The following is a 72,089-nucleotide window of genomic DNA, read 5'->3' as shown; positions in this document are numbered from 1 at the left end:
ATTAGTTATTACTTAATTCACAAGTTATTAACTCATAATACAACTATAGAATACATCAGTTAACTTAGTTGCATGTCAGTGCATGTTCAGTTCAACAGGGACAGGTGGTAGAGAATCAGATTGCTATCAGTTGTGACTATAGTTGTGCACCAGATCTTGCACAATCAAGGGATTGAGTATGCCAATGAGTTTGCTCACGTATTTTCCCAGTATTGTAGCCTTTGCTCATGTCCAACAAAATGTGAGTGATTATTTTGAGGTGAAATACGAGTTTGGGAAGCCATTCTCATCAGTTCTTGAGCAGGTATTGAGCAGTGGAGGCAAGCAAGCAGCGGGGGAGATTTGGAGATCAGATCTGAGCTGTATTGTGTGTAACAGGTGGAGCTGGTACTGGATTGCTTGTGATAAGCATTGTACTTTGTAATGTTACATGATTCAATCAATATAATATACAGATATTTGGGGTTTGTAGCGAGATGCTTTCCCCGGGATACATATTGTGTTAATGAGTTTGATTGATGCTTCTATGTGTGCCTGTGAATGTTTCTGCTTCTGTAAATTGATGATCAACGTAGAGGAGATTATGTATTATACATGTTCCGCTTATAATTGTATGATCAGGATAATCTCTGTGAATATGTGTTAAATTATTCAAAATTTCTACATTTTCAATATACCTTTGCTTTTTACAGGGTAAAGTAATTCTACTTCTATATTAATATTATACAAAAATGATTATAGGTATTATTTTATATGGTCCATCAACATGAAAACCAAGCCACAAATAACTTCAAAAAAATGTCTATTGTTTTGCTATGCTATAAAGGTTTAGAATCTTAAATAAAATATAATAGAAAATAAAAATGATATAGAAACAAATTAAAGATAGGTGGACATTTTAAAACATCATAATTAGACTCAAGAATAATCAGAAGAGTCTAGAGGACTAGGAACCAATGACTCTTTGATCTTCTTGTTCTTTTCCAAATCTGAAGCATCTTCATAATGATGGGTGTTATAAGCTATTTTGTCTCATCTGATCAATCAACCTCCTAATGAGATCATGCACATCCTATTCCCCCTTTACATCATCATTGCACAAAGCCCTACGCATGACTCTCTCATTCCATAGAGTTTCTACCTTTAACTGCATCATCTGAGCCAATTTTAGGACCAACACAACCTGGCCTCTTGCTGGACAATGTTCACCTACAAGTTGCTCCACTGCGGCCTGCATTGATCACATACAGGTTGTTCTCCTTACGCCTGCGATGGTTCTAGAAATTTAGGAAAAAGAGAGAGAATATCGAAGCCTCCATTTCCAGAAGCTTCCAGGATCTGTTGTAACCATTTATCTCAGATAAAACTCTCGAATCTTATCCCATCCTACCTTGGAGTTTCCATCCCTTATCCTTAGATCTCATCCTCCCATCAAGAGTGGATCTCAATCCCAAGCTTGGTAAAAGGATAAGAACTCACAACTTACCTCACTCCTCTATATATTTACAGCCTTCCATATGCAAGGGGTTGGATTTTGGAGAGTAATTCTACCCTTATGCTGTTGTCGTGAGAGTTATACTTTCATGCATTTAGGGTATTGGAGGTACATTTTTTCACAAAGGAAGGGCAAGTCAACAGCTTGGAGGAGCTCTTCTACAATATTAACACCTATTTATGGTTGTAACTCCATTTATCTCAATACGAAGAGTTCATTGTTTTCCTATATGTGATGTTGTTATTTCATATATTTCAATACCATGTTGATTTGTTGAATAAAGTATATAGATGATGTTACATAGATCTTGTAGTTTCTTGGCTTGTGTTTTATGGTTGTGCAGGTTCTAATTTTGGCAATCAGAGCTAGGATTGGAGCATTCAAGCCAAATGAGTGAAACATATGATAGATTCCAAGTAGGATTTTCCCCCTCATCTACTTACTTTAAGGAAAACATTGGGTCCTTTGTCATTCTGTTGTTCTAGGTTAGCCACCAGACCTAGGGGAGATATTTTTGTCTGTAGTCATAAATCCCACATAACAAATTGGCGACTCCACTGGGGAATGGTGTATTCCCTTGGTGGTTTCTTTTTCCATTATGTTTGATTTACCTCTATCATAGACCTTTGCTACTTTAACCAGCCAAGAATAGACCTAGGAAGTGATTGCATTGAGTCTTGTTTGCAATTTTTGTGTCAGAATCCTCTTTCCCAAGACCAACGCACCCTCTAGTCTGTTGATAGAGCGTTGCAAAGCACTAGTGCCTCTTTTACACCTGTGTTGATCCCTGTTTTTGCACAAAATTTGCCTTGTTTTCTCAGTGTTGATTTGATCAACCTACTTCCAGCTGACCTTCCCTGAGTCTTGAGTGTCTTGTGGTCTCTCTAAAGCCTCCATTTGGTTTGCATTTGTGTTTGATTGCTTTTGGTAAGAATTGGTTTTGATTTTTCTTTGTTCTATATTAGGTTGCTTGCAAACTTGTTTTGTTTGATCATTAATCTCTTCAATGAATTTTTGTTCTAGTCCTCATTCTGAAAAGTTAATTTGAATCAGTGATTAGACTTTACATCTTAGTTTTCCTCATTTTTGAAAATTAAGTGTGGTGAAAAGAAAAAATCTTGCATTGGAATTTAGGGTTTTGCATCTATATTGATTTAGGAACAATTGCATGAAAAGGGAATTTCATTGAGCATCTTGTTTGCTACATATTGTTTGTCTCTTCCCTTCCTTATCTAACTTTTCATTGAAGAGAAAGATTCCATTTCCTCATGCTAGATTTGCATTTTAGGGAATTCAGGTGAATTCATGGTGAGCCATGAAAATGAAACTTAATTCAAGTTCAACTTAAAATTTACTAAATCAACCTAAGGAGAATTTGTAACATTAACACAAACACATAGAGGTCTAGGCTAGAGACGTGTTCCAACTTCATTAAACGTAGGACATTTCAGTGTTTTCCAGCATTGCATCCTAGGGGTGATATCTCATTCCTTGTAAGTAAGTGTATAACATCGTTCTCCACGTACCTTTGGGTATATTGGACAACACTCCACACATGAAAAGTATATGGGAACGCTCTCATCGAACGATTACGCATTAGACAACACTACTATAGACTGCACTCCCACGTACCATTGAGTATATTTTGGGAGTCCCCTATAGGTTTCTATCCATCCATAGGTAACCGAGTCGGCTGCCTTGTATACTGTGATACACCGAACACAACATTAAGGGATATTTCCTGCACGTACGTTAAGTTCTTGGTTCGTCAAGGTGTATATTGTATTTCACGGTTGGTTGGTAAATCTTTATGCCTAGTTGCCCCTTTGTTTTGTTTATGTATTTAATTTCTAAAATTAATTAATTGACCGCAAAACAACATCCTCTCCATGGAACAACTCCTTAGTGGATCTTAGGTCGAGACTAATGGCAATAGTTCTGGAGTCTACCAATATAGGGAACCCCTCTGATGTGAATCCTGGTCCTTTTCCTTCTTTTGGAAATATTGGTGCTCCTTATATGGAAATGTTGTCCCTTCCCGGATTTACCATTGGTTTTCCAGTTTGGTTATTTTTTACCTCTATGGTTTTGAATGTCCAAAGTGCTTCTCAACTGAGTTCTCCTCCACCTAAATAACATAAAACTCATGTTGATCCTAAAGTTGACCCTTTTCCTTCTTCACCTATTGTTTCTTCATCCCTTTCTTCCTCTTCGCCTGGTGAAAGTCTTGATTCTAGTAACCAAGAAGCTAAGAAGAAGAAGAAAAGGACGAAGAAGAAGAAGATAAATAAGCAGGGGGGAAACCAAGAAATCATTTCTACGGGCACAACTAGTATGGACAAATCTTCCAATCATCCCAGTAAAGTTAAATTCCCTTGCATGTTATGTAAAGGTGACCACCTTCTTAGAGATTGTCCTAGTATTCCCAAGGTATTAGAAGTGTGGTCCACAGGCTCACATTGTCCTTTGTCGTCAATTTCTAGAGATCATGCTGGTGATAACCCCTCAACTAGTGATAGTAAGGTCCATGGGAAGAAGGGTATAGTCAAATTTCCCTGTAAGCTATGTGAAGGGAACCATCCTATTCACCTTTGTCCTCATATGGATGAAGCCACTAGTTGATGAAGTGATTGATTAGAATCCATATCCATTCAATCCCACTCTCTCTAAACATGAATCCCATGAGTTCGTTCCTGACCAACCATTGGTTGAGAAAACGGTTGACTCGATTCCAACTTCAGTTGAACATACCTTTCTCGTAGAGAGTGAATGTCCTATCGCTCAGGTTCTTCTTGTTTCTTCAGGTTCCAATGAACTAGGGGGTAGTTCTCACATTCCCATGGCATAGGGGAGAAATCCTTTTGTTCCCAAAGCACTGGAGATTAGTTCTCCCATTCCAATAGCACAAGGGGGTAGTTCTCCCATTCCCACGACACCCCCTCCAAGTAGCATGGTCAATTCCTTTGATTGGAGTCGACTGACAAGATATTGTATTCCTCCTTATGTGCCCTTCCAGATCATAATACAGGTTTATAATGTGGCAGTACCTAGCATAGTCATAGATGAAGGCGCATCTATTAGTATTTTGTCCTCAACTACTTGGAAATATTTCGGTTGCCCGCAACTTGTGACCGTTTCCCATAATTTGCTGTCTTTTAATAGAGGATCCAGTCAACCATTAGGGATCCTTCCTAAGTTTCCTATTACTTTGGCAGGAAAGACTGTCTATATCAATGTGATGGTAGTCTAAGGACCTTCGGATTTTAATTTACTCCTTGGGCGTGACTATGTGTATGTCATGGGAGCTTTTGTCTCTTCACTCTTTCTTGTGATGTGTTTCCCAAATGAAGGAATAATCATGACTATTGACCATCTTCGTTCATTGGTCCTAATTTGAATCCCAATCAACCATATTCCCTAAATGGTCCTTATACGCAAGTGGTATCCCCCTCGCCATGGGTTAATTATGTGGAAACTTGTTCCATGTCCGCGTCTACTGATGGTCTAGTAGGCGATGTAGTGCATCATTCATTGGGGGCATTTGAGTCTGATATATCCATTGGATCCTTTGATATATATCCGTTACAAAGCATTGTCCTCCAATCTGATGAGAACCTCTTGGAATTCATGGTCTCTCGGAGGTCATGATTAAGATCAGAGAAGAGTTCATTGTCTTATGTCAAGCTCATTAAAAAATGAAATGAGGTCCATAGCAAATTTCCTTTTCTCGTGTCAAGCTACTTAAAAAATGAAATAAGGTATTTGATAAGAGTTCCTTTTCTTGTGTCAAGATCCTTAAAAAATGAAACAAGGTCTTGGAGTAGAGTTCCTTTTCTTGTGTTAAGCTCCTTAAAAAATGAAACAAGGTCCTGGAGCAGAGTTCCTTTTCTTGTGTCAAGCTCATTAAAAAATGAAACAAGATCTTATGAGGATAGTTCTTTTACTATATCAACTTCATTTAAAAAATGAAATAGGATAGTTCTTTTACTATATTAGTACCTAATAGTCTACTTAGGTGAATGAAATGAAGATTGGGTGGCATGTACCTTGAATTGAGTCATTATGCTGGGGGCATGAAAACTTATTTCAAGCATAGTTTCCCATTTTTCAAGCTTGCGTAAAAATGAAACCAATTCCAAGCATAGTTTCCCATGTTTTAAGCTTCTGTAAATATGAAACCATTTCCATTTTATTGCTCATGATTGCCATTTTTATCAGCCTCTTTTTTCCATATGAGCCTTGGTCTTTTCGTTCCATCGTCACCATCTTCTTGGCCGATCATATGCTTTCACTTCGTTTTACCCTTTCCTGAAGAACTATTGCAATGAGTTGTCTTATTAGCCAGCCTCTTGACCTCTATGTGTTTTCAACAATTCCATCATGACCGGAACCAGTTACTACCCTTTATACCACTTATTCCTCCATGAGGAGTCATCTTTCAGCTCTTTTCAGACTCCCAAAACATGAAAAGATTGTCGAGCACTTGTATTTTTAAACATGTAAAAGTAAATGAAAAGACGTCTAATCAATATAAGTTTAACCCTTTTCCAGAATAATATAGACTAACTACGAAAAGGGAATACCTTAGTCGAACATGGCTAAGAGGTTCTCTTGGGTATTTTTTTTCTACCTTTTTAGACCTGAGGGACTACCTACGAAAAGGGACATCTAGAGTTTTCTTTTTCGCCTATTTTTCAAACTCTCTAAATATGAAAAATTATTCGAGTTTTACCCTCGAAGGACTTGTTAAAACATCAAACAATGATAGACTTGTCGATTATCACGGGCCTGAACCACTCCTTCTTAGGGTTCGTTAAATATACTTGGATGGATTCATTTGAAGGATGGACTTATAGATTAAGCATATGTTATCCTCCTCAATATTATTAAAAAATAAAGAGGTACTGACCAGTATGGTTGGGGAAATTAGAAAATTAGGGTACTCCATTTGTCAATGGAAACAAGTCGCTCTTGAACACAACACTCCTCCATTTCATCTATGTGGCTATTGGGTTGGGTAATCTTCTTGTCTTTCAGTTCATCATACATTTTCAGAGCCTCCATTTTGTTTTTGGGTCTATGTTTCCAAATCCATTTCAGTGTCACTGGTGTGTTCAAGAGAAGTCATTCGACTTATATTCGTTACAATACTCTTAAGCCTTCATTCCATGTTTTCCTTTCGTGATCCAGTTCCATATCAACATCATTTTGTCTCAATCATCATACACATTTCATGTCATTGATGGGGATACATCAAGGCCCTCCTGCGACGGGTCACTTCTTGTCGACATCAACACATTATCTAGGAAGTTGACTTAGAAATACCCATCAGTACCTTGGTGCTTGCATACATCAATGGGAAATTTCCTCGCTCTCGGCAACATGTTGACATCATTGGCCTTTGAATGAAAGATTCTGTGTGGTGTTCGACATCAACTCATTTATTCACACTATACAGATTGTACTTGAGTACCTTGAGATCCATTAACATCATCAATGGTTTCTTTCACACCTGTTAATGACTTATGTCATTGGCTGGTAATCAAATGGTGTCTACCATGTTCGACTTCATCTCATTGATTCACATGGTTAGAATCAGATGTTGGTTGTTCGAGTGAACAAGATATAAGACCTCGAATCTAGTTTCCGCCATATGGGCTGCGATTTCAGGATTATACAGAGATCACTATGTATGATGGATATGATCATACTTGCAGTCATCCAGTCATGGATCCACCATTAGTCATCAATGGACATGTCTTTTTATCATTATACATGTAATGTTAGCTTATGTGTTGAGTATGGGTATGCCTCCCTCAACAAAATTATGTCATGATGTAAATGTATTGTAATAGAAGACGATCTCGCCAGATGTTCTTGATCCCAACTTGTCACAAGGTAAATCACTTCAGTCATCAGTCATCATCTCTGACTCTTCACTTTAGGGGGCACTCTGTTATAGTCTATTTTGTCTCATCTAATCAATAATCCTCCTAATGGGATCATTCACATCCTATTCCCACTTCACATCATCATCGCATAAATCCCTATGCATGCCTCTCTCATTCCCCAGAGTTTCTGCCCTGAACTGCAACATCTGAGCCAGTTTTAGGACCAACGGACCTTGGCCTCTTGCTGGAAAATTTCACCTACAGGTTTCTCCATTATGTCCTGCGTTGATCACCTACATGTTGCCCTCCTTACACTTATGTTGGTTCTAGAAATTCGGGAAAATGAGAGATAATCTCGAGGCCTCTATTTTCAGAAGCTTCCAGGATCTATTGTAACCATTTACCTCAGATAAAACTCTCGAATCCTATCCTATCCTACCCTAGAGCTTCCATCCCTTATCCTTAGATCTCATCCTCCCATTAAGAGTGGATATCAATCCCAATATTGGTAAAAGGACAATAACTCCCAACTTACCTCACTCCTCTATATATTTACAACCTTCCATAGGCAAGGGGTTTGCTTTTGGAGAGTGATTCTACCCTTATGCTACTATTGTGAGAGTTATCCTTTCATTCATTTAGGGTGATTGGAGGTACATTTTGTCACAAAGGAAGGACAAGTCAACAACTTGGAGGAGCTCTTCTACAAGATCGACACCTATTTATGGTTGTAACTCACTCCATTTATATCAATAAAAAGATTTCTTTGTTTTCCTATATGTGATGTTGTTATTTCATATATTTCAATACCATGTTGATCTGTTGAATAAAGTAGATAGATAATGCTACATAGATCTCGTAGTTTCTTGGCTTGTGTTGTCTAGTTGTGTAGGTTCTAATTTTGGCAGTTGAAGTTAGGATTGGAGCATTCAAGCCAAAGAAGGAGTGAAACATATGACAGATTCCAAGTAGGTTTCTTCCCCTCATCTACTTACTTTAAGGAAAACATTGGGTTCTTTGTCATTCTATTGTTCTAGGTTAGCCACCAGACCTAGGGGAGATATTTCTATCTGCAGTCATAAATCCTGCATAACAATGGGGTTAGATGAGATAACTTGTAAGCCAAGGGTCCCTTTTGCCTCTATTGGGTGGTTTGAGTTTCTCGGTTGTCACATTAGAAACCTAATACTAGCCCTAAAAACTAACCTACAAACCACTTCAAAATCGGCTTCTGGAAGCATCATTTTGTCCAAAATGTCTTGCTACTAAGCCACTTTCTCTTCTACACATTAGGCTACGAAGACCTTGGTCAACCAATATAATTCAATGGCCTTGAAAACCTTGGTGTCTCTAGTTTTGGAGAATCCATAATCCTAAAACAAACCTTGGAATTCCTCTTCACTATGCTCTTTTGGAACCTATTTTCTTTTCTATTGAATTATGTTCTCCAAAACCTCTATCTCCTCCTTAGGTGCAGAAGCCCTTCTCCTCGAATGAGCTACTTAACATGCTAGGCATTCAAATTTAAGATTGATATACATTGATAAATAAGTCAATTATCAATAATACATTTTAACTATCTTTATTGAAATCATATTTTTGAATTGTTGATACTATTGTTTTTCATGTAGCATTGGATTCAACACTCTCTGATAACTTTATTACAACTTGATTTTGCAATGTTAACAATTGATTTTTTCAATTTCATCCAAATCCAAAAGATTCTTTCAAGATTTTAAACAAAAAATGTTCATTACCCTTTTTGTAATTTTGAGTAACTTAAGGATGTAAATTAATAAAGTGTTTAGATTCTAAATTTATTAAAATATGCTAGAACAAGTTATTATGAAAATTATTATTGAAATAAAAACACTAAATTAAATATTAGAAAAAAACATCTCATTGAAATAATATTTTCAGTATATCAATACTTTTTTTCTAAGGTAGTTCCATTTCTATATTAATATTGTACAAAAAAAAGAATACAAGCATTGTTTTCTGTGGCCTACCAAATTGGAAACCAAGCCACAAACCACTTCAAAAAGCATCCATTGTTTTCCTATGTTACAGACGTTTAGAACCTCACATAGAGTATAATAAAACTAGTAATAATGTAAAAATTGGAAACTAAACACAAATTGACATCTGAAAAACATCATAATTAAATTCAAGCATAACTAGAAGGGTTTAGAGGATTACGCACCAACGACTCTTTGGTGTTCTTATTCTTTTCTAGCTCTAGAGCATCTTCATAATGATGGGGTTGGGCGAGGTACCCTGTAAGCCAAGGGTCCCTTCTATCTCTATTGGGCGGTTCGAGCCATTGGGTTTCCATGCTTAACCCATGGTAATATCCCCCAAAACTAATTTGCAAGGAAATTCGAACTTGGGTTCCAACAACATCAACTTGTCCAAAATTTCTTACTACTAGACCCCTTTCTCCTCTACAATTTGGTCTATGAGGGTCTTCGTTAATCAATATAATTCAATGGCCTTAAAAACCTTGACATCTATAATCTTAAAGAAGTCATAATCCAAAAACCATCCTTGTAATTCCTCTTCAATATACTCCTTTGGAACCTATTTCCCTTTTTATTGAACTATTTTCTCCAAAACCTTTATCTCCTCCTTCACTGCTAAAGGAACTTTCTCATGGAATAATCACCTAACATGGTAGGCATATATATTTAAGATGGATTTACACTAGTCAATAATATAATCAACAATGATATGTTTTAACTATCTTTATTGAAATGTTAATTGTGAATTCTTAATACTATTGTTTTTAATCTATAATTGTATTCAACACTTTCCAATAGCTTTATTGCAATTTGATTTTACAATGTTAACAATTGATATTTTGCAATTTCATCAAAATCCAAAAAGATTCTTGCAATATTCTAAACAAAAATTGGTCATTACCATTTTTAAAATTTTGAGCAACCTAAAAATAAATTAATAGAATGTTTAGATTCTAACTTTATTGAAATGTGCTAAAACAAGTTATTGTGAAAATTAATAGTGAAATATAAAAATACTTAAATATATAAGATCTCATTGAAAGATTCTATATATATATATATAAAAGAGGTATTTCTACTTGTATATTAATGTTGCATAAGAATGATTATAAGCATGGTTTTTCGTGGCCTCCTAGCATGGAAACCAAGATGCAAATTGCTCTAGAAATGTAGTCATTGTTCTGCGATGCTACATATGTCTAGGACCACATATAAAGTATAATAAAATGAAAATAGCATAGAAATTGGCAAACTAAACAAAAGAGAACATCTAAAAAACATCATAATTATATTCAAGCATAATTAGAAGGGTATAGAGGACTAGGTACCAAAAACTCTTTGGCTTTATTGTTCTTTCAAAACATTGGAGCATCTTCAATAATGATGGGGTTTCCCAAGGTACCCTACGAGCCATGGGTTCCTTTTTCCTTTGTTAAGTGGTTTGGGTCATTGGGTGGCCATATTAAAACCTTGATATTGACCCCAACAGCTAATTGACAAACTTCTTCAAACTTAGCTTCCAATAGTATTAGCTTGTCCAAAATTTCTTACTATTAGGCCCCTTTCTCTTCTCTAGTTTGGACCATGAGGGCCTTGGTTAACCAATATAATTTAGTGGCCTTGAAAACCTTGTTGTCTCTAGTTCTAGAGAAGCTAGAATCCTAACACTATCCTTGGAATCCCTCTTCAATCTACTCTATCATAACCCATTTTCTTTTCTGTTGAACTATGTTATCGAAAATCTATATCTCCTCCTTGACTGTTGAAAGGGCCTTTTCATGGAATAAATGCTCAACATGATGGGCATCATTTTCTGCCCTTGTCATGTGGGAAGAATAAATTGCATGTATGGAAGGTTGAGTATCAATTTGTTTTCTCCTCCTCAATTTTATTTTACCTAATTATGGTTTGTCCTTGACTGGTAAATTAGACATGCTAGCCAATGGTTGTGGCTATAGGAATGGAGATCCCCGCTAGTTGAATATTTTAACCAAGGTTTATCCCAAGGTTGTGGGGTAGAACTTCCCCCAACTTGACTAGAAAGCCAACAATGAAACCAGAGCCAAACATAGATAAAGAAAACCCTAATTAGAATGAAAAGAACTAAGAGAGACCAAAGGATGCCTCACACATATAAAATGTGAGAACCAACAAAAGAGGAACCTAGACCTATGATACATAGTTCAATCCAATCCTCACCCTAAACATTCCTACTCCACATCTCCACATACATACCTCATTTCCACCTAATTTCATGATTGCCCACATTATCACCAAAACAAAGCCATTGCAGCCTCAACCTTCCACTAAAAAATATGACGTCACCATAAATCCCCCTAATGTCACTTTATAATTTCTCTACCAAGCCTTCGTTGCTAATATGTGCTAGTATAATGGCACCTAGGGCCTCCATAACAATGTTACTATATACAAATGCTTCATGGTGACAATGTAATAGTCCATTTAAGGAGGTCATATCTCTTGCCTAATTTATGATAAATCCTTATCAAGTTTATTAGGGATTGTGGCATTCCATTTCAATGCTAGATAAATTTCTTATAATGTTACCCCTTCAATGAAAAGGTGATCAACTAACTCATTGGATTTTCAGTAGATTTGGGAGGGAATTATGATTGGGATAACTTTTACTAGGTTTGTAGTGTCTTGAAATTTAGTTTAGAGGTGCCAAATTATGGAAACTAGGTTTGGATTTGTACCACATTAAATCTTCTCGACACTTGGATGATAATAGATAATTGAATCTTCTTCCACTGCATGTTAATGGTATCCATGTTGATGGCCCGACTACAAGCCTTGGAAATTATTTTGGTCCTCCATTTCATTATTGGTGGTTTTTCCAAATGAGAGAAAAAAATGAAGATGATATTGCAAGATTCATTATAAAATACACCACTTTCCCTTGAAATGCTCATATTCCCTTTAGATTTCCCATTGGTGTTCATCTCTATGAAGTTTTGATTTGAATAGAAAGTGGCATGGTACTTACCCATGGTGTCCACCTAAAATATCTACCCATGGTATTGTAACTAAAAAAAAGGCTATAAATAATAAGCCCCACTTTATAAAAGGACAAATTGGTTGGCACAATGTAGATGTAACAACATTTTCTCTCTCATTTAATGGGTTTTTATGGTGTATCTTATTCTATCTTTTCATATTTTTATTTCGGGATGTATTTTTTTCATGCACTATTTCATCAATATTCTTGCACCCAATTCTCTCCTCCTCTCTAGGCATTATTGGTTTTGGATCCTAGACATCGAGATCTAGATCAATGGTATTAGAGCGAGTAAAAAATCGATGACAATCAAGGTTTTATCGACCATTCTCTCCAAGTATTGAATCAATCACACAATCATCTAAGAGATGAACAAAGAAACCATAATAAATATAACCATTGCATAGCTGATAAAGCCTAGAGGCCCTGTTAAGACTATGCTCGATTTTTATTTATTTATTTCCTCTAGGTAGTAGTTCATCAAATCACATATAGTGGCAAGGAGGTTTTCATGTGTCTGAGTTTTCTTTATCTTATAATTCTTAATGGTAGACTTAACATCACTGATTTCATAGCACGTTCAAGTCATCTAAGCGAGGGAAGATGCTGAACATGGAGCCAACAAATGTTGCATTTCATGGATATGTTAGGGATTTTATCAAAGGCCTTCAAGATCCTTTATTCCTATGTGAAATATCTCAAGCCTGTCATTCTAACCCTAGCCCTCCCATGTTCCTTCACCTTCCTCTCCCACACCCTCTTCTCAGGCCCATTGATACGCAAAATGAAGAAAAATGAGGACACCTTTGAGGATAAGGCCAGTATCCGTAATGTTGGCCAAATAATGGCCTTGATTTACTATGAATTGATGTGATTCCTTATTTTCCAAGGTGGCTACCTGGTCTTCCTCCTGGACTTCTCATTGATCTCCATGACCTTTGTGGTCTACATTATGGCCTGCATTTACACAGACATGAAAATCACCTATGCCAAGGTCATGCATGTGGTGCTTAGGGTTTGGAAGCACCTAACTCTCACTTTCCTTTGGTACTTCCTCATCATGGTCAATTACAACATGGTTGTGATGGTCAGTTTCATGGTCATCATTCTGGTCATGGGAATCAACAACATGGTGGCCTTTGGTCTATATGTCATGGATTTGGTGTCATTTTTCCTAGCCATCCATGTGTATATCAACACCATATTGCATGTGGCCAGCATGATTTCCATGTTGGAGGGTGGATATGACAACATTGGGATTCAGAAGAGCAGGAATTTGATTAAGGGGAAAAGTCTTGTGGTTTTCATGCTCAACTTATTCTATTTCGGGCTCTATGCTAGGATTCAAGGTGTCTTGAGAAAGAAGGTTGAGCTAATTGAGAGCCAAGGAATCAACAAGATACATATGTGTGATGTAGAGCCTACAACTCTCCATGCATTCATTGGTACCATAATTAAAATCACCATTTCCCATCCGAAAGAGAAACTCTATTATAATTCTCATCTTTCACGAGTCTATGTTTGGGTTTAGCAGAATGTGGATGCCTATGTTCTAGGCACCCTAGTCACTGCCATAGCTTCCAACAGTGAAGTATTCCTAGCTATGGAAAATATTCACAAGGCTCTCATCCAATACAATCTTAACGAAATTTTCCAAGTGTTAAGCCTCATTGCTCTTAGTGCGCTACAAAGACCATACCCACCTTCAAGTGATGTCTTCAAGAGAGATCTTGTTGAGATCATGAGAAAACCTATGCTTGAATTTTTTAGCAAACTAGGATCATATCGCATGGTCAATGCCTACCTTTTATTTTCCAACAGGGATGACGATGACATTATTTTTCTGGACTACATTCTCTTTCGTCCCAATGCCAAATTTCCGGACAACCATATAGGGCCCCTGTATACCAACCTCTTTGACACATAACTCGATGTTGTGTTCTCTTTAATGTTAGACGTTGGATACGAGAACCTTCATAGTGTTGTGACTGAGACATGTTGGCCATCTAAGGGCTACAAGGATGAAATCAATGCTAGCCTTAACAATGTTTTTTCCTACAATGGAAACCATGGACCTATGAGACCCATATTGTTTAAGTAGTGGAAATGCATGACTAATGATGATGTGAAATTCCATGAATATATCCCTAAATTGACTTGATAAAGATGGTTAGACATTGTCTATGCCCAAGTGGATACAAAGTGGCAAGCCCATGTATTGCGGAGGCAATTTAAAGTCAATGTGTGCCATCAATAATTTCAAAATACAATGATCTTCCATTCAGTAATGTGCTACAATATATACTAGTAAATAGTTATGTCCAGATGAAAATTAAACTAATGCAAGTTAATCATGCTATCATTCAGTACCCGCTATCATTCAGTACCCACATGAACACTTTTATCAATCGTGGGGAACAATATCTTTATTGAAGTTCATGTTTTGCTTTTTTACCCAATTCCACAATTTTATGGAGGTTGAATATATGTTTGTTATTTTCCATTAAAAGATAAGAAAGATACTCCAATTCATCTTTCCAAGAAGGTCAAGGAATTAAATGTTGCACAAACAAAGCATTCATATGGTGATGTCATGCTAGCTTCAAGAGCATAAAAAAATGGAGGGGACCTAACTTCAGCTTATATGGCTTACCTAGAAAGCGTGTTCCATTTAAGCATAACATAGGCACTTGGATTTCTTGATACATTTGTTGCAAAGGGTCATGTGAGAATTTAAAAAGATAAGCTTCGAGATGTCTACCGGGAGGATCAACAAGCGAACGATCTCAACATGGTTATGGGTCACCCACAAACCCACGATTTTGAGTCAACCACACAAAACCCTTGCCACCAAAGTCCATTTTCTAGGCTACAGATTGTCAGCATCATAGTTGGCCTGCAAGAATTACATGGTATCTCTATCATCAGATCTTCATTCATCATGGTTATGGGTCAAACACATAAAACCATTACCATTGAAGTCCATTATCCAGGTTGCACACTATTAGTATCATACTTGACATACAAGTAGTACATGGTATCTCTATCCTCAAATATTTGTTCATTATGGTTATGGGTCATCTAAAAAGCCTTTGTTATGGGTCAACCATGCACAACCCTTGTGTTCACAACACTTGGTTTTGGGTCATCCACAAATCCACATTTATGGGTCAATAACACAAAACATATCACTTCATTCGATCCTATTCAACAAAGGCTTCTCAAGAGGGAAATTCATGCAATGGGGACCATTACTTCCTAAGGGGGGGAGGATTGATCCAAATGGAAAGTGGCATGGTATTTGTAACACCCTCCGAGGTAAATGTGCATATAAACAACATAATAGGAAAAAAAATACAATAAACGTATTAGCCATCAAAATCCATATATATATCAGTACATTTTCACATGAAAATCAAGGGAATAAATTTTTCATTAATAAATGCAATGAACCAACCGGTGATGGGACTACCACATTCCACCTGACCATAGATTAGCTGAGACAAGTCTCTCTTTAGCCAATCACCCCCGTGCCATATTCCAAGAATGAATGTGGGACTCATAGAACACATAAAAAACACCAATCAATGTGGATGTCACCGGAGTTCTCCGCTTACACCATGAGGAATTTGAGTGCCTCCTAGTCTCTCAGGCTTTACCATGCATCCACAGTCTGATCCAGGGATCACTAGGCCCTACACCGAGACATACTCTCCAGGCTTTATTGTGCATTCCATCCTGGAATCACTAGGCCCAACGGAGAGAAAATCCACCTCTTGGCTTTACTGTATATCCTGCCATTCACCGGAAAGGATTCCTAGGCCCACCGAGGCACACAATCTAGCTTTACCGCAACACATCGTCCTGTTCAGGGGTTAGTAGGCTAGTGGCTTCGTGCATCCTCAGTCTAGTTCAGGGACCACTACCACCATGTGTTTGTCAATTTGGAGATCCACCCCACTCAGCTTCGAATCCAATTCGGCCATCGCCCACAAAACACATGAGAGAACCCATCTCATCAAAGCTATCAGGAAATGGCAAGGCTAGGCTGAAAATACTGTCATTCCTGGCAAAACCCATGCCATGGTAGAAAAGAAACACATTCAATCTGATGCATGCCAAATCTAGCAAGGAAAATACACATGCAAGTTGATACCTGCAATGAAGCCTATTATAGTTGCTTGATCTTGCCTTTCCCTACTTGATCCTTGCTTCTTCTTGCCTTCTTTGCTTTTCTTGCTCCAATTCCAAAGTGATCCAAGAAAAATCTAAGTGTCCAAGGGTATGAGAGAGAGAGAATAATGCGAGAGCTCCAAAACTGCACTGACCAAGTCTTGCCCACTAATCCTCATAAGCCTTTTTATTAATGAGGCCTCTATTTTCTTCATTTTCCATTATTTTCCTTCAATTTCCTCCTCACATGAAAAATGTGACCTTTCACTTTCCTTTTCTCCTAATTTCCATTATTTTCATAAATAAATGTGCCAAAATACCTCTTTGCCTCTTTAATGCCTTAGCGATTGCCTTTGCCAATTTCCTTAGCCATAAACAACCAAATGAACACCCCCTAGGATGTCTTGCCCACCATTCAGCTTGGAGTACGTGTCCCATCATCTGTGGTATTTATATATTTTTACATGGAATTTTCACAAGGGCTGTTACAACCACCCCCTCTAGGGAACACCGTCCTCGGTGTTCAATGACACCTATAACTACATGAATGCTGAAAAAAAAACATACTGCCCATGGAGCTTTATAACATAGCTCGTTGCAATATTTACAATGAAAATCTACTCAAAATCAAAACATCCTGACAACATACCGCATAATTGAGCTTTATAACACAACTCATTATGGTATTTACAATAACCACATATACACACATTCACATATGCACATTTTCTCAACCAACAAATAAAATAATACGATGCCTGCATCCACAACAAGGGAATCCAGAGGCTCACACCTCCACCCTCAAAGTAATACTAGGATCCACCTCCTTCCTAGGAAGTCCATAATCCACTGCAAAGTCAAATCTGCATCCAATGTCCAGTGTTATAATCTTGCGCCACTTGTCCTCTCAGTGAATAGTTATCGGCTCATTGTTCCAGGGCACACTCCCAATGTGCATCTAATTCCATCTGGCAATGCTAATGACCAAAACAAATCCATTCATGACCTTCCCTTCTCTGCTACACAGTCCCTCGAGAATCCGATCACCCCTTCCGTGCAGTCACTCACCTTCCAAGTTCCACTGGCACCCCCATCCTAGGAATTCCATCCCTTGGCAAGGCTTCCTCGCATTGGAAGATACAAAAACCAAGGCATATACCTGCCTCAACACATCATACTGGTCATATCATGCTCATGGAAATCAATGGACACTATTGGGTACCAATGTCCCACAATGGCCCTGCTCTTGAAGTGCTTTACCAACATACTGCTGCATGTTTCAATTCCTTTGTTGCTGCTGCTAATTCTTGCAGTTGATTTCAACCACCCAACTGGGCATGTTCATGTTTCCTGTACCAAGAACATAACTTCCATTAGATTCAAAATAATTTGAAATAAATTCACATCCTACCTCATTGGTAGCTTGCCAATAAGGTACATTTGCAATCATGTCTGCTTCTTGTCACAACAAGTCAAATTAGCATATTTGACCAAGTCAGCATGTATAAAAATATCACATCAGGTTAGCTCAAACATAACCATTAAAATCATAAATGACATGTAACCATCATAAATCAAAATCATAGATCATAAATCATAAATCAGAATCATAGATCATAAACCAGAATCATAATTCACATGTAATAATCATATACCAGAATCATAAGTCACATGAATAATAAAACTAAAATAAAATGCTGATACTTATCCTTTCATCAATCCTTAGCTTCTACCTTCGTCTTTATTCCATATGCACTTTGGCTCGATTTCTACACCCGACAAACACCTAGTGCCTTCTCCTCAACCATGTGCATAGACACATAGTGTGCATCACACACATACATCCACACGTTACACACAACACCATGCAATACATGCACCTACACCTGACATACAACACATACACCTACACCCAGTGTATACAATACAATGCATCCATCTATAACCGATGTGAAATACCACCCAATACATGTAATACACAAAGTACAACACAACGAGTATGCAAGCCACAATACCATGACTACATGATGCACATACATGATACCACATGCCCTCAACACAACATGTATGACATGCACATAATACCACACATGCACTAGTGCCATATGTACAACATGTACACAGTACCACCTATAAATTGCACCACCTGCACAACATGTGCAAAAAATCACATGTACATGGTGCCACCTGCACAATGTGTACACAACGCCAAATGTACACTACACCACTATACAATGTGTACACAATACCACATGTACACAGTACCACCGGACGATGTGTACGCGACACCATATGTACATAGCATCACATGCATAACATGTACACAGCAATGCATGATTATAACACCTTACGTACAACATGTACATGGCACCACATGCTCACACACCACTTGTACAATCATGCACACAACACCATCTGTACATAGCACTGCATATCCAACATGTACATAACATCATCCGTACACAACCCTACATATCCAACATGCGCATAGCACCATATGCACACAACACCGCATATCCATCATGCACACAGTACAATATATACACAATACTACATATCCAACATGTACATAGCACCATTTAAAACCAGTATTGAATATGTAACATTCGTACAACACTATCTGTACCATCTTGTACATAACATTGCATAAACAACATGTACACACTATATATACACAACACTGCATGTGCACACATCATTTATGAAACATGTACAACATATACAGTATATGCACAACAATAGTACCACACATCCAAAACCATATTGTCCTTACCAAGAAGCCTTGCTTCCGATATCTCATCCATGCTTATCCTAGCATGCTATAGACCACACTGCTTTCACTTTGTTAATGTATCCTTCAACATTACCTGTTATAACATAGACATAGGCATAATACAAGTATACAATATCAAATCATATCCATATGATACTGACCTTGTATATTTGTCATGACTATTCTTCCCAATTGATTCCTCGTAAGACCATGAACCTCTTCATGTTTTTCTCCTGCATAAGCAATCATTCCTCCACAAGAATGATCCCTAAAAATCCTGTTAGATAGTAACATAGATACATTGATACATACATACATATATAAACGTTAGCATAAAACAATCATGATCATTTTAGACAATGACATACATACATACATGTATACATATATATAAAATTCAACATAATCATGATCATAAAAGAATTACCAGATAACATAAGGTCTGGGTTAAGAGAACTTCCTTATTTATGCATAAGCATTGAGAGAAATAGTTCCCAACATATCCAAGGCATATGGCACCATTGATCCATTTACTTTACCTTTTCTGGTTACATTTCTTTTGTCTGTGCTGCTACTGTCCATTTAGCATAATGGACCCAACCAGTCCAGCCAATTGTCATAGTCTTACCTTCCGTCGCGCTTACTCATGCATAGAGCTTCATCTAGGTCTTATATCATCAGTTGGGTACTACAAATATATCCCGATTTCCATCAAATTTCCTCTTTCCCAACCAATTCCCAAGACTCGAAACATAAAAAAGGAAAGACAAGAAATAAACAAGAAGAAGACCATAAAAACCAATAACAACATGACTATGCAAACAAAGTGGTATGGCCATACATTAGACATAAAAAAAGCCACAAATCAAGCTCAACAATTCATAAAAGACCAAAAGCACAAGACTAAAAGCAAACATTATGACTCAATCCCCATGGTTCCCAGGGAAAGCTCAACCCGAGCATTCTTCAAGATTTCATGGCAACGTCTCTTGCCATGCAACTGCCTGCATCATGCTCACATAAGTCAACCACATGTTCCAAGTATCGAGACAATCATATTTATCAATTTGAATTCAACTTTTACAAACAATCATGTCATAATCCATAGTCATTAGACATAATGCTACAACTATCAACTACATTCAAGTACATATCAACTGTCTCAACACATACGTGTTAGTACAATCATCTTAAAACAAATCATTTGAACACATAATCATATTAAGCAATTCATCAATCATTCAACCACTTGCAAACATACCATATTAAATAAATCAATTAGATGAAATAATAGGCACCACACACTCAAATATCAAATAGACTACATAATCAACTATGAAACACCAAGTATGATACATAAGAAAACTCATACCTTAGTGTACCTTAGGGGAGGCTATCTCATCTGCATAATCAATCTAGTTAGTGAGATATAACTTTACAACATGTCAACATAAATCATGATATCGATAATAGTAACTAACATGTTCACATTACAAGCTCATACACATTTGTCATTAATGCATAATAATCACATATATATGATTAGTCTAAATTAGTACGACACCACATCACAAATATGTCATCTCATACCTGAGTATCGCAACCATAACCATCTGCATAGGTCAAACCAGGTTAACACAATACATATAACCTCAAGATCTTTAATGCAATGAACATAACCATCACACATATGACCAATCCAAATTATAACATCAATGTCTCAAAGAAATGACCCTAATCATCATGTTAATAACATATGACAACAATAAGCTATATATCATACTCATCCACAACATACAACATAATCATTAGGTTATCTAATATAAAACAACAATAGCAATGCATACAACTACATGTTACTATCATTCCTGACTATCTAACACATGTGCATATAGCCACACTAATCATCTAACATCTATCATGAATGCAACCATAACATGAAATATATGTTCATAAACCTAATGTATATAAACCTAATGCATATAAAAACCCTTAACTTACATACCTGCATGCCAAACATACAATACCTGTATGACGATCTTCTCTTACCCCAAAGGCCAATGTTGCAACCTCATTATGATGATTTGCATCCCTTGCTCTATTCAACTAGCTCATTAGCATCATAACAACCAATAGCATCATAATGACCTAAATTGCATACAAAGACTTCACAAGGCATGTTTGACCTACTATAAATGCATAACATAACCAAGACCATACACACATAACAACTGCATATACACACATAAAAATGAGTACCAAACCATATACACATCATTCCAGCTATAGTAAAATCATCAATGCATGACCATATCAACTACACAAAGCATGACCTCATGCACATGAACCATTACTGCATTGTACACATTGCCACATGCAACCAACAATATGCATAAGTAATGCCAAACCAACTATCAATACACATAACTGCATGTAGTCGAACATAATTGATCAATTCTTGTAATCAACCTACAAGACTGATGCATGTAATCAAAATATTAAAAAATGTAACCTAACATACAAGGATGTAAGTAGGTATCATGAAATCAACATGTAAGAGACATATAATCCATACGTAGTCAATCAAATCTTCCAAAAATCAAGACATTGTGTCTATTACTTTGAAATCAGCATTCACAAATACTAGCAACCTATAAACATACCCATTACTATCCATGGCCCAATTATGGAAATGGGATCTCCAAATCTCTACTAAATTAACCACTTTTGAAAATAAATTGAATTTTATTTCTCATACATTTGTATGAGACTAAGTCAAAAACATTGCACTTATTCCACTTGTAGCATAATAACTAAAAATATGCCACTTTTCCATTCCCTTACATGCAAATTTTCAAATTCCTTGCATGCAACCTTTCAAATTCCCTACATCCATATTATCATAGTACAATAATATCCCATCCAAGAAAAAATAACATTTTCTTCAAACAATTACCATACTTTTACATTTTCCACAAACAACTACTATACTATTACATTTGCATGTAAGCATTTCTTCAAACACTTTACATGCAAACTAATATAGCAAATTATTTGCATACAAGTAAGCATATATCAACTACAACAATACTATTACACATTAATACTATCCCCGACCACAAACAACATACTTATTGGGGCATTTTATCAAACAGTTTCTATGCAATTAATTATTGAACCATTTAAGAATTTCATCAAACACTTTGCATGCAAACTAATATAGTGAATGATTCAATGCATATATCCTAAAATGTAGTAGTACAAGTTCTGGAAACTGAACCATATGATCAGTGGTGTTTTCCCTAACTATGGTTTAATTTTCAACTTTTGAGATTTCATAGATGAAAAGTTATAACAAAAATACCAACACAATCCTATTTGGTGCACAATTCTAGGAGTATCCAGAAAGCTCAATTTACACTGGTCATATCTCTTAAACTATAGCGAATAAATGTCTGAAATTTTTATCACAATATAAATGGGATTTCCTCTCATTGTAGAAAAAATTTCAGCTCCTGAGAGTGCCCAGAATAAAATTTATAACAAAAATGTTAGCGTGACCTGTTTGAGACCTGATTTTAGGAGCATTCAGAAGGCTCGACTCCCTTTGCTCATATCTCCTAAAATATTGCGACCCAATATATGAAATTTCTACCACATAATAATTGGTATTTACCCTCAATGTGGATGATTTTTCAGCTTCTGAAAGTCTATAGAAGAAAAGTTATTGCAAAAATTCCAACATGACCTATTTAAAGGTGCATTCAGGAAGGTCATCTTCCTTAGATCATAATTCCTAAAGTATTGTGAACCAATATTTGAAATTTTTACCAGATTATCAGTGGGATTTACCTTCAATATGGACAAATTTTCAACTTCTAATATGACAGAGAAGAAAAGTTATAACATATATGACAAAAAGGTCTATAATTTAACCTTTGTTCTTCATTTTACCTATGATAGAGCCCATCTAGTCCAAGTGTTTGAACCATGCTTTGATACCACTTGTAACACTCTTCGAGGTAAATGTGCATATAAATAACATAATACGAACAAAAATACAATAAACATATCAACCATCAAAATCCATATATATATCAATACATTTTCACATGAAAATCAAGGGAATGAATTTTTCATTAATAAATGCAATGAACCAACCGGTGATGGGAATACCACGTTCCACTCGACCATTGATTGGCTGAGCCAAGTCTCTCTTTAGCCAATCACCCACATGCCATATTCCAAGCATGAATGTGGGATTCATAGAACACATCGAAAACACCAATCAATGTGGATGCCACCGGAGTTCTCCACCTACACCGTGAGGAATTTGAGTGCCTCCTTGTCTCTCAGGCTTTACTTTGCATCCACAGTCTGATCCAGGGATAACTAGGCCCTACACCGAGACATACTCTATAGGATTTACCGTGCATTCCATCCCGGAATCACTAGGCCCAACAAAGAGAAAATCCACCTCTTGGCTTTACCGTATATCCCATCATTCACAGGCAAGGATTCCTAGGCCCACTGAGGCACACAATCTGACTATACTGCAACCCATAGTTTGGTTCAGGGGTTACTAGGCTAGTGGCTTCGTGAATCCTCAGTCTAGTTTAGGGCCCACTACCACCATGTGTTTATCAATTCGGAGATCCACCTCACTCAGCTTCAAATCCAATCCGACCATCCCCCACAAAATGCATGAGAGAACCCATCTCATCAAAGCTATCAGGAAATGGCAAGGCTAGGCTGAAAATACTGTCACACCTAGCAAAACCCATGCCATGGTAGAAAAGAAACACATGCAATCCCATGCATGCCAAATCTAGCAAGGAAAATACACATGCAAGTTGATACCTGTAATGAAGCCTGTTGTAGCTGCTTGATCCTGCCTTTCCCTACTTGATCCTTGCTTCCTCTTACCTTCTTTGCTTTTCTTGCTCCAATGCCAAAGTGCTCTAAAAAAAATCTAAGTGTCCAAGAGTATGAGAGAGAGAGAATAATGAGAGAGCTCCAAAACTGAATTGACCAAGTCTTGCCCATTGATCCTTATAAACCTTTTTATTAATGAGGCCTCTATTTTCTTCCTTTTCCATTATTATCCTTCAATTTCCTCCTCACATGCAAAATGTGACCTTTCACCTTCCTTTTCTCCTAATTTCCATTATTTTCATAAATAAATGTGCCAAAATACCTCTTTGCCTCTTTAATGCCTTAGCCATTGCCTTTGCCAATTTCCTTACCCATAAACAACCAAATGAACACCCCCTAGGATGTCTTGCTCACCATTCATCTTGGAATACATGTCTCATCATTCGTGGTATTTATATATTTTTACATAGGAGTTTCACAAGGGTTGTTACAATATTGACCCATGCTAATTACCCATGGTATCCACCTATGATATCTACCCACGATATTTACCCATGGTATTGCAACTAAAAAAAATGCTATAAATAACAAGCCCCAGTTCTTGAAAAGATAGATTGGTCACGCAATGTAGATGTAACAAAATTTTTTCTCTTATTTAATGGGGTTTTATGGTTTATCTTTTTCTCTCTTTTCATATTTTTGTTTTGGGATGTATTAACAATGTAAACTTTGAAACGAGAATTGATATTGTTACTCGTTTTGTAGATATAGTAAAAAAGTGACCCAATTTTGAGAAGGGGTGATGTAGAACACACATGTTTTTTTTAAAGCATAGTTTTTGGCACTTTAATTTTTTTTATGTATGTTGCATTTTAGAATGGTAGTGATTTTCATGCTGATTTAAAAAAGTGGTTATTCTGCATCAGACCCTTTTTTTAAAAGACCTATTTTTTGACTTTAAATTTTCTAATGTATGAAATGTAAATAATTATTTTGTAAATTTAATAATTTTGGAAGTGGTCTTCTTCTTCATATTTTCTTGTTTTTTTTTTTTTTTTTTTGTAGTGAGGTTTTTATTGATTTGCATATTTAAAGAAGAAGGTCGATATTTTGCATTTTCGATATTCTACATATTTATACATCGTTAATTAAATTTTCAATCCACATGAAATAATTGTCTCTAAAAAACAAATATAAAAATATATATAAAAAAGACAAAAATAAAAAATAAAAAATGTTAAAAAAAAATTATCTCATAAACCATAAAAGAATTTGGAAAAAAAAACAAAATTATATATCTATATCTATATAGAAATTAAAAAAAAACATTTGCAAAAACTAGGAAAGAAAAAAGAAAAAAAAAATTTAAAAACAAACTAGTTTAAAAAAAAAAAACTAGTAAAATTAATATTTAAAAAAACAAAAAATGTTAAAAGAAATTATCTCACAAACCATAAAAGAATTTGGAAAAAAAAATAAAAAAAATATAATAATATATATATATATATATATATATATATATATAAAATTAAGTAAGTAAAAATAGAGAAAAAAAAAAAAAAAAAAAAACATTAGCAAGCACTGGGAAAAAAAAATTAAAAACAAACTAGTTAAAAAAAATAGAAAATTAACTAAAAAAATTAAAAACTAGTAAAATTAATATTAAAAAAAACAAAAATAAATTCAAATTATAAAAAAAAAAACCAAAAAAATGCGTATTTTTATTAAAAAAAATGTAATTATTTTTTTACTAAACATATATATATTAAACAATCTTGTTCTTGTTCTTCTTTCTTTTTCTTTTTGTTTTTTGATTTTTTTCCTTAATTTAAAAAAAAAATATAATTTTTTATTTTATTTTATTTTTTATTTAAAAATACAAACTATTAACCCTACCTTTTATATTAAAAAAAAAAAATTAAAACTACATTTTATATTTAAAAAAAAATTACATTTTTTTAAACAATCTTTTTTAATTAAAAAAAATTATAATTTTTTTAACAATTTTATTTATTTTTTTATTTCAAAATAGAAATCATAAAAAATATTTTAATTTTTTTAAACAAATTTAATTTTTTAATTTAAAATTTAAAAAATTATTAAAAGAAAAAAATTTAAGTTTATATATTTTTAAATTTTAAATTAAAAAATTAAATTTGTTTAAAAAAATTAAAATATTTTTTATGATTTCTATTTTTAGATTAAAAAATAAATAAAATTGTTTAAATTATATATATATATATATATAAAAGATTGTTTAAAAAAAAATGTAAATTTATTTTTATTTTTATTTTTTTTAATATAAAATGTAGGTTTAATTTTTTTTTTTTTTAATATAAAATGTAGGATTAATAATTTGTATTGACAAAAAAAATGGTTGAAAATAAAAAATTATAATTTTTTTTTAATTAAAAAAGGATTGTTTTAGGAAAAAAATAAATTTGAATTTTTATTTTTATTTTTTAAATAAAATATAAATTTTATTTTATTTTATTTATTTATTTATTTTAAATAAAATATGTGTATTTAATAAAAAATAATAACATTTTTTTAAAAATAAAAAATATGCATTTTTTTCTTAAATTCGAGTTTTTTTTTTTTGTTTAATATTAATTTTACTAGTTTTTTAAATTTTTTTTCGTTAATTTTCTTTTTTTTTTTTTTTTTTTTTTTTTTTTTTTTTTAAATTTTATTTTAACTTGTTTGTTTTTATTTTGTTGTTGTTGTTGTTGTTTTTTCCCCACTTTTTGCTAATGTTTTTTCGTTTTTTGTTTTGTTTTTTTTTTTTTAAATTTCTCTATTTTTACTTACTTAGTGGACGTTAACCATCATCATCATCATCATATATATATATTAATTTTGTTTTTTTTTTCCAAATTCTTTTATGGTTTGTAAGATAATTTTTTTAACATTTTTTATTTTTATTTTTATTTTTGTCTTTATATATTTTTATATTTGTTTTTTAAGTAATCAACATTTTAATCTTAATTTTAGTAGTTTTTAATTTTTTTTTGTTAATTTTCTATTTTTTTTAGATCTAGTTTGTTTTTAATTTTAATTTTTACTTTTTTTTTTTTTGTTTTTTTCTTAATTTTTCTATTTTTACATACTTAACTTTTTGTTTATTTTAAATGTTTTTGTTTGTTTGTTTTGTTTTGTTTTTTCTATATATATATATATATATTTCTTTTGCCAATTTTTTTTTTTTTTTTTTTGGTTTACAAGATAACTTCTTCTTCTTCTTCTTCTTTTAATATTTTTCTATTTATTTGTTTATAATTTTTTTTTTTTTAGTTTTTTAATTCTTATCATTAATTTTGTTTTCTTTTACATTTTTATGATTGATTTTTTTTAGTATATATTCTAATTTATGTTTTGTTATTTTTTTTATTTTTTTTAATTTTTTTTTTTTGTTTTGTGTTTTTCATTGTTTTATTTTTTATTTTTTATTTTTATTTTATGTTTTCATTATTTTTTTAAATTTAATGTTTTTCAGGGTTGTGATAAAATATTTTACGCCATTATTTCGAAATGTTGAAATTTTATTTTTGAAAAAAAAGAGTGTTCTCCCAACATTAACACTTTTCGTTTTGAGGGTGTTTTTTGGATAATTTTTGTGCAAAAAATCGGTTTTCATCGCCATTTTTAAAACATGTTGAAAATTTACCCAAGAAAAAAAAGGTGTTATTCCAGCATCAACACTTTTTGTTTTTAGCACTGTTTTTGATGTTTTTTCGGGTTTTTTGGCCAGAGTTCCCGTTTCAAAGTTTACATTGTTTATTCAATTCATGCACTATTTCATCAATATTCTCACACCGAGTTCTCTCCTCCTCTCTAAGTTTTCTGGTGGTTTGGACAAAATCTACTCTCCTCTCTAAGTTTTCTGGTGGTTTGGACAAAATCTATGCAGATCTAGTCTTTCTATACAAATCATAACGTTTGGAGTGGGATGATGCTATGGAACTATTAATTTGAGAAGATAACCTTTTTTTTCCCTACAATTGGTTTGATTTTCTAGGCTATGGGGAAGAGTATATTGATTTTTTGACTTTCTCTTTATACCCAACCAAACATCTTCCCTCTGTAATACCCTTGCACAACTACTGAGTTATAAATACTTTGTACATGCAAAATTCAAGATGGTGAGTTGAGGATTATTTTTGGGGAATTTGTGCCCATGTGAACATGCTATATATGTTTTGGGGCTAGTGTGCCCATGGGTATATGCCTTTATAAGCTATGAGGTTGGGAAGCCTGATATTGTAAATATGTTGTAAATATATACATATTAATAATAATAAAAAGAGATTGGTTGTAGACCAGTCCACGAAAAGAGTATGGGGGCCCGAGTCTCCATGGGAATGAAAACAAAGTTGATATAATTTATTAAGTATGGGAAAAGTGACTAAAGTACAAGGTGGCTTTAAATGTGCCAAGTGGAAAAGAGAACTCATGCATGTAAAAGAGGGGCATTTTCCCTTAGAGGTTTAGTCCTGGGAAAAGGAGGGATTTAGTCCCGGACATGGAAGGATTCGAGAATTTAGGCATGGATTTTGGATTTGGTTATTCAATAGTTAGCTAGGGGGTGACAATTAGTTCTTGGTCCTGGAGGGTACCTAGAGCCTTAGAGAGTGGCAAGAGTTCCTGGAGCCATAGAGTTGACACCAACCCCATTTGATGATGAGTTTCGCTAGAGGTGGTGGCACAACCAAGGGATTATGGGTGTAGAGAATGGTTGCACCACTTGGGTGTAGGCTATTAGGGGGTGTGAGCCTGTCGGTTGGAGGTTGAGGTCACTGGGGTTGGTACCTTGGGTGGGTGTTCGTATGTTCATTTGATTTTCTTCATTTAGCTATTGTCCCATGGAGTTGAGGCCCCAACTGGGGTGTGACCGTTCTTGAGAGTTTATGAACAACATGGTCTATGGCTGGGTGTAGCATGGAAGGTTTGTAGTTAATTGACATTTTTAGATAAGTGTTACCATGCCATTTATTTAATTATGTGCAATTGTATTATAAATCCTTTTCTAGGTTATGGTGTTAATTCTATTTGTTGCACATGAATTTAAATGTTGAGTATAAACCCTAATTTTCTATTTGAATATTTATTTTTAAGCATTGCATTTACTATTTACCTAGTCATGCATTTCATTATATTGAGTAGCATAATTTAAGGGTAATTCTAGGTACATGTATAAGTCGTGGCATTGTTGGATTAATAGATAAAAAGGGAAATTTGTACAACCAGTAGCCACACTGGGGATGAATATACCCATTCGGCAGTTGAATTGGGCTAGTCGTGGGTTGGTGTGGTTATAGTGGAAACTGAAAGTGAACTAGGGTTGGTTAAATGGTATCAAAATTTATCTCCTCCAAAAGATTTTTTTGTGAATACTGGTTTTGGGTGTGTGTGACATCACCCAATAGGAGGCTGCAAACATTAAAAGGTGGTATCAAAGCCCAAGTTGCAACATTGGGCTTGCATGGGATGAAAAACCATTTCCAGGGAAATGCAGATTGCTCACAAACAATTTGACATAACTCGTAGGGGTGGAAAAGGTTAAATCATTTGAGACAAGATCCACAAGAACCATGAACAAAAAGGGATTGAATTGAGTTACATGCTCAGAAATTGTGGATCAGTGGATGAATTTTAGAAATGAAACGCTAAAATCGTGCAACAAAATATTCAGGTATACGCCAAGAATTTCCCCATGGAAATTTTTGTTAGTTATGGTGAAAGTTCCCTTCCAATCATGTAAAATTATTGAAGTGGTTATGGTTCCATGGAAGTGATGGTCCTCAGTATTGCAACAAGAATGTTGTAACTCCCAAGGGTCTTGACCTTAATTGTCAACCTAGGGTTCATACAAACTTAATAGGGGTCAACACTATTTGTGCAACATGCAACATGTTCTTATTTTGTTGATCTGATGCAAGTGAAAACAACTGAAGGGAAACTACATTGCACAGTGACTGTTATGCTATCTATGTTATTAGAAATACTCAGAAATTGCAAGAAGGAAAGAACAATAAGTAAAACTATTATATTTGTAGGAAAATAAGGAAAACCAATTCAAGCAAGCTGGAACAAAATATAATATACTCTATTACGCATTGGAAACAAACTTGCAACTAAAAGAAATCTTTGAAACATTTTACCTTGATTTGCAAAAAAGAAAGCATTTTTACTACAACAACTAGGTCAAAGATTCTGTGGGGTCTCTAAGCTTCCAATTTCCATCCTCAGGGTTTTATGTATGTTGTAACATGTCAAGGAAGGATAATCATGCTTTGAATACAATTCTCAAGGATTTTTTTTTTTTTTTTTTTTATGAAAAAAATGCATTCTATATTCTTTTTGTAGAATGGATAAGGTAAAGGAGGGCTAAAGGAAGGTCAAGAATTATTTTTTGAGTCCTTATTCCTCTAATGAAATCATTTATTTAGAAAAAGAGTGATTATGAGGTTTCTTATAGCTCTACAAACATGAATTTATGCACTATTAGGTTCCAAAAATGAATGAAAGCAAGAAAAGAAATAGTAATCTAAGAAAGAAAAATGCATAGAAAGGAGTGCTAACTACATCAAGAACTATTGTTAAATCTAAAGAAAAATGCATAAAGGGACTGATAAACAAACTAACTTATTAACATGTAGGAAACAATATTTATAAGTGATATCATTGAAATCATTGGTTGAAATAATGCATGGAAATTTTTTTTATTGCATAGCATAACTTAGTTTTGGATTTACTAAAGAAAGATGCATAAACAAACTTGAAAAAAATCTAATTTACTAACCTTGCAAAGACAATGTTCATAATTGCAATCACATAATTAACTAACTAAGTTGATGCATGGAAAGTAAAGGTACAGAATGGGGTATTGAGCACCTCAAGTGGGCCCTAAACCAAGAAGGTTCAGATCCCTAAAAAGAGAGAAATCTAGGAACCAAAAGTTATTTTACCTAATCAAGAAATGTTCTCACACATAGAATATTACATGAATTAAATTCTAGGAAAAATCCTTCACTAGTATACTATTGATTTTAACTACAAAATAAATTCCACTTTATGGGCTACTAGAGATTCCTATTTTTACATCAAATGGTTGAGGGGAAACCTACCTGAAGAGAGGGATTCTTTCCCCAAAAAATCCCTAAAAAGTAGGATCTTGATCCCTATGACCTCGTAGCTACAGGGAGGAGTAATGAGTACTCTAAGCTAGCCAAGTTTTAGTCATCCTGCAGTAGGGTAAAAGCCCCATATTTTTCTCTTGGATGGATACCTTGTGATATGTACCAAATATCCTCAGTATCCTGAACAATAAACACATTAGGCAAAAAAGTATGATCATCATCTCTAACTTTCTACGAACTTATTAAAGCTCAGAAATATGTTATTAAGTGCATAAGGAGAGGTTAGATATGCCTAGGAAAGGTTAGATGGGCCTTAAGTTGTACCTGATTAGGAGGCCCATCATAGCCCCCTACTAAAAAGGTTGCTCATACTCTAAGAAACCTGTTCATCTTCCTTTTTCTATTGTTCTTCATTTATTTTCCTAATGGTCTGTTTGACATCCCATGCTATACTAGATGTAGTTTCCCCTACTATATGAAAAACTGTATTTTTCTAAATTTCTTTCCATTCCCTTATTTATTTCTCGTTATTATTATTTTCATGTAGGCCTAGTAGTAAGGGAGGACCGAATTTGAGTCCAATCCAATCGACTCCAAATCTCTGGATGATTATTTTGTACAATGGATTTTTGGCTAGTGCAACTCTCAACCTATCAGGTGAATAACATTCCATGATCACCAGACTTTATGGCAATGTGTGCCATCTCCTCTAGCATGCATGCAAGCTTTCCACATTGAATATCCTACAAATATCCTCAAAGTGGAGGATGTCATTTTCCTACCTTTCCCTATAAATTTCTTCTAGATTAGGAACTTCTACTATAAGTTCATGATTGGTAGTGAGGATATGCGGGGATGGAAGCTCTAGCCTGACACACAATGTTTCCTCCACTTCTTTGGCTAATAATATATTTACCTACTTTTCCTCAAATTATTTATTCCTTAGCCATGAGGCTAGGGCCATCAATTGTGCATCACCCAAATGATAATTTAGGTCCCATATATTTATGTCAGGAAGCACCAAGTTGTGCATGTAAAATTATGCAATCTTGGCCTTGTTCTCAATGTTGCTATGGAGGAAAAAGATGATAAATCTTCAAACATCCTATATAGGTTGAGAACCCATTTGTACCAACAGTCTGATTTGGAATTGACACCATTGATCTTTTGAAAATAGGGAATAGGTCTTTGAGGGGTGCCTACAACTCATAGCTTCTAAAGAGAAGTTAGCCATAGTGGCACTCTAGTTTTCTTTTTCCTGCAACAACTTTTGTGTTTGCTGCAACTAGGCCCATATATTTTTATTTTCCTTTTCTAGATGGTCTCTTCCATTAGCTTCATCAAATCTAAGGAGGGACATCTTCTCTCTAATATTTTTCATCGCTTCTTCCATCCTTCCAACATCAACAACCCCCTTAGACTCTACAATCTACTTCCACATATGAGTTCTAGCCTATTATTCCTCAATCTAAAAGAATATGATTGGTTCAAAGTGAACAGGAAGTATTTTCCCTGCCTCAATCAAAGAGTAGTAGGAAGAGGGGTCTTTTGGAGCGGCCTATTGTTTTGCTATATGATCCTGTAGCACTACAATTTTCTCCTATAATACCATAGACTTTTCCTCCTGTAACATTGTAGCTTAAGTGCTTGGCCCTCCTAGATGTGTTTACAATTCTTTCCCCTTAGGTTGTGTGAATCACTATTATCTTATACCCTTCCTCCTCTTGATGTCCTCCCTTCTTAGGCCTAGGTGATTATTCAATGGTGATTGGAGTGGGAGATGAAGGTTGAGGTTTGTTAGCACTCCATAATTTCTCCAGGCTGAGGAGAGGAATCCAAAGGTAACCACAAACTACTTTGGGTTGAGAGATAGGTCTTCTCCAACTAGAGGGGGCTCCCTCACTCGAAAAATATGAAGTTTAAAGACTTTAAAGCACAATTTTTACAAATACCAGGTGGGAAAGGGGATTTTAATGTATTTGGTTGAAGTACAAATGGTAGAAAGGGTGATAACATGTGATCAATTTTCCTTTTATTCATTTTAATTATGCAAGTAAAATCGACATCTTCTACAAGGGCTTGCTAGGCATGACTTTGGACACAATAGTAGGATGTAGTATAGAGGAGAAAAACTAAAGAAACATATCTTTCCTATGCGAATAATGATGTTATTCACACATAAGAAAGAGAATTAAATAGAAGAAATAACAGTCCTGAGAATATGACATTCCATTTGCAACTGAAATTTGAAAACAACTGACTAGAGAAGCTTAACTAACTTCTAAATCAACTTAGATAATTATACTCATAAAAAGAAAAGGAAAAATAGAATAATTGAGAAGTAAACAAAGATAACTCCAAACATCATACCATAAGAATCCTTGCAAAGTATAACCAATAACCCTCAAGTCATAAGTATTATAACCATGAATTGATCACAATCACATAAATTCTAAAAAAATGAAGCCAAAACAATGCTGAACCATCAACAACCATTTCATATGTATTTTTGAGTTTAAATAAGCATATACAAAGCATGATAAGAGTCTGAATTCACTGCATCACTGATCCAAAATCAAAAGAGGAAAACTGCTATTTTAAATGTTTTTCCTCAAAAACAAAAACAATAAAGTGTGTTTTGACTTTAAAACATAGACTTTTTTTCTAAAAGAAAATAAAATTGTTTTCGAAGATGACTATCATGAAATGAAAATACCAAAAGCTCAAAAGCTGAATTCTGACTGTGCAAAGGCTGTGCAGCAGCTATGTAGCAACTGATGCTTTTTTCTTTCAAAACTAGGACGTGGTAGATAGTTGAAGGCTTGACCTAGATGCCACATTTTCTCCATGTCAAACCCTTAAAATCTTGACAAGTGGCTTCCTTCCAATACGTGTGCAAATGTGTAGGCAGGGTCTGCGCAATAGCTTCACAACGACTTTGTAGCGCATGTACAGGGAGACATATATCCAAAACTGTAATATCTATGTACAAAATGAAGGAGGTTATTGTAGATGATATTTTTTTGAAGATAAACCTCTCTCATTTTCTCTAAATTCTTCCCCATCTTCCCATAAATTTCTCTGCAAAATAATGACTTAAAACAAGAAATTTATGAATTACGAAAAATGATCTTTGAAGATGCATTTGAAACTCTCGATATGTTACGCTTGTGAAAATATTGGAAGAGGTTATTATGTCTTGTTCTATGCTGGATAAAAAACTATTTTCGTTTCCCAAAATTCTCCTCCATGTGGTCAGAAACCGTTATCAAAATGGTGATGAAAATAGAGCTTGCGCAACAGATTCCCACAGTGAGTATGACCTCAATTTCTCATCAACTGCTAGTTGGGAATAGATCTATGGTATCTTGTAGGGATGCTATGTGATCAGATTAGGCATAGTTTTCATGACTATATAGTGGCATGAGAATAAGGCGGCATAAAAATTTGAATCACCCCTTGTCTTTTGTCTTGTAGTGCAATGATGATTTGAACTGATGAGTTAGAGCACTCCACTTGATTTGGCATGAGCATAAAGCATGGGAAATCATTAAAATGTTGGGAGTATAATGTCTCTTAGGTAATGTGGGGGGGGGGGGGGGGGTTGCATGTTATACATGAGGATTGTACATGTGATGAGTATAGGAAGTGGTAGTGGTGTCATGGGGAAATAGGGTAGGAAATAGGGAAACATGGGGTAGATAGGAATAGGGGATAAGAATTTAAAACATATTTAATGACCAGACCTCATGACCATCAGAACTTTAGACTGACACAACTTCATTTTGGATGGTTCTGATCGATGAATGACTGACACATAACCCCTTTTGACTTGACTATATAAACATGTGTGACCTCATGAATCCCACTGAATTGACACTCTTTCGTGCTTTGGATGAACTCTTTATGGAATAAATTCAAGGATGTCGAAAAATGATCTAGAGACTATGAGAATAACAAAAGTTATAGGCTCAACTGCTTCAAAAAATGAAAATCAATGGACCCTAACAAGGTTTACGAGTGAACTTTATTCTATTTCTTTTCCTTCTCCAAAAATAAATAGGAAGTTCTCTTTGTTTTCTTGTTGTTGGAGTGGTCAGGGATGCTAAAGTAGCAACAACTTTATCCTCTAGATTTTCTTCTCTTCTAGTTGTAGTGCCTTCTTATGCCCCCTTCTTTCTCTTCTTTGTTGGTCTTGTTGATGTCTCAATAGAATACTAAGGATTTTGAGATTCTACCCATGATGTTGGTATATCCCAAGCCTTTGATTCTACTAAATGAAGCTTGTCCAACCCTATCTCAGCTATATCTGCCTTTTTCTTTGGGCTCAATTTTTACCTCTTCACTTTCTTCTACCTATTCCTCCATCCTTTCCTCCATTTCTTCCTTTGTCTCTTCCTCTACTTCTTCTCTTGTCTCTTCCTCACCTTCTTCTTATGTCTCTGCCTTTTGTGACCCTGTTGAGGTTATGATTTAGTCTCTAGGAAAAACTATGAGACATGGTTATGTAGGTGCTCTAGGGTATATATAATTATCAATATAATTAAACAATGGTGAGCCAAGTAGTTATGCTTCCGCCCTTTTACTCTTGTGCTCATTTCCTTCGGGTTTGAATGAGAAAGTGTGGGATGTTGATTTGCTCATGGGTAGGAAATTTAGCTTGGAATCTTAGTTGATAGAGTAGCCTAAACTAGTAGCCTTCCCTCACAATAAATGTACTTCAGGATGTGATAGGTCACCTCATACCATGGATGTGGTAGGATTTCTCTTCTCACCCCATTTTCATGCCTTTATTCTTTACTCCATTTGACTCCCTTGGGAAGGGTGGTGATCTTGATGATGAGATCTTCATTTAGATATATAAATAGTCCCTTGACTATAGTAACCATCTCATGCCATTTAGGATGTTGAGTGTTTAAGGAAAATTCCAAAGCAATTTCATCATCAAAACCTCTCAACCTTTCAAAGAATCCTAACGAATTGCAATTCTAAAAAGTGTCTTTGACTTCAACATTTTGATGAATTCTTGAGGTATCTATTGGTTCTCTCCTATTAAATCCTCCTACCATATTTTGGCACAATATTTCATTGAGTGAATTAAGAAAATTTTGGGATAAGGGATTAGTAGTCTTTTGTTGCTACAGATGTTAGGGTTTGCCATGGCAGCAGGCCACCCTGTAGCAGAGGAAAAATGTATAGTCTTTTCTTCTCAAGGATAGGAGATATTTCTTAGCCAATTATCTTATGAAAATATCTACCATTTTCCAGACTATAGTTTATAAAATAAAACAACCATAACACCCAATTGCTACACTATTTAAATTCATATTATATAATGCAAGTAATTTCTCTTTGATGACTTCTAAATAACTTTGATAAATGCACATGGGGAGAGCTATTGAATTACATTTATTCTAAAGATACCCTTGATTTCCAAGTCATTTGAGGCTTTGGTGGATGTTCTAGGAAAAAATTACCCACTTGAATTCCACTTGCCCATTTTCTTGAAGGTGGTATGGGATATATTGTCTATGTATGATGTGATGCTACCTCTTGTTCCCCTATATCAAATTGGAAGTTAATTATAATCCTTATTCTATCATTACTTCTCTTGGAAAACCAAATTTGTAGAAGATGTTTTTCCTTAAGAATTAAACTACCTTTTTCTTTGTTGGTGTCTTTACAGCTTTCACCTTAGCCCACTTGGTCAAATAGTTTGTGAACGCAATGACATACCTCTTCTATCCATATAGAGGATCAATAGGGCTAATGAAGTCCATGCCCCACTTCTCAAATGGCTCGAAAATCACTTGAGGTTGTAAAATCATCTCGTCCCTCTATGTAGGTTTTCCCATCCTCTGAAATTTATCACATTGTGCAATGTATCTCTCGACATCTTGATGAAGTGTAACCCAATAGTATCTTTCCTGAAGGATTTTTTAGGTCATCCTCTTAGCAGAAAAATGACCCCCACAGGGTCCATCATGACAAGTTGCAAGAATTTCATAAGCCTCATCTTTCCTCACACACGTTATCAAGATTTGATCAAGCCCAAACTTGAAGAGGTTACCCTTAATCCAAGTATAAGGAGCACTCTTTCTAACAATATTTATTTTCTCCTTTGAAGATAAATTGTGGGTGGGGGGGTGGGGGGAATTGGCCAGTAACCAAAATTTTTTCTATATCAACAAACCATGGAGACAATAGTGAGATGGAAAGAAAGGTGTTCATCAGGGAGCTAGTCATCCACCATCTCTTCATCCTCCACAAATAAAGTTAGAATTAAAATAAAACATGCAACAACATTTTCTTTCCCTGGTTTGTCAACAATTGTTAGATCAAATTGTTGTAGAATTAGTTACCATCTAATGATTCGAGCATTTACATCAGGTTTATTCATCAAATACTTAATTTCTACATGGTGAGTATGTAAAAATTCCTGATATGCAATAATGTGATGCCTAAATTTATTCAAAGAATGTACAATATATAGAAGCTATTTTTCAGCGACTGTGTAATTAAGTTCAACTTTGGATAAGTTTTTGTTAAATAAATAAATGGCATAAGGAAATTTACCTTCAAGCTTTCCCATTGTTGCATGTGACTACTTTTTCTAATGCATTGGTGTGGGTGTGGAAGGGAAAGGCCCAATTTATGCCTTTAAGGACTGGTGTGGTTGTCAATCCATCTTTGATTTCTTCAAATTCACTTTGATGTAGATTCTGAATATTTTGTTAGCAAAGAAAACAAAGGTGAAGCAATCTTGTTGAAATCCTTAATGAATCTTCTATAATACCCAACAAGTCCAAGAAAACTACTAACATATTCCTCTTTTTAGGAACATAAACCTTTATAGTAATGGATTTTATTGGGATCAACCTGAATTCCTTTTGTAGAGAGAAAGTTCCCTAAAAATATTCCTTCATTCATAAAAAAAAACCACTTTTTAGGGATTGAGGAGAGATTCATCTCTCTACACCTCTGAAAAAATTTGGTGAGGTTGGAAAGGGATTCTTGGAAATCATCCATGTAGGGTGTAAAATCATATATATATATATATATATTTCCACTGTGTCATGTACAAGATCAGAGAAAATTCTTAATACAACCTTTTGTAAGGTAACAAGGGTTTTACACAAGCCAAATGGAATAACCCTATAAGGAAAGGTTCCCCATGTACATGTGAAGGTGGTCTTATCCTGGTCTTCGGGACTGATTTGGATCTGATTATACCAACTGAATCCATCCAAAAATAAAAATATTTTTTTCCTTGCAAGAACATCTAAGACTTTCTCAATAAAATGCAAGGGAAAGTAGTCCTTATTGGTGGCTTTGTTGAGTTCCCTATAGTCAACAAATATTCTCCATTTTCTATTATTCTTAGGGACAATGACTAAAGGATAAACCATTCACTATCCAATATTTCATAGATGAAACCTGCATCTAATATTTTTTGTAATTATTCTTTTACAATGTCCTTTAATGAAAGGTTCATTGATCTTTGGGGCTGATGAAAAAGTTTGTGGTCTTCTTTGATGTATATATGGTGGGTACACATAAAAGGGTGGACTCCCTTCATTCCCTTGTAATCCTATGCAAGGGCATCAAATAGTGAGTAGTTTTTCTTCTTGATCATCTAAAAGAAAGGGGTTGAATTTCAGAGTTTTGGAGGGGTTGATATCTATAATTTTGGCACGATTTTGGTGTGAACTAGTAGTGATCAAATATTCCGAAGAGTTGTCTTGAGAACAACCAAGTTTTTATGTAGATTCATCTTTCAAGCCATCAACATTCATGGCAAAAGGATATTTATTTTGTAGAAATTTGTCAATTAGATTATCTTCATCTAACTTTTTGCTTCCAATGTTGGTTTATAATGTACAAATAGGGTAGGTTGATGACTAATAAAGGTATGATTCTTCTTCTTCTTCTAACGAAAGAGGAAATCAATATCAAATAGGGGTTGAGTAGGGGATATAATACAAGCTACTTTTTAGACTTCCCATTTGTGGTTGTCGTATTTCCAACCTTGCAACTGATGTAAACATCAACAGTGGCCAACCAAGGTCTTCCTAAGATAATATGATAGCCATTAAACTTGGTTTTGAGCTAAATAACAAGGAAATATGTATGATACTCCCAATAACCAATGGAAACCATGACATCTTCATTAATGCCTTCTGGTGCTATTGTTGATCTATCATCAAGTTGTAACAAAGTGGAAATTTTCCTTAGGGATCCTTGGAGATTGAGCTTAAGCATAGTCTTCTTGGTCATGGCATTTAGTACAACCCCTAATTCAATGAGAGTGTTGGGGAATACAATATCATTGATGTGCACATATACTACTAGGCTTATAAGATCTAAATACTTTGGGATGCTGACTTTTCCAAGCATAAGATCAGGTAGCCGCCATATGGCATTTTAAGTAGGGTCATCTCTTTTTCTCCTTCTTGGCCTCTTAAGACATTCCCCTTTGATGGATCTATTTTATATGGGAACATATTTGGTAGCTTGCAGGAGGGGAATCTTGACGCACATTATTTTCAATTCTCCCAAAATTTCAACTTCTTCTAGGGTGTGTTCTTTAAGAGGGATCAACCTTTCAGGATAGGGAGGTTTGTTGACTTGAGGAGTAGTATGTTTCTTCTCTTCTTCAAGATTTTGTGTTGGAGAAGGTGGGTGAGAATTTGCAAATATCTTCCTAGACATGAGGTTAATTTCTTGGATTTATATAGCATAGGTAGGATAATATGTCTCTCCACTATAGACTAGTTGGACCTGCTTATTGTTGGGGTTTGGGTTCAATTGAGCAGGGATTCATAGCTATTTTGGAGGATTATTTTGGGCTAATTATGGCTAAAGAGGAGGAGGCATTAAGGCAGGTGGTTGGGCTACTTGAGGGCTCCATCTTGAAGATGGATTACCCTATTGAGGACGCTGGTGTTGGTGTGGCTGAAAAGGAGGAATGACATGTTGAGGGGGATAGGGACATGGAGTGGGCATATACCAAGGTTAAGTGCTACATGGATACCAAGGTTGAAAATGTGTAGTATAATTTGTATTGAAAGAGGAGGGGTGGTTCATAGCTTGCTGATATGGTTTGGGGCCTTATGGTCTCTTTTGGTTAACAAAGGAGAGCTATTCCATGCACCCTTCCACTCATTGGTAGAAAAATTTAAAACCTATAAAAGAGGAAATTTTTTCAGTTGATTGATTCTCTTCACACACAAAACATATCTCTATGACATATAAGGGACACTCATTCCTAGGATGTATTTTGGTGCATCTAGGGAAAAATACAACTAGTGCCCTTTCTGCTTCTTCTTGTTTTTCTTAATCTACAATGTGTCCATCTACATATTAAAAGTGTGTAAGACCTTAGTTTTTAAATCTTCTAGCATACCTCCTAAGAACTTACCACACCCTTGCTTGTTTTACCTCTTTTTCTAGAAGATCTAGAATGATTTTTGAATATTGTTTTGATGTCTTCATAATTCAGGTGATAAATATCACCATCGACAAACATGTTGAGGGTCTCCATTAGTTCTTCTATGAATCCCTGGATGGGTAGGACTAATTTCAAGGAATCTAGATCAAGAGTGCAATTATGTGCCCTCCTATAACTTACCTAGAATATTTCCTCAAAATATTCTAGGGAACCTTCTGGTCCTTGAGTCATTTTGAATATTTCATCAATTGTGTCCCTTTCTTTGCAATAATTCATATACTTGGTGTAGAAGGCTTGCTGCATTTGTCCCCATGAAGTGATTTTACCCACTTCTAGGATCATAAAATAGAAAAGGGTTGCATCCTTGAGGGTAGAAGGAAACAAATTGAGCTTTTTCTCATCTGTTGTATAATCATAGGTCTTGCAGACTACAACAAATTCAAGCATGAATGTGTTATGGTCTTCAGTAGCTAATCCATGGAAATGTGGGAGAGAAGATGAGCTAATATTTTTCATTTTATCGTCTCCATTTGTATCCCTAGCAGGAAAAACTTTAGGTGGCATGTTTCTAGCCATGGTGTTAGTGGGTGAAGGAACCTCTCCTTCTGCAAGCTCCTCACTAATCCTCACTTGCTCACATAAAATGGCCTTTGTATCCTCTGGGGATAAAATAGGAGGCTTACAATCAACAAAAAGAGGTTGGTTACTTGTGGAAGTAGGGATTTTTGATAAAAAAATTCCTATATTTTACTTGGTTCTATGAGGCATATAGAGAAACATTTTTCTGTTTTTGTGATTTTCTAGATGAGAATGCTAATGCAATGATGTTTTTTTGTTTTATGATGAGGAAAATCCGATGCATTTTTTTTTGTGTTTTTGTAGAAAATGAAAGAAGTGAATATACTAGAGAATAACATAATACATACTTTGATACCTCCCCGACAATGACGCCAAAAAGTGACGACCCTCAGTATTGCAGCAAGAATGCTACAACTCTCATGGGTCTTGACTTTAATTGTCAACCCGAGGTTCACACAAACTTAAGAGGAGCCAAAATTATGTGTGTAGCATGAATTGTGTTCTTATTTTGTTTATATGATGTAGGTGAAAGAAACTAAAGGGAAACTAGGTTGCATAGTGACCATTATGCTATCTGTGCCACATGAAATACTAAAAAATTGCAAGAAGAAAAGAACACCAAGTAAATCTATTCTATTTGTAGGAAAAGAAGGCAAGCTAATTTAAGAAATATGGAAAAAAATCAAATCTACTCTATTGTGCATTGGGAAAAAACTTGCAATTGAAAGAAATATTTGAAACATTAAACCCTCATTTACATAAAAGAAAGTAGTTTTACTACAACAACTAGGTCAAAGATTTTATGGGGTATTTGAGCTTCCAAATTCAATCCTTAGGGCCACATGTACATTTTAACATGTCAAGGAATGATAATCATGATTTGGATGCAACTCTTGAAGAGTTTTTGATGGAAATTATGGGTTTATACAAGAGTCCATGTTTTGCTACAAGAGATAGTCCAGTGAACGAAAAATGCATTATATATGCGGTTTTTGGAATGGATAAGGTGAAGAAGGGCTAAAGGAAGATTAAGAAGTATTTCTAAGTCCTTATTCCTCTGATGAAGTGGTTTATTAACAAAAAGAGTGATTATGGGGTTTCTTGTAACTCTGAAAATAAGAATTTATGCACTAGCGTGTTGTAGAAATGTATGATAGTAAGTGAAGAAACAATAATCTAAGCAAGTTAAATGTCGTAGAAAGGAGTGCTAACTACATCAAATAACTGTTGTTAAATCTAAATAAAAATCCATAAAGAGGCTGATAAGCAAACTAACTTATCGACCAGCATGAACAATATTTATAAGTGACATCACATAAATTATTGGTTGAACTAATTCATGGAAAATAATGTTACTTATAACATAACTTATTTTTGGATTTAATAAATTAAGGCGCATAAATAAACTTGAAAACAAGCTAATTCACTAACCTTGTAAAGATAATGTTTAGAAATGCAATCACAGGATTAACTAACTAAGTTGATGCATGGAAAGAAAAGGTATAAAAAGGGTTTGTAGCACTTGAGGTCCGTCCTAACCCAAGGAGGCTCAGATACCTAAAAAGAGAGAATTCTAGGAACTAAAAGTGCTTTTAATTAATAATGAAATGTGCTCATACATAGAAGATTACAAGATTGAAATTTTAGGCAAAAGCTTAACTATTCTACTGTCGATTCTAACTACACAAGAAAATCACCTCTATGGGCTACTCAAGCCCCATATTATATGTAAAATGGTTTAGGGGAAATCTCCTTGAAGAGGGTGATTCTTTCCCACCAATATCCCTAAAAAGTAGGATCTCGCTCCCTCTGACCTCGCAGCTACAAGGAGGCATATTGACTTCTCTAGGTCGACTGAGTTTTGGTCATCCTACAACAAGGAATATGTTCCATATTTTTCTTTTGGTTGCATTCCTTGTGATTTGTACCAAATATCCTCAATATATTGCAAACTAAACACATTAGGCACAAATATATGATCATCATCTCTATCCTTCCTAAGAACTTATTAAAGCTGAGAAATGCAATATTAAGTGTGAAAGAAGAGGTTAGATATGGATGGGAAAGGTTATATGGCCCTTAAGTTGTACCTAATTGGGACACCCAACAAGGAGGTGGAACCATTGATGGGATTCCATCAATTTACTGTAATGAGAATTCCCATCAAAAGTCGTAGAACCAATTTCCATTAGTCCACGATAAATTTATGTTAGAGAAGCACAAGTGGCAAGACTTAGGTAGTAGAACTAAATCAACTATATTTGTGGATTCCATTGGGAATGGAGGGGGGAATTATATATCACGCTAGTTAAAGCCCAATATCAACATAGGTCATATGTGGAAAAGAGTTCTAGACATTTAGATCTGATTGGGTGTAGGGGGCAAGGTTACCCATTGCACAAGTTGTAACATTATATGAAATCTCGGTGTATCACCCTCCTCCCACATCTACCCAAGCAACCAGCCATCCGGGGTAAACATGAGACGAGAGGTAACTATGATATGATTCGACCTCCTAAGTCATGTTAAGGAAGTGGAACTAACAGAAACACACCATACAAACATTCAAAATTAGCATTAGGACCCTCAGGAACTAATCCAACCTTTCTGCCAACCAGCCCCTAGGTCCCACTACAATTTTGGACCACTTGACCTCTGGACGCTCTCATGCTATGGGCATGCCAATATCTAGGGACATATGGACGCTCTTATAGGCCTGCAAGCCAACGTCCATGGAATATTTTGCACAGTGATGTGTCAACATTCCTAAGATTTGAGCCACCTTTTCAGGCATAGATCCTAGGTCATTGCCCAAAATTGAGTGACATCTTCAAAATAGTAAAATAATAGAGAAATGATAGTACAAATGCAATTACTTGAATACAACCTTGACTAGACCCTTACTAGCCATGGCAGGCATTTCGTCAAACATATCACGAATATGTAATCTATAGGTGTAAATAACATATCTAAGCATATGGGTCTCATACTTAGCGGAGAATCACTAAGAAACATTTATGCCTCAACACATCAACTGCCATTTCATCCATTAGGTCAAGGATACATTTTTCATTCATTTACAAGTAAAAACATGATGAGATCCATACATAGCTACTGTCGTAAAGCATATATATAACCAACAAAATGGCAGCAGAAATACCAATGAAATCACAACCATATAAAGCACATATAACCAATAAAATACTCATAGAATTTCAAGGAGAAATAACCTCATATTGATGATGCAAAATCCAAACCTAGGATGGGACTTCCACGTTCTATCCAACCATAGAATGGCTGACCCAAATATCTGTTTAGCCATTCACCCTCATTCCATATTCCAAGCATGAATGTAGGATCTCATAGAACACATCAATCCAAAACCATCCAGGCTTCCATAGGCCTTCCACCTCAACCCATAAAATAATGATTCCACCTCAAGGTCGAACATCAAAAAACCATCATCAGATTGGTCTCTATCCAAGCCTTTCAGGGCTTCCAGAGCGTTTTTCCAACCAAGGCTTCCAAGACTAGTAGCTCAACTCACAACTTTTACCGAGCTTCCTGAGCTTTTGTCCAACCATGGCTTCTAGGACTAGTAACTCAACCCACCAAGGGCTTTCAGAGCGTTTTTCCAACCAAGGCTTCCAGGACTAGTAACTCATCCCAAGCTGTTATAGGGCTTCCAGAGCATTTGTCCAACCAAGGCTTCTAGAGCATTTGTCCAGGAATAATAACTCAACCCAAGCTAAGGAAACATGAGAACCAACAAAAAAAACAAGGAAAGCAAATCCACAATCACCATGGCTATCTGGGAAATGGTAAGGCTAGCCAATCCACTATCAATCCCAGCCATCCTCCATGACAATGAAAAATCATGACCAATAAACCACATGCATGGGCCATGCATGCCAAAACTAGTGAGGAAAACATACATGCAACTCGGTACCTGCAAGAAAAACACACTGTAGTTGCTGATCTCGATGTCCTCTTCCACTTCCCTACTCTTCCTTTGCCTTCTTCCTCCAAAACTCTAATTATGCCACACTCCTCCAAGACTGCTCCAAGAAACTCTAAGTGTCCAAGAGTATGAGGGGGAGAGAGAGAATAGAAGAGAGCTCCGCCAAAACCTACCAAAGGCTTACCCACTGACCCTCAGAAGCCTTTTTATTAATAGGGCCTCTCCTTTCTTCCTTTTCCATTATTTTCCTTCAATTTCTTCCTCATATGCAACTTGTGACCGTTCACCTTATTTTCCATTATTTTCATAAATAAAATACCAATATATGCATCATGCCTTTCCAAAGCCTTTGCCAATTTCCTTAGCCATAATAAAATGAATGAACACCCACTAGGATGTTTTCCCCACCATTTAACTTGGAATACATGTCCCATCGTCGTGGTCTTATATATTTTTACATGGATTTTTAATCATGGTTTTTACACTCGATAATTGATCTAGAGAGATGCTGGCCATTGGATCTCGTCAGACATGGAAGGTAGAGTTAATTTTTGTGCTAGTTGTAGCTTGATGGGAAATCATGGTCGTTGATCATGATTAACTAGGGCCATCGAATATCATCAGGGCGTAAGTTTGTTTTTGTGCCCATGTTATTTGGGACCCTAATAAAAATCCAAGCCATTGGATCAAATAAATCTTGGTCATTGGATCTCATCAAGGGTGCATGTTTTTCTAGCACCTGAGCTAGTTGGAGCTTGATATCCATCCAGGCCATCTAATCAATGTAATCACAACCGTCGGATCTAGAATTGGCAACATGAAAAAAATGGATAGTGGAGCCTACACCTAGCTATGTACACTCAGTCCTCACCACATGGAAGGGCCCACATGATTTTTTGAGGGCTTAAGCGGGGTCGACATGAAAAGAAGAAGACCACACGTGTACTAAGTGTAAAGGGAAGTCATGCAATCCATTTTGTGTCGAATGCGAACTAAGGAAATCGAAATGGTACATGAAGTTACCATCCAATGAAGCATAGGTGCATAGGGATATTCGTATGTTGGAATACATTACAGGTTAGGCCCCTATACTACTAGTGTAACCCCTTATTGTTATTAGTACAACCCACTTATTATATTGATGTACCCATTGATGAGCCCCAATTTTTGGTATAATTTGGGCTCATTTGGCCTACTTGCTTTGCTCAAACCATTCATCTTTTATTGCTTATGCATGCATTTCTTAGTTTATTCGTGTTGTTTGTAGGAAGAAGGGTAGACATTTTATCTACGTGACTAATGCATGATGCTTTCAGGTTTTTGGCATTAAAAGGGAGAAAAGACCACGAGAAAGGAGACAAGGAGACAGTGAGGTGGCACTGCTGGTTTTTAGGAGAGGATGTCCACAGTCTTGGGACCTTCCTTGTGATTCCCACCATAGCTCCGAGCTCCAACCAATCTCCCCACCGAGCTTAGAGGCAGCCAACTGTTCTACAGGAACAACAGTTATAATTGTTCTACAGGGTCACCAGTTTAACCTTCAGTTGGACAGCCGAGTTCCACAGATCAAGGAAACCTGTTGGATTGTCATTTTGCATAAATACTGAGGCCGTAGCCTTGGATAGGAGCTTTTTGAACTTTGGCATTACTCTTGTAATTTGGAAGTACGAGCTACAGCTCGGTGTTAGTTCTTTTTGTAAGCCAGTTTTGGCATGACATCAGATTTTTGGTTATGAATAAAGAAGGCAGATTTTGATCTCATTCTGAATTTCTAAGGGAGCTATAGCTCTCAGGTTAGGGCCCAACCTGAGAGCAATAGATCTCCTCTGTGTTGTAAAGTTATTTGCCTTTCGTTCCAGCACTTCGTTCTTTACTTTGACATGCAATTCGAATTTACAGTTTGCTGATTTAGTGTTTATGAGATTGCATAGGATTAGTTTATGGTGAATTTGTTTTCAGTCGCTTAGATTAGAAGAGGATAGTTATAAGTCATTGGAGCTCCAGAAAAAGGTTGTTAGAGATCACTGCCATCTCTGCTTAGGGATTGGGGTGAAGTCTACATCAACCACCAAAATGAAACGCAGTTCTTTTCACTTCCATGCAAGCTGCAACATAGTCACTTTCGTTGAAGATCCATTCATGCACTTTTGGTCTTGATCATCACTCCTTTATTCCACGTCCATGCACGAGTTTCTTTCATAAATTTCACTGCTGTTCATTGGTTCAAAGTAGCACAGTTAACATAGGTTAAAGAGTTCTCGTTTTTGGTGACATTCATAAGCAATTTGTTTCATTTACACTGCTCTACATCATTCCACTTCCTTCCTCTGCTTGTCAACCACACCTCAAGTCACCTTCTCGACCTCTGTCCAGCTCGTTTACCTTCCAGCTCTCCCATTACTCACGTAACTCATTTACTTGACCTTTCATTGATCCCATCCTTTCGGCCATCAACCTACAGCATGCACTCTTTCTCCATCTGACTTCTCTGCTCCTGAGCCATCACCAGGTCCATCTCCATCTCACCTATCCTCCCACACCACTCCATCACTTCACCATCTCCCAAAACTCCCACGGTCAGCCATCCTGTAGAATTTCACAGCCTTCCTGTAGAAACCCCTGAGTTTCCTGTAGGATCCCCTGCAGACTTCCTGTAGAAGCCTGCAAACTCGGTTGCTGAGCATCCGAACGTGGTAGACTTCTGGGGACTGATGCTAGAGACCCTCTGGGACCTCCCCTAGCCATCCTGACCTTTCCCATGCTTTCCTTCCATTTGAACCGCTCCTGCACAGTCAAACCCTAATCAAAAGCACCATCACAATAAATCCAACCACTTAATGACAAAATAAAAAAACATGTCTTTTCAAATGCAAATAGCTTAGATTCATGTATTTCAACTCACTGCAAGTAATAGCATCATTGGTAGAAGTTTCATTCACATTTTTGCACTGTAAGAGTCAAGCTAGTTAAATTAGGGTTTATTAGGGTTTCTATGCTTTGTTGGCTTTCAATTTCCTTTTTGCAAAGTAGGCTAACTTCCTTCAAGATAGCTTTCGTCCATCACTCATAAAGCTTCTTCTGAGAGCATATAGAAGTTGGCTTGAGCCCTAGCGGACTTGTGCCAGCTGACCAAGTGACAGCTGCGACAAGAGCTAGTACTTGTGCATACAACACCGTCGCTTCCAAGTTTGTACGAACTACCAGGTTGATAAAATTAGAGATAGGAAGCTCCAGGAGTTGTAGCATTATTGCTACAATACTGGAGCCCACCATCTTTTTGGCGCTGTTGCCGGGGAAGCGTCAGAGTATTAGTAATTGTTTCTTTTCTTCTATTTTCTTACTCTTACCTTCTGCTCAGTAGTTTACTTCATTTCCATTCTGCAAAAGTAGCATAGACATTTCCTGCTTTCATAGATTAGCATTTCCTGCTTTCATAGATTAGTATTTCCTTTCTGCAAGCGTAGACTAGCATTTCCATTCTTGCAACTTCGTTTGAGCAAAGTAGATTAGTTCTTTCCTGCTTTCAGTTTAATTCTGCATCTTTCATAGGTAGTTGTAGATCAGTCTGTTTCAGTTTTGCAGGTACCAGAGAAAAAAAGCGAAAACAATCAAAAGAAAAAGAAGGTCTTTTCCATTTCATGCCTCGTAGGAACCGAGATAGATCAGGAAAATTCCTACCAAACACCCCCACCACATCACTGAGTCACCCTTCTCTCTTCTTTGGTGACAGTGACCCAGAAGAACCTATAGGTGAACATCCTGAGATATCCAAAGATCCTATAGTAGAAGAAGAGTTAGAGACCACTCCATTCGAAGCTATGGCTGACAATAGAAGAGAAGATGAGAGAATAGAAGGTGCCTTCCCCATCCGAGAGACCAATGGAGAAATGAAAATGAAGAACATTAGCCCCTCCGCCTTACCTCACTTCCATGGGCTGACTACTAAAGATCCGGATACCTTCCTGTTTGAGTTTGCTGTCCTGTGTAGAACCTATGACTATACTGAAGATGAGCAAAAGCTGAAACTTTTCCCTTCCACTCTTAAGGATGCAGCATTACGTTGGTTCATGGGCTTACCTGGGAATAGTATCACCACTTGGGCTCAGATGCAGCAAGCTTTCAATACCAAGTACCGGGATTACTGTAGGTCCAAGGAAACAAAGGGGGAAATCTTTCGGATGACCATGGGAAATGATGAGTCCTTAGAGGATTATGAGGAGAGGTTCCAACTAAGCTATAAGCGGGCCAGGTGCACACTTGACCCTGAATCCCTCAAGTTGGTCCTACTCCGAGGAGTCCCAGAAGACCTCTTAGATACCCTTCACATGTTAGCTGGGGGGGACATTTACCAACTGCCTTATGAGGACATCAAGACTGTGTTTAGAAACCACTCCAGGGCAGCTCGGAAACGAGGTAGAGGAAACCTCCTCTCAACTAGTGTCCCTTTCTCCAAACATGAGCTTGCCAATCAATTAGAAGATCTTAAGAGTGAGGTGAGACAGACCATTGCCATGCAGCTTGACACATTCAGGATTCAGCAAAAGAAAGAAGAAGCTGAGAGAGCCTTGGCTGTCTTCTGCCCTAGGTGCACAAGGAGACACCCTAAGAACGAATGTCCATTGCATTCTGTTGAGGTGTGTTTTGTTTGTGAGGAGGACCATCCCACAAATCAGTGTCCAACCTTACCTGGGTTTAAAGCCATGTACCAAGGGACAGAAGCTCCCACTGAACCTCTCTATTACCTCAACCAAAGGAGGCCACAAGGATCTAGACCTTATCAGCAGGGGATGCAAGGGGCATCTCCAACTTATTACAACCCCAACCAGTCAACTCCTATGCCTTCCTGGGGTCCCCCTGCTCATCCTTCATGGTCCATGCCTCCTCCATGGTCTTACCCACCTCAGTACCCCACTCAACCTACTTCCCATTCATATCACTCACATGCCCAGCCACAACCTCAATGGAATGCACCTCAGTCGGGGTGGAGGCCCCAATACAACACTCCTCCTGCCATCTTGCCTCCACCACCAGTTCAACCTCAGCCATTACCTCCTGCTCCTCCAAGGCAACCTCAAATGCCTGCTCAACCGAACCCGAACCCCAACAATAGACAGGCCCAGCAGGTATACACTGGGGAAACCTCATGCCCTACCTATGCTGTGGAGATCCAGGAGATCAATCTTCGATCTGGAAAGACTCTACCAGATCGCCAACCTCCTCCCCCAGAGGATGAGGAAGATAAACAGGAAAGTGAACCAAAGGCTATTCCACCCTTTCCTGAGAGACTAACAGCCACCACACAACCCAACCCAGAGGAAGATGAGCTTCTGGGTGAGCTCAAGCAGTTGTGTGTAAAAATACCACTTCTCCAAGCCATCAAGGATGTGCCAATATACAACAAACTGGTTAAGGAGAAGTGTTTCAAACACCCAGGCAGACGGAAGAAAGATGCTTCAACTATCAATGTCATAGGACAACTGTCTGACCTTATGCTAGGACAAGTCATCTGCCCAAAGTACCTAGATCCTGGAAGTCCTGTAGTAGATGTCCACATCAATGGCACCATTATACCTCACACCTTGATTGATCTGGGGGCTGCCATTAATGTGATGACCAGGGATACCATGCTTAAGCTCAATCTTCAGGGTTCCTTGAGGAAGACCTCGACAGTACTGTAATTAGCAGATCGCTCCACCGTGACTCCCGAAGGGATTGTGGAGGATGTCTTGGTCTCTATTGATTCTTGGGAATACCCTGCAGACTTCCTGGTTCTGCAACCAAAGGCAAAGCTTACTGGATATCCTCTCATTTTGGGAAGGCCTTGGTTAGCTACTGCAGATGCTTACATAAGTTGTCGTGCAGGGAACATGACCATCAAAAATGGTCCCATGTCCAAGCAACTAGTCCTATACCCTCCTGCCCAACCCTCCTTAGAGCATGACTTACCACTCTGGTTGGAAGAAGGAGAGGAAGACGAGGTGTACTCAGCACCTCTGTGCACCTTAGATACCACTAGAAGAGACCCTCCAATCGAGGATGACTTGATCGAGACCTTGATCCAGAATCCACCTTCCAGTGCACTACCCTTAGAGAAACTGGTGGAGGACGCCCAAGCTAGCACCTTAGTGGATCTTTGTACAACCAACCCTGTTACTCCCAGAATCAAGAATGTGGAGTTTGACCTTGAGAAAATATTGAAGATCAGCTCCTCCCTATCTCCTTCCCAGGAAAAGGAGCTGTGTAGTCTGTTGGCCAACCACCTAGATGCTTTTGCTTGGAGCTATAAGGAAATGAAAGGAGTCCATCCTTCGGTATGTACCCATCATATATACATCAAAGAGGATTGTAAACCGGTAAGGCAACCTCAGAGGAGAATGAATCCAGCCCTTAAGGACATTGTCAAGGAAGAATTGCAAAAACTGTTGGATGCCGGGTTCATCTACCCCATCTCAGATAGTGAATGGGTGTCCCCTCTAGTGTTGGTTCCCAAGAAAAATGGGAAATGGAGAATCTGTGTGGACTACCGAGAACTGAACAAAGCCACCAAGAAAGACCATTTCCCTCTACCTTTCATAGATCAAGTGTTGGATGGACTGGCAGGAAAGAAGTTCTTCTCTTTCCTGGATGGGTTTAGCGGGTACAACCAAATCCAAATCAGCCCGGAAGACCAAGATAAGACCACCTTCACTTGTCCCTGGGGTACCTTTGCCTACCGAGTCCTTCCCTTTGGGCTATGCAATGCTCCTGCTACCTTCCAGAGAGCTGTCTTGAGCATCTTCTCGGAGCTGGTCCATGATGCAGTAGAAATCTATATGGATGACTTTACTCCTTATGGGGCCAACTTCCAGGAAGCATTGTCCAACCTGGGAAAAGTCCTAACCAAATGCACCGAGATGAACTTGTCCCTTAGTCCTGAAAAGTGTGAATTCCTAATGACTGAGGGGACCGTGCTAGGCCATACCATTTCTTGCCAAGGGTTGCAGGTAGATCCTAACAAAATTGCTCTCATCAAGAGGGTTCCACCTCCTCAAAAGGTAAGGGATGTCCGGAGTTTCTTGGGATTAGCAGGATACTACCGGAGATTCATTAAAGATTTCAGCAAGCTAGCCTCGCCATTGTTTGGGCTGTTGGCAAAAGATGTGGAGTTTAAATGGACTGACGATTGTCAGAGGGCTTTAAACGAATTGAAGGACAAGTTGGTGTCAGCCCCAATCCTGAGAGGTCCAAACTGGGCCCTACCTTTCCACATCCACACTGATGCCTCGAACAAAGCCATAGGTGTAGCTTTAGGACAAGTTGAGCAAAAACTTCCATATGCCATTTACTTTGTTAGCAAAAACTTGTCCAAAGCTGAGCTGAATTACACTGTAACCGAGAAAGAATTCTTGGCTGTGGTCCATGCACTGAACAAGTTCCGACATTATATTACTGGTTACCAGACCTTTGTACATATTGACCATGCTGCAATTAGATATTTAATGAACAAACCAGATGTGAATGCTCGCATTATTAGATGGTTACTTTTATTGCAGCAGTTTGATTTGACCATTGTTGACAAGCCAGGTAGAGAAAATGTTGTTGCTGACTTTTTATCGAGATTGGATTTGTCTGCAGATGAGGATGGAACAGTGGATGACCAGATGCCCGATGAACATCTGTTTGCTATTTCAGTACTCTCTCCATGGTTTGCTGATATAGCAAACTATCTTGTTTCAGCACAGTTCCCTCCGCACCTATCTTCCAGAGAGAAGAGCAGAATCATCAGAAAAAGTGCCTCATTTACTTGGATCGGGGGCAATCTGTTCAAGCTTGGCCCCGATCAGATCTTAAGGCGTTGTGTAAGGGAGGAGGAAGTCTTTGATATCCTCCTCACTTGTCATGATGGGCCTTGTGGAGGACATTTTGCAGCAAAGAGAACTGCCTTCAAAATCCTGCAGGCAGGCTACTATTGGCCCACACTCCATCAAGATGTCAGAAGATATGTCAGTCAGTGTGACCAATGCCAAAGAATGGGGAAACCGACCCAAAGGGATGAGATGCCTCTCCAACCTCAAGTGACTCTTGAGCCATTTGAGAAGTGGGGCATGGACTTTGTGGGCCCAATCAACCCCTCTTCGAGGCAGAGGTCTTACATCATTGTGTGTACTGACTATTTGACAAAGTGGGCAGAGACCAAAGCAATCAAAGCAACAACAGAAGAAAAGGTGGCCGAGTTCCTAAGAGAAAACATCTTCTATAAGTTTGGCTATCCAAGAGAGCTGGTCACCGATCAAGGGAGCCAGTTCACCTCCAACCTGGTTGAAGATCTACTAGCTCATCACAAGATCAAGCATAGGACTTCCACCCCTTATCACCCTCAAGCAAATGGGCAGGTGGAAGTCACCAATAGAGCATTAGAAGGGATCTTGACTAAGGTGGTGAGCAGCAGCAGAAAGGACTGGGCAGATCGCCTGGTTGAAGCCACATGGGCTTACAACACCACTTGGAAGACCACCACCGGCTTCACACCCTATGAGCTGGTCTATGGGAAGAAAGCTTTGCTGTCCATTGAGTTTGAATACAACACCTTGAGGATGGCAGCTCAGCTGGACCTAGATCTTAGCCATGCACAACAAGAAAGGCTATTGCAGCTGAATGGCCTGGATGAGCACCGAATGCAGGCCCTCCTTCACTCAAAAGTGGTGCAACTTCAGAGAAAGGTGTGGCATAACCAACATCTCCATGACAAGCAATTTCAGCCGGGAGATTGGGCTTTATTGTATGATTCCAGATACAAAGATTTCAAGGGGAAGCTGAGAACCAGATGGCTAGGACCATATGCAGTGGAAAGATGCCATGACAATGGATCTGTCCTTATTCGAACCATTGATGAGGAAGCCATTCCCATGCTTGTCAATGGGCATCGGTTGAAGATCTACAGGAGACCTCTCTCAAGACAAGAGTTCATCAAAACTTTGGAGAAATCTGTATTGGTCATAGAGAAGGGTTCTGCCTCTGCTTTTGGCATACCCTGAAGGATATAAAAGAAAAAAAGAAAAAAGAAAAAGAGAAAAAGAAAAAAAAAAAAAAAAAGAAAAATAATAAAGATCCTTGGGTGAAAACCTCTCTGAGGCGCCCAAGGCAGGTGGTAGGGGTGAAAACCTCATTGAGGCGCCCCTATTGTCTTTCAAAAAAAAAAAAAAAAGGGAAAAGGTTTAAAAAAGATCCTTGAGTGAAAACCTCTCTGAGGCGCTCAGGGCAGATGGCACGGGTGAAAACCTCTTTGAGGCGCCCCTGTTATCTTTCAAAAAAAAAAGAGAAAAGAAAAAAGAAAAAAACAATAAGCAAAATATGGTAAAATTGCATGCAGACTTTCTACAGGAAGCTCTGTGTTCTACAGGAAACTTCCTGTAGAAGGGTTGAAGATGTTCTATGGAGAAGAGGAAACCCTCCAACTCAAAGCCAAGGGTCCGTATCATGCTGTCAAGGGACCTCACCAGCACCTCCTCCAAGGATATCCATGTTTTTTTCAAGGTATGTGCAATTTTATCATGGTTTGAATCTTCTACTAGATGATGCAGTCTTTCTACAGGAAGACGCGGATTTTCTACAGGAAAGTGCAGACTTTCTACAGGAAGCTCTGTGTTCTACAGGAAACTTCCTGTAGAAGTTGGGACGGCCCAGAATTCATTGTAAAAGGAGATCTAGCAACTACGGATTGGTTTGGACGCATGCAAGCCTCTGGTGGCACCCATGCACGATGCTGTTACCTTGCTCCACCATCCTCATCGACATGCAACCAAGTCCCCTGCACCAACAAAGCAGATCAATGAGTTCTCGCAGGAAAAGCCATTTTCAAAGCTAAACAAATGATGAGACCTCATACCACAGGCATCAGAAGCTCCGGGAGTGTGATCGAAAGGCCAGATCCTCCGTCGTGCAGCATGCACCCAAGGAGGAAGAGCTGTTACGAGACACCCCATGGGAATCCTGTAACAGTTCAATCTGCTAGAGTGGATACCGTTCACAGCACCGCCATCTCCAATGAAACGCGGGCGCACGCAACCACAGCATCTCCTCCATCGTCGGCAGCCTGTAACCATGAGCTTCCGGGTCTGTGTAAGTTCGCATGCAGCAGGTAGATCCACTCACCATCGTCCAAAAACTGGGAAAATCGTGTGCAGCCACGCAGGTAAGTGTCTCAACCCTTCCTTCCATCAAATCGCATGAATTTTACTTTGATTTGTTTGCACAGCATAAAAGTGAATGGTTGAGCAGCCGTATGGCCAGTCGACTGGCCACGTCGGCTAGTTATGGTATAGTTGGATGTTTGGGTGGCGGCCACGATGAAGGGAACGAGCAGCACGCACGTGAGAACACTCTCGTTGACAGCAATGAGTTTAACAGAAAAAGGCGGCGGCAGATCTGTGGGAATGGATGCGGCAGCAAGTGAATATGCAGGCGAATGATGGATGACGTCGCCCAACGGTCCGGTGGGGACAGCTCATCCCCCGCGCCACGGATTGCGCCGATTCAAAATCTAATCGGCTAGATTTTGCGCATGCATTTATCAACCACCACTTCAAACTTGAGTGGCTATTCTGATCTCCTCTGCAATTTGATACGCCGAGCTTTTGGCTACCAGAACGCCGGTGAAGCACACCTCAAGCGCAATCCAATTACAGTCCTCCCTGAAATTTGCGCACTGCTCCTATAGGAACACAGTTCTACAGGAACGCAGTCTCTACAGGAACGCAGTCTTCTACAGGGAAGCGGGTGCCTCACGAAAAAGGTGGCCAATTAAAGAGGTAACCCTGAACTCTTCATGCAACTGGTTAGTAAGAGTGGCAAGATCATCGTCCATAGTCTGGTCATAAAGATATCGGTGAAATTGTTGTTTGCTATGCCTATATTGTCGTTCTACAGGATGTCAGTATAATTAGACTGTGTTGACTTTTGTGGATTACGTGCATGCTCTGTCTCCATAGACCAAGTCTCTTTCGTGTTTGCCACCTTTAGTTAAAACAACCGTGTTCATCATGCCGGGTGGGTTTATAAGATGGGAACCCACTGATTCAAGCAAATTAAGGGAAAACCAGGAAGTGGTAGAGCTCTTTACACAAGCACAGTGGATGTCTTTTTGTGATAAGCTGCAGGGTTACGATGATGAAGTGGCCGAAGAATTCTTGCAGGCCCTGAGGCCGAAATCCCAGACATTGGCCACAGTGAACTTTAGAGGCTTAAGCCTCAAGCTCACCCCGCAACATATCAGTTGGATCACAGAACTTCCTATGGGTTTGCCATGGGATAAGGACGAAAGAAAGCTGAGCCAGCAAGCAAAGAAAGAATTCTTTCCACCTGAGGAAGAATTCTCGGAGGACAAAAATGGGGTGCGAAGAACGAGTCTATTGCCACCATGGAATGAAGTCAGTTTGCAAATCATGAAATATATCACTTGTGAAGGCCGTTTTAGCATCGTGTATGCATATCACTTTCGGTTGCTCACTGAATTGAGGCACCGAATTGATCTTCCTGTAGAGTAGAAACTGAGCATCCCCTATTTCCTATTGCAGTCTCTCATGGAGTGTGCCACAAAGCTAAGAGAGGGCATCCCAGATCAGATGGCCCACCATGGGTTAATCAAGCTTCTTGTGGAGGATGCACTGCATTCATATAAGGTTCCCCTCTCATGGGAATCCTTCCGTAATTTGACCAAAGATGGAGACATTAAGATGTTGATCGAGGAAACGGGTTCCTCCAGCAGTGAGGAACAAGAAGCAGTGGCCGAGGGACAGAGAGGAAAAGGCCAGAAGACCCCTACCACGGTGCAGAAGAAGGAACCAAAGAAGAAGCATGAGGAAAAGGAGGACGAAGAAAAAAGTGGCACACCTATCCTATCAGCAAGAGAAAAGAGGCTGAAGAGCAGAATGGACAAAGCGGAGGTGGTCCACGTCAGCCCAAGTACCTCAACAGTACCTGCAACCAAAGCAAAAAGCAAAACTCAGGTAGGTAAGCAAGCAAAGACAGAGACACCTATGCCTACAGGAAAGCAGAAATAGGCTTCTACAGGAAGCCCGAAAACAGAGACAAGGGCTTCTACAGGAAGCCCGAAGTTGGAAAAAGGGGCTCCTACAGAAAGCCCGAAAATCATTGAGAAACAGGCTCCTACAGGAAGCCTGAAGATAGAGAAAGGGTCTTCTACAGGAAGCCCAAAGATTACCAAAGCAGGGGCTTCTACAGGAAGCCCGAGAGTGGCTAAAACCGGGTCTTCTACAGGAAGCCCAAAATCGGGAAAGAAAGGATCTTCTGCAAGAGGCCCGGAAGTGGGCAAAGCAGGGGCTTCTACAGGAAGCCCAAAATCTGAAAAGGAGGGGCCCTCTACAAGGAGCTCTGAGAGAGCAAAACACAAGAAAGATAAGGCTGGTATTCTCGAAAGGGAGGCAGCAGCGGCGCTGGCCGCCCTCAGTACACCTCCAAAGCCAAAGGAGAAAAGAGAGAGGGAGACCCCTCTACCATCTGAAGTCAGGAGAAGCAAGAGGATAAACACGGGCAAGCCACAGCCTCCACCCAGCAGCCAACCCATTTTAGGGGATGTCCCTACTTCACCCAGTGCAAGAACCCCCCCTAAAACATCAGCCACCCCCAAGAGGGGAAGCCCAAAAATAACTTCCTGGACACGAAAAATAGGCCAATCGCCTTCTGAAGCCCGGCTCAAGGAAATGAAAAAGGAGGAAGAAGCACCACCCTCGTCACCACCAGGGGCAGAAAAGGCAGGGCCAGCAAAAGCAGGAAAGGAAGAGCATGTTCCCAGCTCTAGTTCTCGGCCAAAGACGAGGAGCCAGAGCAAGGTTGCTCAAGGATGAGCAAATAGTTTAGCTGGGGGGTGATGATGAGCCCCAATTTTTGGTATAATTTGGGCTCATTTGGCCTACTTGCTTTGCTCAAACCATTCATCTTTTATTGCTTATGCATGCATTTCTTAGTTTATTCGTGTTGTTTGTAGGAAGAAGGGTAGACATTTTATCTACGTGACTAATGCATGATGCTTTCAGGTTTTTGGCATTAAAAGGGAGAAAAGACCACGAGAAAGGAGACAAGGAGACAGTGAGGTGGCACTGCTGGTTTTTAGGAGAGGATGTCCACAGTCTTGGGACCTTCCTCGTGATTCCCACCATAGCTCCGAGCTCCAACCAATCTCCCCACCGAGCTTAGAGGCAGCCAACTGTTCTACAGGAACAACAGTTATAACTGTTCTACAGGATCACCAGTTTAACCTTCAGTTGGACAGCCGAGTTCCACAAATCAAGGAAACTTGTTGGATTGTCATTTTGCATAAATACTGAGGCCGTAGCCTTGGATAGGAGCTTTTTGAACTTTGGCATTACTCTTGTAATTTGGAAGTACGAGCTACAGCTCGGTGTTAGTTCTTTTTGTAAGCCAGTTTTGGCATGACATCAGATTTTTGGTTATGAATAAAGAAGGCAAATTTTGATCTCATTCTGAATTTCTAAGGGAGCTATAGCTCTCAGGTTAGGGCCCAACCTGAGAGCAATAGATCTCCTCTGTGTTGTAAAGTTATTTGCCTTTCGTTCCAGCACTTCGTTCTTTACTTTGACATGCAATTCGAATTTACAGTTTGCTGATTTAGTGTTTATGAGATTGCATAGGATTAGTTTATGGTGAATTTGTTTTCAGTCACTTAGATTAGAAGAGGATAGTTATAAGTCATTGGAGCTCCAGAAAAAGGTTGTTAGAGATCACTGCCATCTCTGCTTAGGGATTGGGGTGAAGTCTACATCAACCACCAAAAAGAAACGCAGTTCTTTTCACTTCCATGCAAGCTGCAACATAGTCACTTTCGTTGAAGATCCATCCATGCACTTTTGGTCTTGATCATCACTCCTTTATTCCACGTCCATGCACGAGTTTCTTTCATAAATTTCACTGCTGTTCATTGGTTCAAAGTAGCACAGTTAACATAGGTTAAAGAGTTCTCGTTTTTGGTGACATTCATAAGCAATTTGTTTCATTTACACTACTCTACATCATTCCACTTCCTTCCTCTGCTTGTCAACCACAACTCAAGTCACCTTCTCGACCTCTGTCCAGCTCGTTTACCTTCCAGCTCTCCCATTACTCACGTAACTCATTTACTTGACCTTTCATTGATCCCATCCTTTCGGCCATCAACCTACAGCATGCACTCTTTCTCCATCTGACTTCTCTGCTCCTGAGCCATCACCAGGTCCATCTCCATCTCACCTATCCTCCCACACCACTCCATCACTTCACCATCTCCCAAAACTCCCACGGTCGGCCATCCTGTAGAATTTCATAGCCTTCCTGTAGAAACCCCTGAGTTTCCTGTAGGATCCCCTGCAGACTTCCTGTAGAAGCCTGCAAACTCAGTTGCTGAGCATCCGAACGTGGTAGAATTCTGGGGACTGATGCTAGAGACCCTCTGGGACCTCCCCTAGCCATCCTGACCTTGCCCATGCTTTCCTTCCATTTGAACCGCTCCTGCACAGTCAAACCCTAATCAAAAGCACCATCACAATAAATCCAACCACTTAATGACAAAATAAAAAAACATGTCTTTTCAAATGCAAATAGCTTAGATTCATGTATTTCAACTCACTGCAAGTAATAGCATCATTGGTAGAAGTTTCATTCACATTTTTGCACTGTAAGAGTCAAGCTAGTTAAATTAGGGTTTATTAGGGTTTCTATGCTTTGTTGGCTTTCAATTTCCTTTTTGCAAAGTAGGCTAACTTCCTTCAAGATAGCTTTCGTCCATCACTCATAAAGCTTCTTCTGAGAGCATATAGAAGTTGGCTTGAGCCCTAGCGGACTTGTCCCAGCTGACCAAGTGACAGCTGCGACAAGAGCTAGTACTTGTGCATACAGCACCGTCGCTTCCAAGTTTGTACGAACTACTGGGTTGATAAAATTAGAGATAGGAAGCTCCAGGAGTTGTAGCATTATTGCTACAATACTGGAGCCCACCACCCATGTAGTTCCCATATTGTTACTATTGTACCCCATAGAAGCCCACTATTGTTATTATTGTGCCCTTACATTATTATTGTTATGTCGGCTCTGAATATGTTATGATCCCTTAGACTCCTATATATAGAAAGGAGGTCTTTTCATTTGTATCATCCAAGAATTGCTTATTTGTGTAATATAAAGGAGGTTTCCCCCTCAAAGAGGCTAAATTCTAAGGCGTTGATCTCTCTTTTATATCTCTTTGTGAGCTGGTTCCATAACATTTGGTATCAGAGCTTTGGATTCTAAGGTTTCGCTGCTCCAAACAGGTCATCGTGGAATTTTCGCTATAACTTTTTTTTTCTGAGGTGTTTTAGAAGCTAAAAAAAAACCCATTTGAGACGAGATCGTATTGAAGCTCGGGTCTAAATTTCAGAGCTTTTCGCACTATATTTGCGGAGATATGATATGAGGAAGTTGGTCTTTTTGCAGACTCCTGAATTACATTCCAAACAGGTGACCTGGGGAAAATCGTCATAACTTTCTCTCTGAGCATCAGATTGAAATTTCGTAAGAAGGCACATAAAGAGGACAGAATGTAGTTTCTTTTATATATTTTTTAGAGCCAAAGGTTAAAACAGTGACACGTGGCACTTCATACAAGTTCGATCTTTTGGAAAGGTTTATAATCAGGTCATCTTGGGAGATTGTGCATAACTCTTTCTTGGAGAATCCAATTTGTATCATATTGGTGCCATTGGAAAGAGGACATAGAGGGCTACTACAGATCACAATTTCAGAACTTAAAGATTCAAAAGTACAGAGTTCAGTCGTTTCAAGATCGAGCTCCTAAAATCAAGAAAAAGCAAGATGAGGAAGTTTGATGGCAAGGATCTGGTAAACTGGATACTTCAGATGGAACAATATTTTGATCTACTTGGTGTACCACTGTTACAAAAGGTAAGTATTGCATCTTCATATTTAGAACCAGATCAATTTTTATGGTATGAAGGGCTTTGTTCTCGTAAACAACTTGTTACGTGGTCAATTTTCACGGAGGAAATGATAGCACATTATGAGGATACAAAGAGCAACACCTTTTTTAGAGCAACACCACAACAATTGGAAAGAGTAAAAGGGCTTTGTGACATAGTGGAAAGCCAAATTATGGAAACCAGGAAGCATACCCCTCACAACTACAAAGATGGAAGTGTTGTTTCTCCTAGCTTTCCACAACCTACAAGGGTTACACCACAACAATTGCAAGAAAAAAGAGAAAAAGGGCTTTGTTACAATTGTGATAGCAAATGCACTAAAGGTCATAAGTGTGCTGAGAAGAAATTATTTTACATAGAATATGAAGAGGAGGAAGAAAAGGATCAAGAAACATCAAAGGAAGAAGATATATGCCAGGACCCCACCCTAAAGAAAGAATAAATGAATCAGACCATATCTTGTAAAGAATTGGCAAGAATTACCACTCCTCAGACTCTCAAGATAGAAGGACATATCAAGAAGAAAAAGGTGCAAGAAGTGAAAGATCACATCGAGAAAGAAGAAATGAATCCAACCATATCTTGTAATTCATTGGTCGAAATTACCACTCCTCAAACTATCAAGATAGAAGGACATATCAAGAAGAAAAATGTTCAAGAAGTGAAAGATCACATCGAGTATCAAGAATTGAATCCGACCATATCTTGTAAAGGATTGGAAGAAATTACCACTCCTCAAACTCTAGATATAGAAGGACATATCAAGAATAAAAAGGTTCAAGCAGTGTAAGATCACATCGAGCATCAACAACAAGTTCTCCAAATTTTAAAGGATAACGCCACTTCAGTGCAAAATGAAACAAAACAACAGGTAGATCAACATCGTAGTGAAAAATGTTTTGATGTAGGTGATTGGGTATTTTTACTCCTACATCTCAAGAAAGCTATTTATGAGAAGGAATGTTGGCAATACTACATGCTCTTAAAAAATGGCAACCTTACTGAATGGGAAGACTCTTCAAGGATGAGGATGTGGAAGCATTGTTTTGTGCTATTTCTATTATCCAATGATATTGGATAAATGAAGCAAGGGATGAATGGAAGAAGGACGAAGAAGTATGGCCACTTATTCAAAAGTTGCAAAAGATCCCAATTCAAACAATATTGCCAAAATTGAAGACGAAGGAAAAATCATATTGGAACCTGGAGCAGTCACAGAAACAAGAACCCGACAACTATGAAATCGATCAATTTCAGAGTATCTCATCAAGTGGAAGAACTTACCGGCTAAATATTCCACATGGGAGGACAAGAATTTTATATAGAAGAATCAAGAACTACTCAAGCGTTGAGAACAACGCTTTTTGAAGGAGAGGGGCATGTTAGGCCCCTATACTACTAGTGTAAACCCTTATTGTTATTAGTACAACCAACTTATTATATTGATGTACCCATGTAGTGCCCGTATTGTTACTATTGTACCCCATAGAAGCCCACTATTGTTATTATTGTGCCCTTACATTATTATTGTTATGTCGGCTCTGATTATGTTATGACCCCTTAGACTCCTATATATAGAAAGGAGGTCTTTTCATTTGTATCATCCAAGAATTTCTCATTTGTGTAATGTAAAGGAGGTTGCCCCCTCGAAGAGGCTAAATTCTAAGGCGTTGATCTCTCTTTTCTATCTCTTTGTGAGCTGGTTCCATAACATTGTTACTAACAAGTTTGATTGGTTGAGGGGAGTGAAACAATAAAAAATAATTTCTAGTTCCTCTAAAAATCTCCCAATTTTTTGGATCATTTTCTTGCAAGGAATTTTTGAGGCCCTAACATTTTTAGGTGGTGAATATAATTTCAAGGAATCAAATAAAGAGCTAAGAGATATTTTTTTAATGATATACTACAATTACGAATTATAGTTGATATGAAGGATTTATGACCAAACTAGTATGAAGAAAAAAAGGGGGTAAATTGGAACTTTAAAATGGCACAACTCGACAAATAGGGATTGTTGGGGAATTAAAGTAGTAAATGAAAAGCTATGGCACTGTAGAATCCTACCATGGAGTCAAATTTTAAATTTTAATATGTGATTGCTCAGAAAATTGAAAATAATGTGATGTGATAGAACTGGAAAATGGAGGTAAATAGAATAAAACTTCTTGACGCCATAATTTTTAGCTCAGAAATAAGAATTGAGCAAACTAATAATCAAAAGAAAGATGTTGAGGAGTATAATGGATTCAACAACCTAGAATTTTGGTTTAGGGATGAAATTTTTGGGAATATATCATAATAAAGCTACAAGAGGTGTAATGAAAAAATTGTGATTAATAGGCCAAAATTTCTGATGGAATAACTTTCAGCTCAGTTATTGGAATTAGGAAATCATATAGCCAATAGAAAGGTATTGTTGGTAGGAATACACTATTCAAAACAAAATTTCGAGATTAGGTAAAAAAAAAATTCAAAATTACAAGGGAAATCTATAAGAGGTAAAAAAGGGTAAACACCCAAAATGAGAACTAGGAATGTAAAGGATGCTCAGGGGTCCTATAGTCAAGAAGAGGAGGTCATAGCTATGAATGTTAGCATGGAAAATGTTGGAAAAAATCAAATGGACATTGGATGAAGCCATGAGGAAGGAAGGGTAGATATATGAGTTGGGAAAAAATAAATCATCTCTCAAAAGAACTTGGGATAATAAGGAGAGAAGCATCATAGAGCAAAGGAAGAAGGGATTTAGACCCCCTTTCTTAGATACAATTTCTAGGAAAACTAGAAAACACAACCAACCCGCAGTGAACAAAAGGGAGGTGATTCTCAAATAAGAAAATATTAAGGTTTCAACCCATTAGGTGTTGGGGTTGTAGAGGAGAGCACATGTATATAGACTGTCCTCATAGGGAAGGAAAGATGAGGACTGTGCATAACATTTAGGAAGATTATAACATGGAAAACATTGGAATAAGGATGCCCAAGATTTAATGTAGCAGTGGAAAATACACAGGTCGAGCAGTGGGCACACATGATTGAAGTATAATGTAAGATAAATAATCAAGCTATAGCCATTTTAATTGATTTTGGAGCTAGCCATAGCTATATTGATCCCAAGTTGGTTGAAATATTTAACATAAGGAAAAACAAGCATTGTAAGGCATGGTTGGTTTAGCTAGCTATAGGAGCCAAAATGAAAATAATGAATCTGGAAAAAGAATGTCCCATCAATGTGACTGGGCTAAATACAAATCTAGATTTAAATGCAATACCACTGGGATAGTATTACTACCTAATTGGTATGGATTCGTTAGAGAGGCATCATGCAATATTGGAATATTATAAAAAAATCATTTATTTGTCTTGATGAAGAGGGGCAACAGAGAAAAGTACAACTAATTCCAAGATTGATATCTATTAGGGACATATCAACCATGTAGCTGAAAAGAAATTTCAGGAAAGGGTGCCAAATTTATGCTTCGCACTTGGAAGAGGCAAGTGGGGTTCAATAATCAATTTTGGAGGACCATCCAATACTTAAATAATTTGAATATGTGCTTGCTGAAATTCTAGGATTACCTCCAAAGAGAGCCACTCTATAGATTTGGTAGCTAGAGCCACTCAAGTATCCAAAATTTCATACATGATGAATATAACAGAGCTTAAAGAATTGTAAATGCAACTACATGAGCTCTTGAATACAGGGTATACACACCCTAATGTGTTACCTTAGGGTGCTCCAATTCTTTTGTTAAAAATAAAGATGGTACATTAAGGCTATGTATCAATTTCAGGAAGTTGAGAAAAGTCACAATAAAAACTAAATATCTTTTTCCAAGGATAGGTGAATTGTTTGACCTACTCATGAGAGCTAAGATATTTTGCCAAAACAAATTGAGGTCAGGGTATCAACATTTGTGAATTAAGGAGGGAGATGCCAAAATGATGGCATTAAGAGCTTTATATGGTCACCGTGAGTTCATGCTAGTTCCTATTGGTTTTTCTAATACACCGCGAGTTTTCATGTGCCTTATGAATGAAATTTTGAAGAATTATTTGGACTAGTTTGTCATTGCCTTTCTAGATGACATTATAGTGTATTCTGAATCTTAAGAAGAGCATGAACACCATTTGAGAATGGTTTAATAGGTGCTCAAGGAGAATTAGTTGTATTTCAAGCTGAGTAATGCTCATTTTATCAAAGGAAAATAAATTATTTGGGTCACATTATTTTAGAGGAAGGAATAGAAGTAGATCCAAAGAAGATTAAGGCTATAAGAGAGTGGCCGACACCTAAAAATGTATCAAATGTGAGGTATTTCATGGGATTAGTAGGTTACTATAGCACATTCAATGAGGGATTTTATAGAATAGCTCATCCTATCACTTCTTTGTAGAAGAAGGGAATGCAATTTGAATGGACCCGTAAATTTGAAGAGGAATTTTAGCATTTAAAGGCTTTGTTAACTAATGCACCCATAATAGAAATATCTTATCTGAATGACTATTTTGTTGTGTGCATGGTTGCATGTAGAGAAGAAATTGGAGGAGTGCTCATGCAAAATGGGCATGTAATATGTTATGAGTCCCCAAAATTATTGAACATGAAAAGAACTATGTTGCTCATGATTTAGAGTTAAAATATATTGTACATGCTCTAAAAATGTGGAGACAGTACCTCATGGGAAGGAGGTTCGAGTTATAGACTAATTATAGGTGTTTGAAGCATTTGTTTGGACAAATGGATTTAAATTCTAGGAAAATTAGATGGCTAGAATTATTAGCCAAGTAAAACTTCAAAATTAAGTACATAGAGAGGAAAGAAAATACAATAGATAATGGATTGGGTGCATATTATGCATGCTACATCCATAAGTATTTGCTAATCAGATTTAATATTCAAAATTATAGAGGCTAAAAATTCATACTAGCAATATGTGTAAATTAAAAGTAAATTACAACACGGTAATTTGCAGCTATAATACAAGGGCTATGAAATGGGAAGGGACGAAATTATTTTTTATAATGGAAAAATTTTTGTGCCAAAGGTACAAGAGATGAGGAATTTAATTTTGAATGAGATGGATAGAGTACTATATGTTGGGTACCCAGATTACTAGAAGAAAATTTCATGAAATAACAAACAATATTTTTGGCCAAGTATGAAGAATGGTGGTTGATTTTATAGCTAGGCACTTGAAACGACAAAAGGTTAAAGCTAAGAACAAACACTTAGCTGGATTGCTACAGTTGATACCCATTCATGAGTGGAAATGGGAGATTGTATCCATTTATTTTATTATGAATTTTCCTAGAACTACAAGAGGGCATGATTCTATAATGGTTGTAGTGGACAAGCTCACCGAGGTTGCTCACTTTATTATGAAAAAGTCAACACATAAGGAAGCTAATGTAGCTAATATTTATATATGGGACATTGATAAGATAAATGGTGTGCCTAACACAATGATCTTAAATAAGGATCGTAATTTAAATCTAACTTCTAAACATGTTTATTTAAGGGGTTTAAAACTAATTTAAATTTCATTACCACATACCATCCAGATTCAGATGGGAAAATACAAAGATTCAATTAGGTGATTAATGATATGTTGAGAATGTATATGATAGATAAACCATCAAAGTGGGAAGATTACTTTGATTTGGTAGAGTTGGCTTAAAATATTGTGTGTCATACAACCTTGAAGATTAGCCCATTTGAAGCCTTCTATGTCATAAAATATAATACAACCATGAGTTGGGATAATCCAGTGGATAATGCTATTGTTTGGCCATATTTTCTTAGGGATATGGAAGGGAGGGTGATAAAAATTAAGTATAATTTGAAAGTTTCCCAAGATAGATATTAAAACTATGCTGACAAGAACATGACAAATAAGGAATTTAAAGTCAATGATGATGTCTTCCTGAAAGTGAAGGAAAAGAGAAGCTCATTGAAATTGGGTAGTTGTGTCAAGCTAATAGTTAGATATTGTGGATTTTTATAGATCCTCGAGATGATTAATCCAATTGCATATAGGATTGCATTGACTGCATCAATGCATATTCATAATGTATTTCATGATTCATTACTTAAGAAGTATGTTCCTGATACTAATCATGTGATTGATTGGCATATGATTTAGGTGGATTTTGAGTGACACTTCCAGGTCCAACCGGTACAAATTTTGGATAGGAAGGTAAAGGTTCTCTTGAGTTGATTCATCGCTTTGGTAAAGGTACAATGGACCCTTCTCAATCCTTAGGATGCTACCTAGGAGCATGAAGATGCAATGAGGGAAGAGTACCCTCATATTTTTTCTTGAGCATATTGTATATATGTGTATATATGATGCATTAAGGATAGTGCATAAATAAGGGGCGGAGGAATGTAATACCCTTTCTCGACTATTGAGTTATAAATATTTTGCATATGAAAAATTTAGGCTCTTGAGCTAGAATATGTATATATTGATCAACTATTGAGCCAAGGGTTATTGTTGGGGCATGTGTGCCCATGGGTATATGCCTTTATTTTTTATGAGGCTAAGAAGCATGATATTGTAAATATGTTGTAAATATATGCATATTGGTAATAAAAACAAGACTGATTTTAGACCAATCCATAAAAATATTATGGGAATGAATATACCTAGTTACCGATTGAATTGGGTGAGCCAAAGGATGGTATATTTACAGGGGAAATGATAATGATACAAGGCTGGATAAATGGTATCATAATTTATGTGTTTTCACATAAAATTTTGTGAATACCAGTTTTGGGTGTGTGTGATGTCACCCAGTAGGAGGCTTGGGATGTTACACCATCTTTCCATGTAAATATTTGAATATTATATGTTCCATTCCTTCCGCACCATCCATAATAAGAATCTAGGGATACATTACAGACTTTGTTGAGAGTTAGGTTCTTAAATGGTGAGACTCTCCAAATATCAAATATAAGGATTACATTATCTCAGGATCTATCCATCTATTTAAAGTGGGTTAACCTCGCATCCCACATCATACTAATTTTAGGATAGTTATCAAATAGATGTTCCAACATTTATGCACCTTCTCCAAACATGTATCATATAGTAGGCCCCTCGAACCCTTGCTTAATGAGCTTGTCCCATATAAGAGTTTTCTTTTTAACCAATAATCAAAGAAATGTTGAGGTATTGGGATAAAGCTCTGTATTTAAATTTTTATGTATAGGCTCCTTCTAAAAAAACATGTGCTTAGACTCAATGCAATAGGCTTGTTGGTCTGTGAGTTCCTACCCCATGAAGAGCCCTACTGCAAGAAATCATCATGTACATGAATATAAATTCATGTAATTCCATGATTGATCATATTATCTTACATTATTTTAATAGCCTACTTGTTAAGTGATTGACTTTGTTGCTTGATTCCAATAGGTATTATAAGTATACGTATGAGGTATGTGTATGCTAGCCACATACCCACAACTCGCACAAATATGATAATATTCTAAAACATAATATGTTAGATAATTAAATAATTGGTTAATCTTGATAAATGATCATGGTTATGGTTAGCCTTAAGCTTTATTAATGACTAATCTTGATTAGTGTTTAATTAACCTTAAAATCTTGGCTTATAATTAGTACACTATATTTAAATATGCTTATTAATATTAAATTGATTAGATTCTTTTGGTCTATGTAGAGTATCTTGGCAAAAGCTTTGGAACAGATTTTTGTGGGCATGGCAGCAACAGTACATGATTTTCTTGACTACAAAAAGAAATTTCAGAAGCTCCAGTTTCAAATGCAAAAGCAGGATGGACGACTTCGGCGTATTGAAGAACATCTTCCTTGTATTCTCCCACAGACAGAGTTCCCAGGATCCAATGCTGAGGTCCCGACTCCGGTGGAGTCTATTCCTATTGATGGTGCAAAGTAGTTTGATAGTTAGTCTCTCAGTTTTATTTCTTTTCTGTATGCGGGAAGCATTTAGTTTTTAGTATGCTGATAGTTATGTTTTTAGGTATATAGAATTCAGGCAATGCAAAGACAATCAGACTTATTTAGCTTGGTTAGAAAGACTTGTTATTTTTTGTTATTGGATGGCATATCACTTTGTTAGGTGGCTAACAGACTTGGTTTCCCTCTGGGCAAGTTGAGGCCACCTAACGATATGTATCTGGATGTAACTTGATTTTTGTATATTAATGAAGAAAGAAGGACCTACCAAGCTTACAAAAAAAAATTGATTAGATTCTTGTGAATTTGTAATGTTTACTGATATGAATTATTATTATTATTTTATTATTTATCACCCCTCAACCTTAAAAGTTGTATCCTCAGATTTATATCAAGATTAAATATTATTATTTTATTTATCATTTCATTTCCTTCATTCTAACTAGTTGTCTCCTCGAAGTTATTTCTGGATAAGGCATTATGGGGGAGAGAAGTTATGAGGTTGGTGAAAGTGGGTGAAAATAAAGGGTGGTGGTTGGCATTCAATTCGGGGGGGGAGGCATAAGGTGAGAGGAGAATATGAAGGAGGAGATTCTTTTTTGGTTTTTGTCTTTTGCTAATTTAGGAGGAGGGAGAATTCAAACATGGGAGAAATCAAATATTAGTTTGTGGTTGGAGGGTATTAGATCTAACTTGGACACACTACGACTACTTTTGGCTGAGTTCAAAGGGCCAGGGAACTTGTGGAGGTTCCCTGGGCCAACAAGTCAGATAGAAGTTACTAGTTGAAAGGGTGGCATATTCAATCGAGTGGTCCCAACAAGAGCACCACAACCAAGCCACTGTATTATATATTCCTCCTTTTGTTGTTTTATATATGTAATTTTCTACTAATAAAATTCCTTGCATGTTAAATATGCCATAAACCAAAAAAAATTATTGAATATGACAACCATCCTAAATTTTTAAGTGGCATATATGTTATAGGTTAATCTTTCAATGCATCAGTTGATTCAAGCTCATGACAAATAACCACTCCCCCCATAGCTTTAGATATTGATGCAAAGTATTGTTACATGTGTAATAGTTGTAACATGTAATTTCTCATTAGAAGAAGAATGTCAAATTTGCAGAATTTGGAAAGTTAGTTGTAGAGAGACGTTTAATTGGTACTTGGGGTGCCATAATAGAAAGTAATCCAGAATATACAAATGGATTTTGAGAAATAGCGTAAGAGTAACGAAAACAAAGGGTGGTGAGTGACGGATGGTTTTGTGTATATAAGAATTAATTATCCATTGTTCCAAGTCGTGGTGTTGATATTCTATCGTACAATAATATGGTAGAAATCCCCCCCCCACCCCCCCAACCCCCTGTTGAAGCCCCGAAAATTGGGTCTATGACAAGGGGGATACCCACACGGTCCAAACCTTGGTTAGCAGCGCCTTTTCCGTTTGGTCTAGTGGGTCCGACTGGGGATATGGGACCAGTTTCCCAATTTATGTGTGTGTGTGTGTTGAGAATTGATATTTCCTTCCTAATAATTTCTAAGTAAAATGCTTTTATTCTAAGTCTAATTTAACAACATGCAATTGTATTCTAATGAACAGAAATATCTAATTCTAAAACTAACCCAGGATTTAATCTTTCAATTATGCGATCTAAAATAGTTTCTACAGCAATTGGTAATAAAGATCAATCAATTGCTATAAGAAAAGAATTCAATGAATATGAACTGTTTCGTATAAAAAGTTAGCTGAACAGTCATGAAAAACATACCGCATAATAAGTCACTCATATATTAAGCATAAATAAATGGCTATCATTGTACAGAAGTGCCAAATGATAACTCAAGCATTCAGGCATTCACATATAAATAACTAAACATGAATATCACCTTAACACATAAGCAGAATTTTTTAAGAGATAAAAATACCATTTATAACGAGTTCTACTCATGAGCTCCAATAATAATGATTTATCTCTTCTTAATTCAACATCTACTAAGAGTACAAAAGTGCAATTTTAGTAGTAGATATTAAACACAGATGTCAATAAATCTTGTTCCATTCATTCATCAAAACCTCCTCGGAGGGTGCAGAAGTGCATGTTCTGAGGACAAGTTTTTGACAAACTTCAGGACCCTTCCCTAAATGCATGAGAAGGGTTTAAATACTACTAGCTAAATCTAAAAATATTTTATTACAAAAATATAGGAGGTGGTTTAAATGACCGTCCTCATTTTAGGCAAAAATAAAGAAAAACTAAAACTAAAACTGAATCTAAAAGTAAATCTGGCAATTAACTATCTATGTATCTGTTCCTTGTAGTCGCAAGCATCCAGCATTGGCTTGAGGAGAGTTTGCTGGCCGACCTCTGACTTTAGCTGTCCTGCGAAAATGGAATCGACAAGTGCTGGTGCCATCTTCTCGGCAGAATTAATGAGACACTTGAGAGTCATGTACTGATTGTGTGGTTTAACCAAGTATTGCCAGTAAGAATCCCAATTTAACTTGGTTAACATTTTGATAGACTCTACTCTTTCTTGAGCCTTTTGTCTCCAACTTGTCTATAAATGGTGCACATTTGTTAGAAATCTACATACCACTTGAAGATATCCCTGATAAATACCACTGGTTTTTAGAGCTCGGGTTTTGCCTTTTGCCTTCAGCAATTTTTCCTACAATTTTTCGGGCTTATAGGCGACTGAGTGATTAGAGGTTTTCCTTTTCAAGAGGTTTTTCCTGGCGATGTGCTAATCGTGCATCGAAAACTGCCTCTGTTTCTTGATCCGGGCTTCC

At 37.2% G+C, this 72,089-nt stretch overlaps 1 pseudogene; it reads left to right on the top strand.

Annotated features, from left to right (window-relative positions):
- Window positions 1–13,063: 13,063 nt before the first annotated feature.
- LOC149195029 (uncharacterized) lies at window positions 13,064–69,268 on the top strand (annotated as a pseudogene).
- The last annotated feature ends 2,821 nt before the right edge of the window (window positions 69,269–72,089 follow it).

Source organism: Pinus tabuliformis, chromosome 2_2 (assembly GCF_031772625.1).
Source record: "Pinus tabuliformis cultivar Carrire ecotype Pingquan chromosome 2_2, CPIR1, whole genome shotgun sequence".
In the NCBI taxonomy this organism is placed as follows: Eukaryota; Viridiplantae; Streptophyta; class Pinopsida; order Pinales; family Pinaceae; genus Pinus; species Pinus tabuliformis.
This window is presented reverse-complemented; position numbering and strand designations above follow the sequence as displayed.